Here is a 72,089-nt window from a genome sequence, read left to right on the forward strand (position 1 = left end):
AAGAATCATGAAAGTTGCAAGAATATCAAGAGTACAATAAAATTACTGATTTATTCACAATTCACTGATGAACATTAGAGACCGGAAAACATATTCTTATTTTATTTCCAAGTTTACACGTGTGTATATAATATCTACAACGTATACCTAAATCACGACAGAGTGCTCACACACTGTACCGAAAGCATTAAGACCAATGCCGACTCCACCGAGTACATAATCCAGATAAATAAAACACATTTTCATACAACGAATTACGACATTAGCTCTATGATTATTGGCCGTTTTGGTACACTCAATATCCAAAAACACAATCATTTTTACATGATACAATCAGGAAAAAAAAAATACTATATTACAAGGTAATAAAGTGCTCAAATATAATTTTTATATGGAATATTTTTAATGCTTTAATAATAACCGTCTCAAACAAAAGGACTTGACAGGGTGGGGGTGGGGGGTCAATTAGTGGGAAAAAAAGCCAGATTAAATTAAAGTTGTTAGAGATGCAATAAATAGCGACATTAAGATATTGAAATATCAGAAGTTTCCAACACACGACATATTGACTGATCCCCATGGAAATGCTCAATTGGAGTCACTGAAGGGCCGAAATGCTAATTGTTATTGTTGGATTGTGTATGTCGTTCTATATTTTTGTCATCGCCAATAAATGCCATGAAAAGACCCCAAAACCATCGATGTGTTCGTCAATCTTTCAATGTCTCTTTACATTACATATGTTCTGTGCCAGTGAGTGTTTACTATATCAGACACCACTTTCTGGCAGTTTATTGTTATTTGTTGGGGGTATTTTCCATTAGATTTGTGAATTAGATTAATGTAGAATATTACAAGATTTGTCTCGTACACATATCTGCTGCTTTAGGATACACTGAGCACCTCTCTCCTCTCCTCTCTCTCCTTATGGATGAATTTACATCTCTCCATTGGACCTTATTAACTCTGCTTCCTCCTCCTCTTTGTGACCTGGTCTGATGACTCATGCCTGGTGTAAAATAAACTGAATTGAATTGAAAATTGAATAAAGTTGTCTTGATTTGTTTTTGCAAAAATAGGAATTGCTTTTAGATTGCTTATTTAAATGCTGTATACATTTACTGACTTTGACTTTAACCTTTTCAAAACTTAGGAAAAACAAACTCCTTAATAGAGAGGTGGAGAAAAACTGTGTGTGAGGGATGAAGAGAGCTGAGCACCAGGTGGTGGAACGTATTGAGCATATATTGGCTATATATTGTAATAACGTGAGGTAAAAAAATTAAATTTAGTTGAATTGGATCGATCACACAGCTCCAGACACATTTAGTCCTTGAGACCAAGTCAACAAATCCAAGTAGAACAGCAAAATGTCTTTTAATATTAAAAAGGTCTCGCTCCATTGTTACCAAGCTGCTGAGTGTTGTGCCCCACTATTGTTTACATGAAACGGAGTATTTATTTAAATACATATATAAAAATATAAATACATATTTATATATATATATATATATATATATATATATATATATACATACATACATACATATATATATATACATATTTATATATATATATACATTATATGTGTGTGTGTGTATATATATATATATATAAATATATATATACATATATATATATACATATATATATATACATATATATAAATATATATATATATACACACATACATATATATATATATATGTATATATATATACATATATATATATGTATATACACATATATATATATATATTTATATATATAAATAGATATATAAATATATACACACACATACATATATATGTATATATATATATATATATATATATAATTATTTGGGAGAAAGAGGGTGGTTTTACGGTGTTCAAGACTTTTTAGTCACCGTAAACAAGTTTGTGGCTAGAAATCCAAAAGGAATGCTGCAACATATCCTCTTCTCTGGCAGTTTATGCCTTTTCTCTTTGGTATCAGATCAAAGATAACGTCACCGAACTCGCACTCTACGCAGGTAAAATCACAAGTTACAGGATTTAAAATATACTGTGGAATAATTCATTAAATGCTAGTTCAAACGCCCTCCGTCAAATATACATGTACCTGTTTTTTTTTGTTTTGGACTATATACACATGACCAAATATTGCAAACATTCCGTAAACATACACATTTAAAAACAAAAAAAACAAAACATTGAAACATAGCTTTTTAAGATATTCATACACATGAACACTATTAGCTCACAATTAAGAATGTATTTCTGATCTTTGTAAACATTGTGACTTGTATATACACATTAAAAAGCAGCATAACACTGAACCATCTGTAAAAAAAAAAAAAAAGGACGATCTCTATTCATTTCTGGTAATATATGACGGTTTCTTCCCCCCCCCCCCCCCCGCGTGTTTTTAAATGGGGTCTCATCCTTTTGAAAACTGCGTGGGGAACCACATGATACCATTTCTTTGTCCTATTTCCATTCATTTCTTCTTTACCTCAACTAACGCCTGAACCCAAAGAGAGACACGCAGTCTTCAAAAGAAATATTCCAGCTTTGGCATCTCGCTCTACAAGAAAAAATTTGAACATGAAACATTCGTTTGAACTCTTGTAAATCCGTTGTAATGAAGAGGGATGAATGCTAGGTTGGTTTTTGTTGTTGTTTTTTTGGCCTTATTACGTAGCAAACACCCTCAGAAAAATGTCAAACCACGCTAGAAAGTATAACAATAGGTGTACGACAACAGAGGACTTACCTGAGTACCTTCCCTTTACACTGAAGTGGATTTAAGTCCATGAAAGCTCGAACAGATGCCTCATATAGTAGCATTGGTTATTTCGTAAGCTACACTTAGTCTACCCACGCTGACATAACCCCCCCGCACACACACACACACACACACACACACACACACACACACACACACATACACACAAACATATACACACGCACACACACACAGACACCCCATGCGTCACTAAGGGCACTCAAAATCCACCTGGCGTTACATCGGTGTTTAAGGCTGTTCCTGGCAACGACTGTAACCCCCCCCCCCCCCCCCCCCCCAACGGTTTGATTTAAGCACAAAAGCTGAGCGCTCAGACATTTTCTCCCCCAAAAAAATATATCAACAGAAACCAAGATAACAACAGTCGTGGCAGTGGAAAAGAAATAAGAAACGTCAGTCTGTTTCCTCATTCCTTTTTTTTTTACACATTCAGGAGGTTGGGCGAGCGGGTCGAGAGGCTCCATCATCCGTCAGGTGGAGATGGAAGTGAAGCACCCCTCTTTGCCTTCGAGTCTCCATCTGTACCCCATCAGGTTCTGGCTCGGCAGTGTCGAAGCACGCCGGGCTACCCCCCCACCCCCCCTTCAGAACCATCCCGTTCACGCGGCAGACCCCGGAGGGTCACATGACCGTCTCCCTCTCCTCCTCCTCCACCACGGGCGAGGGTTTCTCGTTCTCGCAGCAGGGCCTCGCCGGGTGCTCCTCGTCGGGCACGTGGAGCTCCTGTCCCGACGAGGGCCCCGAGTTCTCGGAGACGGAGCCGTTCTTCACGTAGCCGGGGAGGTTCCTGTGCCCGTTGGCGGGCGCCGGGCCCAGCCTGGTGGTGAGGTGGAGGGCCAGCGGCCCCCTGGCGGTGACGTTGGTGACGCTGGTGTGCGACACCATCGGTCCGTAGCTGTAGGTGTTGCTGCCGCTCCGAGCTTTTCTTTTGAAATCCAGGGCCAGGGTCCTCCTGCTCCAGGACTTTTTGATCTCCGCTTGCACCTGGGAAGAAGAGTAACGTATTTAGCCACGCGGGAGCATAAATATCACGCCGAATATCATTTTTGGTGTGAAATGCAAAAAAATGAGTTTCTTACCTCGCCGTTGCAAAAGCAGTATATAATTGCGACTAAGAATCCCTGGAACGAGGAGTAGAGAAAGATGCGTCTTTAATGTGCACGTTGCATGACCTTTTAGCTGTATCACTTGATATTTAATATGGTAAAATAAATCATCAGCTATGCCTTCATTCCTCTTTATCTTCATTAGGATCTGGCAGTTAAATATTTCTATCCTGATCAAATCATCAGATTTTGAAAATAACATTCATATTTATTGGGACACCTGCAGCTAAATGTGCATTTCTGGTTATTTGCAACCACTTTTTCTATTTTTCTTTTACCTGGAAGGAGTTGAACAGCATCTCGTAGTGCATCTGTATCAGCCAGGGGACTCCGGACACCTCTGTGTACGGCATGGCGTGGAATATGATGTAGTGGACCCCGAAGAGCGGCATCAGCACCAACGTGGATTTTAACAGTTTCCTGTGACAGAAACATGATGCATATGCAAAATCAGGGATAAATACATGCATTGTTTTTTTTATCGTGCTGCACAACGCGTGGGACTCGGTACCTGTACTGCTGTCTCGTGTCACACCTTCCGGCATTTGTTTCTCGCAGTTTAGTTGCCAAGACTCTGATGATGTTCAGAAATAACATAAAATTAACCTGAAGACACAAATAGAAGCATAACGATATCAGCGAGTGCATGTGCAAACATAATAAGGTGTCATCCGACTCGTCTAGTGCCGCAGGTGTCGCGAGAGGTGGGGGGGGGGGGACGACACACACTTACCACGATCGCTGCTAGAATGGGCACTTGATATATCCATTTCAAACTGCCTGCACTTAAGTCCCAACACCTGCCGGGTAGATAAACAACAACACAGCGGATAAGCACGAGTTCAGTGAGGATGGAGATGCTCCTGGAGGCCGCGGTTCAACGCCGGTGTCTCCAATGATCGCTGCCGTCGACGCACAAATGTATATTTATATATTTCCTGTTTCCCTTTTTCTTTAAGATGGTATCAAAACACACTCGGCCTCATACGCAATCCTCTCTGAAAAGCATATATAGCACATACAATACTACTCAGGAGTGGACAATTATTATTTAAATTCTTTATTTTATTCGCATTATTATCCTCATTTCCCCCTCTTCTGTTGTACACTGCACCTGAATATCATGTGTACCAAGACTGAAACATTTACAAAGAAAGTGACTGTATGAAAATACATACGCTGTTGAAAACTAAATAAAAAATGAGTTTTAAAAGGGTTTTTATACCCTTGTATATGCTTCTTACTGCTGAGTGTACATGCGATGCAGGACCAATGTGGGGGCTGCAGATAGAGCCGGTGGGGGTGGGGGGGGGTGGGGGGGTGGGGGGGGGGGGGGGGGGGGGTGGGGGTGGGGAGGAGCAAGTTTTGGTTGGAGGCAGTTTTTTTCTTTGAAGGTGAATCCACTTTAATTCTTCTTTTCCTTCCTTCTTTGAACCAAAAGTTCCCCCCCAACGCCGACATGTGAAATGTGGATTTGTGGAAGGAGACTTGCAACAGAACACGACTGGGGGCGACTGTGGGTCAGTGGTTAGCAGGTCCGTCTTTCAATTAGGGGGTTGGTGGTTCAATCCCCGCCCTAGTCGATGTGTCCTTGAGCAAGACACTTAACCCTGAATTGTTCCCTGTAGCTGCTCTACAGTGTATGAATGTAACATGTAAGTCGCTTTGGATAAAAAGCGTCAGCTAAATGACATGTAATGTAATGTAACACACATCTGTGATCTACTTCAAAAATGTATTAAAAAAAATATATAAAATCCGACAGTTGTTAATACTATTGGTGCAGACTTACTCGGTGTCTGCGAACGTGGCTCTCATAGTCGCCCAAACTGTCACAACCATCGCCGGCACTCCTGAAAAAAAAAAAAAAGAACAAAAACATATATTCAAGTTACGGCCGTCTCCGTTCATATTGGAAATGAATTCCAGGATTAGCTGGTAGGAGGAGAGCCCGGGTAGCACAGCATCCACATTGTATGCGCTGTGCTGACGTAACTTCTACGCACAGTGTGTACAATGCAGGAGCTGTGAGGCCCACGTTCACGCAGTGCGTTTGTCCTCACCTACTTATTAATACAATATCAGGAAAATTTGACGGCGGCTGGCGTGTTTTTTGTTTTTTTTTGTTGTATCTGCACGCCGATTACTCCGATCCAAATGTAATCACGTTGAAGTAGAATGTCAACTGAACTCACCCCATCCAATCAGAGTGAATCCCCACAGATACTTTCTGTCGGAGAAGAAGGTCATGAAGATGAGGCTGTGGAGGTACAGGCCCTCCACCAGGATCCAGTAGTAGTTGGTGGCCAGAAAGTACAAGAACAGGGTCACGACCACCTTGCAGCCGATCTGCACGCGGAGATTGGAAATAATAATAATAATACATTATTGAATAGAATATAGAGTCGGCTGCAGCTTTAAAAAAAAAAAAAATACAATTGAGGAGAAGAGGAATACTTTCAGATTGAGAGTGATGATTGAAGAGCATCTACAGAACGCCCCCCCTCCCCTTCTAGTTCTGCTCCACCATCCAATAATAAGAGAAACACCACTTAGCATCGCTAATATTAAGGGACAGATATATAGTGTTAGATGTGTCAAAGGAGCCTGTACACACACACACACACACACACACACACACACACACACACACACACACACACACACACACACACACACACACACACACACACACACACACACACACACACACACACACACACACACACACACACACACACACACACACACACACACACACACACACACACACAGAATATATTGTGTAGATTTTGGATTTGACATTTAAAAAAATAAAAATATTTTTCAATAAAAAAGTGCCTGCTCTCTTTAATTAATCCAAACTGTTGTAACAAAACCATAAACAGTAATTGTTTATTTTTTATAATTTCTTGAAGTAATCAAGAGCTAGTTTAAGGATGTGTTTTAGGGGATCATTAATATTAGCATAACAAAGGGAGGGGGAGGGGGGGGGGGGGCTTTGTGCCTTCCTAGCAGTGTGTCAATGAAGGGCCGACCAATCGGGACGCATTTAAATAGTAACGTCAGGTCGTATATAATTATAATGGCATATTGGTGTCACATGAGTGGATATTGCTAATGAGCTAAAAAATAAAAAAAGAAAAATAGGGGAAAGAAAAATATAGTTAATTTATTTTGATAATTTCAAATGACATTAATGTGTCTTGATTCATTATATACACATTTGTAAGTCCCAAGTTTTATTCTGAGATGCTTTGTTTGAAAGTAGCATTGCTTTAATTGTTACACATGTGAAATTAAACACTTTCTTTTTTAATGTACATCGTGCAGATTTGTCTTCAGTTTGTGCGTTTGAAAAGAAAACAATACTACAACATTTGATGTTTTGTAGCAGCTGGCCGGCTCGTCTCAAAAAAGTGAAATGACATAAATACGTCAACCATTTACATGATAAATGTGCAATAATTGTCAAGAAAATAAATATAACCGTCGCAATACATAGCAAATGCAGAAATGCAAAAGCAGTCTTTTCATCCATACTGGTTACCAGTCCACTACTGGTCCCCTCTGTCTTTTCATCCATACTGGTTACCAGTCCACTACTGGTCCCCTCTGTCTTTTCATCCATACTGGTTACCAGTATGGATGAAAAGAGGCTGGTCCACTCCTATTCAGCATTGCTGAGCAACAGCAGGGTGTTTTTTTGTCATGAGGGACATTGGCAAATACATTATATATATATATATATATAAAAATATATATATATATATTTAAAAGCCTCTTTGAGTGTTTTTCTCTCTCTTTTTTATTTTTTCGTGTCGCTGTACTTACGAACTGTGTTTTGTTGGATGGCGGCGCCTCCGTGATGGACTTGAGGTCTTCCACCGTGACTCTCTCCATGTTCTCCAGGGCGGATCCGGAATAGAGCACGACATCCTTCACAAAAATACTGATGGCTCTCAGCATGTACGACACAAATAGGTGCATGTGGATGTAGTTCCTGGTGCAGTGCAACCGTCTGGGGAGGAAAGAGGAAACCAAGAGCAGGGAAGGTCAAAGAAATTGAAACACACACACACATCTCATCTTAATTAGAGCCAGCTGACTGTAACACATTCTTGAGATTACGAGGCTTGAAAAAGCACAAATATTGAATTGCTCGACTCAAAAGTGAGCTGTAAAAAAAAAAAACTAAATTGCAAGCATGTGTTTTTCAGAAAAAGCGTGCACATTTCCTTCCAGACGGAGCATTGAGTGTATCTGTCAAAAAGCTCTTCCAAGTGGGCCCTTTGGAGGTAACGCTCCAGTATTGGAATTAGGTTGCCGGATCAATGGCCGAAATAATAACATAAAGTCAAAAATATAAAGTCAAATTGAAGTTTGGAGTAAAAAAGTCGGTTGCTATTCAGTATTAACATTTTTCTCCTAAAGCTTCATTTGACAAGCTATCGCTCAGAGAACTATTGATTTAAAAAAGGGAAAACTAATCCAGCGTACATTTTCCTGGTAAAAAATAAATTCTTGACACAACTGCTAATGTGAAATATCTCTTTTCTGTCCCTGGAAAAACATTTTTACGAAGCTCTCGCGTCTAAAAAGCTGACATGTTTGGAAGGAGGATGACATGTCTGGAGTGCTCTGGAGCCCAGAGCCAGCATGTCAAGACGGGCCCCTGGGACAACTTATTAAAACTCATTTCTCTGGTGTGTTTTTTCTAAAAGCCAAGTCTTGACTGCCTTGCCTGTTTTTTGGCAAATCAATTTTTTTTGGGAACATTTTGGTAAACGGCACCGACACATCGAGACCCCCAAATAAAATAAGCCAATGATGGGACGAATGTGCCGAGCGTTAAGAAGCCGTGAAAAAAAAAGATTCATATTAATTTAAAGGTGTTACCACTCGGGTAAGATACGGGCTGATGGGGCATCTGTGGTAAATCCTCAGTAACAGTACACGACTGTATCTGGTGTTAAGAACGTCTTTTATCTTGTGTTAAGAACGTCTTTTCAGAGCGTCTTTTATATCGTTTTAGGAACGTCTTTTATCTTGTGTTAAGAACGTCTTTTATCTTGTGTTAAGAACGTCTTTTCAGAGCGTCTTTAATATCGTTTTAAGAACATTTTTTAAGAGCGTCTTTTATCTCGTTTTAAGAACATCTTTTAAGAACGTCTTTTATCTTGTGTTAAGAACGTCTTTTAAGAGCGTCTTTTATCTTGTGTTAAGAAAATTTTTTAAGAGCGTCTTTTATCTCGTTTTAAGAAAAAATTTTAAGAGCGGCTTTTATCTTGTGTTAAGAACATCTTTTAAGAACGTCTTTTATCTTGTGTTAAGAAAAAATTTTCAGAGCATCTTTTATCTTGTGTTAAGAACGTCTTTTCAGAGCGTCTTTTATATCGTTTTAAGAAAAATTTTTAAGAGCGTCTTTCATCTCGTTTTAAAAACATCTTTTAAGAGCGTCTTTTATCTTGTGTTAAGAACGTCTTTTGAGAACGTCTTTCATCTCATTTTAAGAACATCTTTTAAGAGCGTCTTTTATCTCGTTTTAAGAACATCTTTTAAGAACGTCTTTTATCTTGTGTTAAGAACGTCTTTTCAGAGCGTCTTTTATCTCGTTTTAGGAACGTCTTTTAAGAGTGTCTTTTATCTCGTTTTAAGAACATCTTTTAAGAACATCTTTTGAGAACGTCTTTCATCTTGTGTTAAGAACGTCTTTTAAGAACGTCTTTTCTTTTATCTCGTTTAAAGAACATTTTTTAAGAGCGTCTTTAATATCGTTTTAAGAAAAAATTTTAAGAGCGTCTTTTATCTTGTGTTAAGAAAAAATTTTCAGAGCGTCTTTTATCTTGTGTTAAGAACGTCTTTTCAGAGCGTCTTTTATATCGTTTTAAGAAAAAATTTTAAGAGCGTCTTTCATCTCGTTTTAAGAACATCTTTTAAGAGCGTCTTTTATCTCGTTTTAAGAACATCTTTTGAGAACGTCTTTCATCTCATTTTAAGAACATCTTTTAAGAGCGTCTTTTATCTCGTTTTAAGAACATCTTTTAAGAACGTCTTTTATCTTGTGTTAAGAACGTCTTTTATCTCGTTTTAGGAACGTCTTTTAAGAGTGTCTTTTATCTCGTTTTAAGAACATCTTTTAAGAACATCTTTTGAGAACGTCTTTCATCTTGTGTTAAGAACGTCTTTTAAGAACGTCTTTTCTTTTATCTCGTTTAAAGAACATCTTTTAAGAACGTCTTTTGAGAACGTCTTTCATCTCATTTTAGGAACGTCTTTTGAGAACGTCTTTTATCTCGTTTTAAGAACGTCTTTTTTAAAATCTCGTTTTAAGAACATCTTTTAAGAACGTCTTTTATCTCGTTTTAAGAACGTCTTTTCTTTTATCTCGTTTTAAGAACATCTTTTAAGAGCGTCTTTTCTTTTATCTCGTTTTAAGAACATCTTTTAAGAGCGTCTTTTGAGAACGTCTTTCATCTTGTGTTAAGAACGTCTTTTGAGAACGTCTTTCATCTTGTGTTAAGAACGTCTTTTAAGAGCGTCTTTTATCTCGTTTTAAGAACGTCTTTTCTTTTATCTCGTTTTAAGAACATCTTTTAAGAACGTCTTTCATCTTGTGTTAAGAACGTCTTTTGAGAACGTCTTTCATGTGTTAAGAACGTCTTTTGAGAACGTCTTTCATCTTGTATTAAGAACGTCTTTTGAGAACGTCTTTTATGTGTTAAGAACGTCTTTTGAGAACGTCTTTCATCTTGTGTTAAGAACGTCTTTTGAGAACGTCCTTCATCTTGTGTTAAGAACGTCTTTTGAGAATGTCTTTTATCTTGTGTTAAGAACATCTTTTGAGAGCGTCTTTTATATCGTTTTAAGAGCGTCTTTTATCTCATTTTGAGAACGTCTTTTATCTCATTTTAAGGACACCTTTTATCTCGTTTTAAGAAAGTCTTTTCAGAACGTCTTTTCAGAACGTCTTTTCAGAACGTCTTTTCAGAACGTCTTTTGAGAACGTCTTTCATCTTGTGTTAAGAACGTCTTTTAAGAGCGTCTTTTATCTCGTTTTAAGAACGGCTTTTCTTTTATCCCGTTTTAAGAACATCTTTTAAGAACGTCTTTTGAGAACGTTTATCTTGTGTTAAGAACGTCTTTTGAGAACGTCTTTCATCTTGTGTTAAGAACGTCTTTTGAGAACGTCCTTCATCTTGTGTTAAGAACGTCTTTTGAGAACGTCTTTTATCTTGTGTTAAGAACATCTTTTGAGAGCGTCTTTTATATCGTTTTAAGAGCGTCTTTTATCTCATTTTGAGAACGTCTTTTATCTCGTTTTAAGGACGTCTTTTATCTCAGTTTGAGAATGTCTTTTATCTCATTTTAAGGACACCTTTTATCTCGTTTTAAGAAAGTCTTTTCAGAACGTCTTTTCAGAACGTCTTTTAAGAACGTCTTTTAAGAGCGTCTTTTATCTCGTTTTGAGAATGTCTTTTGAGAGCGTCTTTTATCTCGTTTTGAGAATGTTTTTTGAGAACGTCTTTTGAGAACGTCTTTTAAGAACGTCTTTTATCTTGTTTCACCAGGGAACGCTAATCTTTTGCGAGCTCGGTAGAATAACAAATATCTGTATCCAAGCTTCGGTTTGATTTTCATGGGAAACTGAAATCAGCAAAGCATCTAAATGTCAGACAGTGGAGCGTTGCTGCAGGCCTGGAGGCAACTCCTCCTGGAAAAGCTACTCATATCGCAGTCTGTTAAAAGTCAAAGTAAAAGCCAACATTGACAACATGACATTAAATTGCGTGACACGGTATGTCGACCACGTGGTAAGAAATCGGTCTCATGGCAGTAAACCTTTACACTCCGTGGGGATCCCTGCTGCAAGTGCTCTAATCTATATTCCAGACTTCCAGACTCAAAGAATCGATTGGAAAATAATTCAGAAGACTGCACGGACTCACCGGAAATATCCCAAGATGACGACAGCTACCATGAGGGATCCAAGAGAGATGGAGTAACCGACCGTGTAGATGAGATACAGGCGGTGAAAGACGTCCTGTCGGTAGATGGCGAGGTGTTAGGATAGCAACACGGATAAAAGGTTCTCCATATTTATGTGAGGTAATGGATCAAACAATGGGGAGAGAAAATAAAAACACACTATATTTGTATGGTCATGAACAATAAAAAAAAAGAAGCCTCAGTCGCACCAATGAAATGTCAACATTCAGTATACATTGTCATCTTTTCTTTAAAAAATAAAAATAAAGGTCTGGTCAGGAGAGCCACTAACCAGACCTTCTGTGCATCAACATACTGAAGAGGCCAAGAGCCCCTTGTGACGTAACCAGATACCCCACCGCATCGGGGACCCCCCTTGTGCCAACATACGGCCGTCTTAAGTCGTGGCGGTGGTCTTGCGGTACGGTAGTTGTGCCGCATGGGGGCTTTTCATTCGCGCGCGCACATGCATTTGTCATCAACTGCTGCGACCGTTCCCTCGGGAGCCCATCAACATAAACATCTGCAGCCAGAAAAGAAACTGCAGGGCGCCGCGAGGAGGTTGTGCCCACATCCTCTGCAACACATTCGAGCGGAGGGGGAGGAAAAAAAAAACGTATGTGGGCCAACTAATGTTTGTATAGTTTCACGGGGAAAATAAATTAAAACGAGTACAAAAAATCTAATGTTTTTTTATCAATGAGTGACTGATTACTCTATTTCTCTATGTCCCCCTACATATGTCGTCGCCACTAGCAACGCTACAAACTGAAGAAGCCGCTTAACATCAATCTCTAATTTAATAACAATACGCCTCGTCCGTTTAAAAGGTTATAGACCGTTTTATACGCGAGATTAAAAAATGCTTCCAGACCATAAATTAAAAGAAATATATACCGTAAAAATTCCTTTAAAAAGCCACGTCAGCATCATAACTGCAATTTTACAAGAAAAGCTCACACACGCATCTACACGATAATGGCTAAAGTGCTATTTTTTCCCCTTTCTAGCCACATTAAAGCCCCAATTTCACTCTTCTTAAAAATACCCACTGCAAGTTTTATATTCTGACATTCCACCCTCGTGCAGGAGTAAAGAAACAGGAGCAACAAGGACACACAGCTTGAGTTCACATCAGGCGGATGGTTGTAAAAGATTGCCGCGCTCGGTGTACAAACAATCTTCTCGACGTGCGCTGCGGTGCCATGGTGATGTCAGTGTTTATGGGATTTTAGGATTGTAGGTTTGATTCCCACACGCTGATTCGGTTTAGATTTTAATGGTATATAGATGGTTAAAGGATCTTCTACACACACGACCGTCAGAGCATTATTATAGCAGAATAATGCGCTATATGTAGAAAGTGATGTCAACCTGAGCAGAGCATGACGCTGCTCTCTGTGGTTGTGTGTGTGTGTGTGTGTGTGTTGTAATCCCAGATTATCTGTGCTGTGTTTTAACCGAACCTCGAAACAGTAGAAAGATGAACTAAAAACATGTTTGTGAGTTGTATTTAGATTGTTTTTGTCCAGTTGTAAATTAAGCGTGTTTAACGAAGAGTTGAGATAATTACGCCCGTCTAAGAGACTGTAATTTGTTGGATTAGCTTTTAGTATATTTCCATTTTGTTTATTCATCTGATGCATCTAAAATCAACGCAAGGGATCCATGCATCCAGATACATGCAGACCCAGCCAGCACGGCTCCACAGCAGATCAGCTATCTCGGTCAACATGCACGCTGGGGGATGCATTTCTTAAGTGGACTACATTTACCATCGGTACTAAACGTACAGCCACACAAACATTTTCCACTTTAATAAAAGGCTGTTGCAAAAGTGGCTAAATGAGTGCCTTTATTGCCTCATTGCGTGTACTCACGCTCACGCTACCGTGGTGTGGATCGTTTATGGCCCAACGTTACATTTTTCTTCATCTGCCAATTGCATTAAAAAAATAATAAAAGGTGGTGTTAAAAAACAAACCAAATGGTGTAAATATCATAAACTTGTTTGCCCCTGAGCGCACTTTCTGCAATAATAATAAAATAAAAATGTCCACGGTTCCTGCAGCACTATATGCTGCTGCTCTATTTAAATTGGGATGTTAAACATATTTCTGCTTGTTTTATGTACAAACATTATAATCATCAGTATACTGATAATAATGAACTGATGGGACAGGTATAAAAACAAAAGTAATCCCCATATTAGCTCTGCCACTGAAATTATGCAACAACTGTTTCCTTTATTCATAACAGTAAATGATGAACAAAAGTACTACAATTAAATTACATTTTTTACATGGCTAGCCTTAGACTATTCAAGAATGTAGCCGCAAACCAAACGCACAAAAAAGTATATGCTGTTTTCCCATCGTTTGGCTCTAGTGAAGGGAAATCATGCTGCAGCATATAATTGCGGCGGTACCGATTCCCCAGAGTTCAGCTGATGGGGAAGAAGAAGTCCAACAACCACTTTGCAATACAGAAATATTTACTTACAAAATGTCTTCACAACGAAAAAAAAATCTCAATTATAAGGAAATGTGCAAGGGCTTCAATGAAAATACTTGCAGGCTTATCAGGTTATCTTAAGCACAAACTCTTGCCCAGATATCACTAAGATCTGCCCTGATCTTATCTTCACTTCAGCCAGGTTTCAAAATGCTCACAATCACCTTCAATTGCAAAAGTGAAGAGGGCCAGGAAGTCTCAAAAGGCTTTCTAACAGCCAGCGTTTTAGTCCGGTAATCCATGCCGATTATGTGGTTTGCGGCACATAGAGGGATGAACCACGTGTCTTAAGCCCTGAAAGAAATGCCGTTGTCACACCCTGATTGGCCGAGAGGGGGAAATGCACCACGCCACTTAACGAGGAGGGGACCTGCGCAACAGGTGATCTGAATAACCCTCCAATCAACCTTGGGAAATGGTGACAGCAAGTACCAAAAGAATGTCAGGTTTCCTCCAAAAGTGCACTTTCATTTTTAGTCGCCTTTTTTTGTAGGCTTTTTAATCTTTCAATGTGAGAATGCAAAGGTCCATGAAGAAAAGGCTGCCGCAGTTTGCTGTCAATGAACTAGATTGGCCCGTGCAGAAGGCTGACCTCTCACAATCAAACACCTTGAGGACATTTGGGATGAGTTGGACCGCCAGCTGTGAGCCGGCTCTTATCACCAATCATCTGTGTTTGATACTTGGCTAGAAGGGATTTGCTGCTCTACAGCCAGTTTCGCAAAAATCATACCGCATGGCTGCAATGTTCAGCTGTCAGTATCCTTGTGGCGATATAGTGCATCCAAATCCAACACATTTACAACACACAGAAGTGTGTTACATAGCTTAGCATACCGTTAGCCTCAAATGGCAATGAGGAACTACTTCCTGCTTTTGATTTCATCATCACCCGGAAGGAAAACATGACATAAGTACGTGTAGTCCACAGGTCTAAATATATTTTTGGTGATTGGTGAATGTTTTTACAATTTGCAAATTCCGGCTAACGGGGAGAGTGCTTTCAGTGTATATTTGAACACACATTTAGCGAATTGCACCCTCATATCATCACAGAGCAATCAATGTCATTGCGTCGCTGTCCGGATCTCGACATTCCATTTACATTTTATTCACGGCGTACATTACAGAGAAGGCATGCCGACAATGTGTGGCACGTTTTAAAAAAGTGGATTGTAATGAAGAGTTGCCTAAAAGGCTGCAATATCTATAACGTGACAATCTACTGATGTGTTCACAAAGGCATTTTTATGGAGGAAGGCCCTGTGACTGACAATGACGCATGGAGAAGAGACAGATCTCACCTTTTCATGGCTGTGGTTGTAATGGTAGAGGAATTTTGCGCATTCGTTATAATTGGCCCATGTCTTGTTGGCTGTAACCAGCTCCCATGTCCCATTATTGTCACACCGACGGTATGCCAGTCCTAGACATCAAACACAAAAAGGCTAGTTTTAATTACAGGATTGTACCCCAATACCGTCAATGACTCATCCTCAGCTTGCTCCTTATAAAGGACTAGCATCATTGTAGAAATTGCAAAAGAGGCCACGTTATGATCGTACAACGTACAGGAGCTCCCCCCCAAGGTTTTCTTTCACCGGCTGAAAATGAGCTTCAGGGCCGGTCTCACCTTTATGGTTGAAGTCGTGGATATACTCCGGACAGGCTGTGGACACGAGCTTTCCCGGAGGCCCTTCAGGCCAACAAACAATGCCATCCCATTCCGGGGAGCAGAAGCCATCTGCGGACACAAAAAAGCAATAGTGACTTTTAAAAATAGAGCCACAGGAGTGCGTTGCGTGGCTGTGAGGCATTTGACAAAAGCGGTACTGTTGCATATGTTCAAGGCTTCGGTTGTCCTTTAAAAAGTAGGCCATGAGGTACATGAACTTTACCCAGTGTGTATATTGGCACCGTATAACAAGCCTTGTAATTTATGGTGAGCCTTTTTTTTTTGTGTTTGAGGAAAACATGGTTTCACCCAGAGAATGAACCCCACCCATCTATTGTCATATAATTAAGACGTGCAGTCATGACATTCCCCGCTTGCAGATAACAAGTTGTACATCTAGCGTGCTCATTATACCTTGTTTGTTAGCTGCAGCAGATTGACATAATTGCTACATTGTTGATCATATTGTTTTTTTTATTTTGTACATAGCCTTTCAGTTTCAGTTTTGATCTCATAAAAAAATTATTCCCTGCAACACTGGTGTTGTATTGTAGAATCCGTAGTAAAATACAAGCTCTGCATTAAAAAGTGTATTTTCCTTTCTGTTTTTTTTTTTTTTACCTGCATTAGTTGGGGATACATGCATAAAAATATTGATATTATTATAGTTTTTCCATAATCAATTGGTTAATAATTGTAGTGCATGCAATGTCAAAAACTAATATTACATTACGTTTCATTTAGCTGATGCTTTTTTTCCAAAATGCCTAACAATAAGTGCACTCAACATTACTTGACATGTCATTTAGCTGATGCTTTTTTTCCAAAGTGCCTAACAATAAGTGCACTCAACATTACATGTCATTTAGCTGACGCTTTTATCAAAAGCGACTTACAATAATGTTACATTCATATACCATAGACACAGCTACGGGGAACAATGCAGGGTTAAGTGTCTTGCTCAAGGACACATCGACTAGGGCGGGGATTGAACCGCCAACTCCCTGATTGAAAGACGGACCTGCTAACCACTGACCCAACTATGAGAGGACAAACTCGAGTACAAACATAATTTCTTCAAGAAAGCCAAACTACAAAGTGCTATAAGTAAGTGCCATTTAAGTGCTACTACAGTGCTACCATGAACATATATTTTTGTATTCAAGGTTTAGTCGGAAAAGATGTGCTTTTTAGTTTCATAAAAATGTCACACAATTCTCAAAATGTTTTGTCTGACCTAGAGCCCAAAACTTAACAATATCCCATTATAAATAATATAAAACACATAAAAACAGCAAATCTTCACATTTGAGCTGGAAACAAAACTCCCCCCCAAAAAAGCTTTAAAAAGGAAAGAAAAAGTCCAGAAGTGCAATAAAAGTCATGTGATCGAGCTAATTGTCTGTCATCTCTCTACTGTCACTATCTAAGAAAGACATAACACACATGACTGTAAACCATAATTATTATAAGTCGTCTCTTGTCATCTTTGCTTTTCATAATGCATTTGCGGGGCAAAACACATTAAAATTAACCATCATTACAACCTACAATTATACTTGATTGCAGATTATGAGATTCACACTTTTTTGAGAACTGGTAAAGAAACATTTATACATGTTGGCATTCAAAAAAAAAGTTGTCCAGGAATCTTCTGAATATTTTTTATAGAGAACGCACAACATGAGACTTGCAGTAACACAAACCATTTCAGAAAAAGAGCCATTTCCCAGCGTAGAGACCCCTAATCATCAGTTAAATCGTGAACCCTCCGATAGTGGGAGCAAAGTCCCCTACCCCACAAATTCCTGGCAAAAAGCCTCCCTTACGGCTTGGCATTTATGTTATATTATTGAAAACATCTGCCCCACTCCGACCACTAATAAGCATCTATGGATAAAAACTAAAACTCTCCTCTTTGCAGCAGAGGCATTATTTTCTCATTCCTGTAATCACACTTACAGAGAAACATCTGAAGCGATGACGACATGCTCTTTTTTTTATTTGCCCGTCACTTGGAGCGCAAAAATTAAAAAGAGCAGACTGAGCGGAGCTGACTGAATCCTACAGATCTTCGGGTTGGAGAAAAACAGCGTTTAGTTTTTTTGAATTAAAAAAAAAAAAAAAATCACACTGACCACACATCCCAGGGAGGAAAAGTAGAATTGCTGTTCGCTTTTTGCCATAGGTTTTATTACCATAGGACCACCTACTAACAGGCTTAAATTAACCAAGGCACACACACACATATATATATCGTTTCCCGTAAATTTCGTGACCACGATTTAAATATAAATGTGACTATGGGAGGATTTTGGTATTATTGATGTCATTGGGGTTTTTCTTACGGTTTTCTCCCCCCACCACCCAACTCATGTCGAGACACATGCTGCACTTTCTCCTGATACATGCAACCTTTTATGATGATCGCCGATGTTATTCTTTTAACCGGACGCTTAAAGGGCCGAGCTATTTTCACACTGCAAGGTCTTTGGGCATCGAACCCACATCCCTCCTCCACTGTCCTCTCCAGGCAAAACCTCAAGTGTTTCCACCTCAATGAAAACCTTGTTTCTGGCATGAAATGGAGACTTTTATGTATTTAAAGCACAAAAGAGAGTGAAAAACAAATAGATACAATATTAAAAAATACAACCAATACAGAGGTTGTAAGACTCGAATTGCAGGATCAATTCATTCCTCAGCGCTAATCCTACTTTTCACAATAGCGTTTTAAAATAGTCATCACTCCACATCTCCTATAATAGTTCAGAAAACCACAACGTATTTATCATTTTTTTTACTCTGGGGGTGGTCAGGCAGGAAAGACAAATACAGATGCAAAGCCAAAAAGTCCTAAAAATGCATACAAGCTGCTATTCTCTTGAGTTTCCCCTCAACCCACAGATTCAAGGTCACACCACAATACAAGAAGAAGAAAGAAAAAGAAAATCACAGGAAGGAATTCTGTCCAAGTTCTAACGACCAGGAAACAGGAAAACGCTAGCGAGAGCACACGTAATGCTTTCCTTGAACTTTATCTCCAATCTCAGAGAGGCTCTTACATTGTAATCAGCGTGGAGGACAAACCGCGACACGATTTCCACTTTACAAACGAACAACCAGCTGATACGCTTGAGGTCAAATCAAGGTCAAGTGAACTGAAGTCAAAGTAATTCACGTGCAATTAAGTACGAAAAAAAAGACTCAAATCAAGCATGTTTAATGAGCACATATGTGCTTATCCAGGCATACAACAACCACATAGGGGACTCTTTTTCTTTATTAAGGTATAATGTTTATCTCAATTCCTTCAACTGTTATGTGATTGAACACACGTGTGCAACCTTCCAAAAGAGGTCAGAAAACTCCCCCCCCCCCCCCCCCCCGCCCCCCCACACACACATACAGGATGAGTCACGTCCGATGTGTGCCAGCAGCATCCGGTATGCAGGTCAGCTCCGATGTGAGAATGTATCCTGGATACGGCCCCTCGAGGCCAGAGGTCCCTGATTGACTTATTGGAGTCCAGGTTCAGTGTAAACAATCTACCGTTGCTGGCTGAGAAACACGCTCATGAAATGGTATAAAAGGCACGACACTGACAATGTGTGAACGGGTTGTAAAGTAACGACACTGAGAACTTCCCCGGCGTTCTCACTCGGCATCAATTCATTTCTAAAGGCTCAGGATGTCACATGCATGTGCTTACGAGAGCCTTTCCTTTCTTTAGCTCTCCTACAGCATCAACAGTGTTTAGCTAACGTAGCAAACTACTGTCACGAGTTGATACCGCCAGCAGCTTATTTCACGGCCCTCTGTGACATTTAAAAAACCCAAAATGTCTGAAAGTTACAAAAAGTTTAAAAAAAATGTTTTTAAGAGATCACCTTGAATTTGACATGGGCAATTTTCACAACAAATAATTTTTTTTAATTAAATGAAATTTTATATATATATATATATATATATATATATATATATATATATATATTTTTTTTTTTTTATTATTTATTATTTATTTTTATTTATATTTATTTATTATATATATATTTATTTTTTAAATCACCTTGAATTTGACATGGGCAATTTTCACAACAAATAATTTTTTTTAATTAAATGAAATTTTATATATAAATATATATATATATATTTATTTTTTTACATTTTTTAAATCACCTTGAATTTGACATGGGCAATTTTCACAACAAATCTTTTAATTCTTTATTAAATAACATTTAAAAGAATTATTGAAAAACAAATTTGCTTGAATTGTCCAATGAACATTTTTTTTATAGAGATATCAAATAATAACAATCCATATAAAAATACAATTAGTCAATCACTAAAATTGTTCTTGACTAATAAATTGATTATTTGCATATAGTCTATCAACTGATAATGAAAAAATAGCAGCAATTACAGGGACTCCCATTTACAAATCAAAGAAATATTATTCACTTTCTTGCCAACAGTTGGATACGTCTTATTAAAGTGTTGGCAATATTATCCAATAAGAAGATCCATACCACTCCAGTAAATATCACACTACAGCTAGCCAAAAAGTTCCAGCCTATAAATATTAGCACATAGCACTCTTAAGTCCACAATATGTTGTTTTCACACTTTATCTTTTATAAAGATTAAACAAACAACATAACGTGTTCATATGTGAGCTTTAGATTTATTGGTAGATTTCCAGTCTCTATGTAAAGCTCCACTAATCTGCTGCTCGCTGTATCTCCATATTTAGATTAATTCATGCGTCTTCATTCATCTTCACATCCGTTCTCTCAACAAGAAAGCAACAGAGCACACTAACCATAAAATGCCAAAATAGCATAAAGTAATTAAGCCATTTGACACATGTGCCCTTCCCATCTTAGCCTCGTAAAGATTGCGTGACATCTCTATATCATTTCTATGAATTTCAATCTAGAAACATTATGTAAATGAACAGCTGCACACCTGCCTAGAAGGCTGTTTGTGAAGTGTGCCACCAGGCTCTCCACGTGTCACTTTGACGTGTCAGGGTGGATTACGCGTGATGGTGGTCAGACGGTTCAGCAGACTCTCCCAGAGAGGCCTGATTGATGTTTGACTGACTGCTCCGCATTAGCATCCATTGTCATCTCATTACATACGCTTTGAGGAAAAGCACAGCGTTGTCGTAGAAGCCGATGAGATCTGCTCTTCGGCGCCTGCGGATCTCAACAGCCTTGTTATATTTTTCAAAAATCCAATTGGGGATTTTGTGGACGTGTATCAAAAGCACGAAACGTTTGAAATAACCACGCGGGGCATCGCACTGCAACCGGTGGGATACCGTCATCAAAAAGCCTTTTGTGTTCTCAGGCTGGAGGAAAAACCTTTTTTAATGATGTGTTTCATTTGTGAGGGTATGGTTTGAAGGGTCGAAAGAATTAAATGCGACCGCAATACACTGGGGATAAAAAAAAAAGACTGGTTTGGCTGTGGAATCCTTCCTCTGGACAATCAAACTGGGGAAATTGACAGTCACCACAACGAGATACAGTAGATGCTGCGGGTCTGCTGGAAAATAGTGCTCTCGAAACACAAATACACCCTCGGGGGGGGAAGATCAGATACGACTTCAATCCCAGCCTCCGGCAAAAGCCGCGAGGAGGGCAAAGGAAACATAAAAAGTATTTTATAATGTAACCATCAATTTTACAGACTGCATTCAACTGAAAGGCCACCCCCCAAGAAATATGCATTGGATTTGAGGGTACTGTATCACCAATACGTAGACAAGAACAATAACATCCATCAAGGTGGTGCACATCGTCTGCTGATTAGTATGAGCTCTTATCGTCCACAAATACATCCAAACAGAACAAAAATCACATTCAATCAAGACCACGAGGCCGTCTTTGTGGTCTCTCTCACTCCGACTCTTCACCATCATGGTTGTGCCGTTTAGTTCCGCCGCAGACCTTTTTTTTACCTTTTGTGCTGATTGATTTCTTCCTCCTTTCACTCCATCTTTTTTCCTGTTACTTCCCTGCCATGCGCATTATGTGTATTTCATATCTGTGGCCATGGGGTTCTGCTCCGTTTAGCACCCCCCCCGGGGGGATTCATTGAAGCTGCAATTCATTGTGAAGCTTCGTCAACAGCTGAGCCTTTTTTTTTTCTTTACTAAGAAAGCAATTTTTCTGAGATAAATGGTCCATGTCTTCCGTGGCATTCTTGGACTCTGATAAAGTAAGTGTAGCTATTGGAAAATCAAACTATTGGAGACTTAATCGGGATAATGAAGTAGGACCCTGCCTCCACATGAGCCCCTCAAAGTCTCCTTCACTTCCTACACAATTAGCTTCTTTAAGTGCAGCTAAGAAAGGCCTTTTGGTCGATGTACGCAAACAATGAACAGGCTGAAGGATTCTTATCCATTTATCTTTCCAAGAATCAAACAACAACACCGTAACCTCTTTGTCGTTGGCATGAAATGAGTCACCGTTAGGTTAAAAGGAGCAAATGATGGACCAGAAGAGGGTACAAATTTGATCAGGAAAAAAAGGATCTAGGATCTGCGATAATATCTCACTTCTCACTGGCTACAGTTGGTCTAGACTGAAAATATCTTAGTTATGACTTTTCCTCCAACGCCATTATGAAGTTGATGTTTGTGATTTATTGACTGAATTGGTGTAAAATTGGGTACCAAGTCCCCCTAAAGATGAATTGTTCCCTAATCGACATCACCAGGTTCTCTTCTTACGTCGTCCGGTGTTTTGGTTCGTGACCAAATACCTGCACAACTAATGAAATCAACGTGAACTTTGTGTAGTAATGAGCATATCTAAGTATGCTCACATCTAAGATGGTGAACAAGGTAAACATTACACCTGCTAATTCAGCACGTTAGCATCGTGTAAAGAGTTTCTTTACTCACCGGGAACCTTGTGCTTTGACTTGATGTTGCCCTCACACTTCTGTTTGGCTCTGAACAGCAGGCCGATCTGTTCATCTTTCGTCAGCACATCGTCGGCGTACGCCTGAAAATTAGAAAAATGGGAGTTAATGAAGGGACATATTTAAGGGTTGACAGTTGTAAATGCCAAAGCTGCATCCATAAACAACTTCTTTAAAACAGTAAGTCAATATATGATCCACCCAGGTGTTTTTTTTTTTTTGTAACCTATCTCTTGGATGACACTGAATTTACAAGGATTCATCCATTATCTAAAAAGGTAACCTTGGGTTTGAATTTGAGTTGATTTTGATAACTAAAAACAATGTTACTGGACTGTAATTAACTACAATAAATCAAGACGTTTTCTTCATTTCTACAACATGGTTTTCTATACGTAACGCCAAAGCTGTTGTAGGTATATATACTGATTATGTATACACCTAGCAGCATCAACATACAGAAACCTAAGGAAACAGAAACATAAGGAACACCATGTGGAAATGTGTTGTGAAGAAAAGTTAAATAAATAATGGTCCCGCCCTTTTCTCCCCAAAAAGGAGCCGTTTTTTTGCTTGTTTTTAAAAAAAATGTTAACCTTTCTGACCATAACTCAATGTTGTATTAAAAACCGTTGCTATATCCAGACACGGTTTCCTCTTCACAGCTGCTTCATACCCTCTGACCAGTGCTTTCTGCATCCCCGGTCGTTACGACTGCAGACACCATGTTCTATATCCAGTTTCCGTCTGTAAAATCGTCCTTAAAATGCACAATGCTGACATTTTTCTTGAAACGGAATAGGACGGCCTGGAAGACAGGCGATGGTCCGTATCTCAAAGGTCAGATCAGATTGTACTTTGACAGAGTGTTCACGAACAAAAGTGGTATTTATTTATAGCTCGACAAAAGCATGTATAAGATATATATTTTTCCTTGAATAAACCGTTTCTGTATTAGACCCAGGTTGTATTTCTGTTATTATATCCACTTAGAGGTCACTGATTGGACATGACAAATAACAAGGACGAAAACATTTCATTGTCAACGTGTTCCTACACCTTATATGTCCTCAGCTTTCGAACACTGTGTTGTGGAGTGGTACTTAAACCCGTGTTGTGGAGTGGCACCTCAGCTGTGGTTTTTCCCAGCTATTTTCAACATTTTCCATTCTCATAAGCCACGACTGGCTGTTTGCCCTCGCGGATCACTTTTTTTGGGTAATGACATATGTGACTCTATTGAAAATGACCACATTCATTTCTTAACAGAGCGTGACAAGAAAAAAGTGGAAATGAAAACAGGAGAAATTCAAATGCAGTGCTGAAAAAGAAAAAGAAAAAGTGAATCGTAGATCAGGGCGAGCAAATCCTCGAGGATTTTCTACGCTGTCACATGGGCTTTCTGTTCATGTCGCGTTGAGTCGAAATGCAATAAGCATCCGCACAATGGAACACAAACAAACGTGTATGCTGCAGTGAGCCTGGAGGTATGAGCTAAAAAAAAAAAAAAACTCTTATTTATTTGGTTCAATGATGCAGAGCAAACAGTACAAATTAAAGACAGACGTTTGCTCAGAGCAGCTGACTCCATGGCTGCAGATATAAATTAGAGGTCTGGATGTAAAGAAATCACACTCTGCTGTCAGTATTGATGGGAAGTTAATGTGTCTAAAAGGAGACTAAAGGAACAAAGGGAGGGAGCGAAGAGGTTTTAATGAATATGTATGCTACTAAAAATGTCTTTTTAAAGTGGAGGATTGAATAATAATCTGTGTGATTAGGCATCCAACAAGCTACGATACATTTGATCCTGCATAATTGTTAATAAAGACGTTAACTGTATGTTGCAGAGGTGCTTGAAGTATTCTGATATTTCACTGACAAACTGTAAGGATGCTTTTTACAAAAGAGTACAAATATTCAGTTAAGTATTACCAACACAATGTACCTAAAGTATCCAAAGTAAAAGTGGGTTTTTGTATTGTATGTTACAGTATTGGATTATTATTACTGGGCAAGCAGCTTTTTAAGGTGGAATTTAGTGAAGTAAAAACTACAATATGTCCGACTAAAGTGCTGTGTAGTATAAAGCGGTAGAATAAATACAATTACCTTTAATTTACCCTTGCAGTGAACATAGAACTTGAGTACATGTACTCACTGTGGAATGGCTCATTACTGTAGTATAAGTACAACAAGCCGTATTCTGCAGTTGGCAAAACTACCATTTTCATCCCTTTCTGGTGCATCTTTATCATCTAAAATAAGCAGCTGAAGTTCCTTCTAAATCTGCCGAGACGAAGAGCCATTTGGGCACAAAGATGTGTACACATTGTCTCCGGTGCAAGTGCGTCATTTGCCCGATCTTAAAATTAAACCGTGAATACGGAGCCGCCTTGGATTTAACCCACAATACCTCAATCCATCAATATTTTCACTACTTGCAGTCCTGAAATAAAAGATGTCCAGTCCGAGAGCTGAATGAGGTTTCCAGAGTGAAAGACGTTTTATGGCTTTGCACGGTAAACAACCACAGATGGAACAACATTTCGACCACAGGCGAACAAGGATAGATACTACCTGTTTACCGTGCTAACTATGCCAAGAGAGAATATTCCACGGAGACATTCATACTATTTTCATCTGAATAACCGGCCGGTGTTACTTCAGGTGAAAGCTGAACAAACAGGAAACAAGAAACAGTGAATCTGGGACGGTAGCCGCTACCGAAAGGGACCAACAATCAACGCCAATGGATGAAGTGAAGGAGTACCGGTGGTTCGGCAGTTCTGTGATTTTCTATCCCAATTTTGATGGAAATTAAAAAGCATCTACATTATATACTACACGTTGAGTTTTTGTTTGTCATGATGGTCATTCTCACTTCAAAGTGGAGTGAAACGTTGGTTATATTTCAGTTACAATTGGCTTTTCTTTAGCTCACTTTTTACTACAAACCTGGTAATCGAAGCTGCCTTTTCCAACACATTAAGAACACAAATCAAAGGATAAGATATGTTGGAGTGAAACATTAACCTAAAATGCAGTATGGAGTTTCAGGGGGGTATATTTTCTTTCTCAGAAACGGAGGGGGGTAAACGTCTTCATCTGCAGACGCTAGCAGCGACATAGGAGAGTATCGGGTACCGTTTTTAAAGAAGAGAATCCTGGGTAATAAGTGTGTGCCCCCGTGATTATTTTCCCTTCCTCCACTGGCCGGAGTCCAAAACCTCCAAAGTAAACACGACTCTTACAGGGAAAGAAACATGGGACATTCTTATTTACGGCGTCTCATTCAAAAAACACAGTCATCTTTTTGTTTAAAACTGCTTTTTCGGGCGCGTGTGCCAACAAAATGAAAATGTTGAAAAGCACACACCGTGTGTTTTCATCACTGGGTCGCTATAGAATACAAACTCTACTTTGAATAAAACCACAAGTTTCTATTTGTCTTCGCAAACCTGCGGCTTGATGACTTAAAACTGCAGCTCTCTCTCTTGCGAGGATATAAGACCAATATTGAGAGAACTGTTTTTAGGCCGGTGTGTCAAGACAAGTGTTGAACCACTACGACTAAACACTGACACATGTGAATGAAGGTACATTTACAGTTTTAGTTCTAATTCCAGCATCTGGTTTCCATGTTATTTTAGTGACTTAAATCTCAGCTATATTTAGTTACGAAGGTTTAGCTTGGCCGGTACCACAAGATGTCTTAAGTCTGCATTTGTTGATTTTTGAATATTTTGTGATGGATTTCTTTTTTAAACGTAGCGTGGATACATGCCATGCACACACAAGAGTGGAGACACTTGGTTTCCGGTACATTACCGACAGTCTTGATTGTGGACAGTCTTGCTTTTCTTTTTTTTTTTTGGGGTTGACCAAAGTCATTTCCTGAAGTGCCCTACAGTGAAAAGCTGGAGCTTGTGAGGTAGACTTTCATTAGAGAGCACAAAGCAACAAAAAAAAATGGGAGTATCCCAAAAAGTCTAAATGATCCGCAAAGGCGTGTAATTGTCATTTATACGTCAACAATGGATTGTGAGTTTAAAGTGCAGCCCGATGACCTCATCAGCAGTATCCCAGACCATGAAAAAGTTATCTAAATACAGTACAACTACACAACTAAAACTCCCAAAATGCCCAAAACGCTGCTTCAGATGGTTGTGACCTTTCCCCCGATCTCTGTTAGTCAAGTTAAAAAGAAATGTCTCGACCACGATCAAGAAGTTATTGTGGCGTTGCGTCTCTTTAAAACCTCCACACAGAAAATGCACGATGATCAAAAACCAGTAGATTAAAAAATATATTTGCAATAGCTGAAAATTTGAAAAGCTTAAGATGTAATGCAGAACAAAGCAATAAGGGAAATACTTTCATCAGTATTTCCAAATGACTATCAAACTAACTGAAGGCTCCTCAGAATGAATTATCGGAGGAAGTAAGCTATAAAGTATGCACAAGAATACTAATAACTGTGGTAAGATCAGACCGACTGGTTTCTAAGGGTTTTTTTAATAGTGGCACTACTGGAAATAAGGATATAAAAAAAGATTGAAAAGGTTCCTTCTGTTGGGAACATGGGAACAGGAGATGAGTTCATTTAAAAACTGAAAGGCGAGCTTGATGGCGGCGGCACTAGAGGACCACTAAACGTCCCAAAAAACTGGCTCCGCTCAGCCCGTCGCTGGCTCAGAGCCAAAGCAACAGTTTTGGGGATTTCGACAGCCTCTTCATCTTCATCGTCCGACATGAACAAAATACGTTTTTTTGGAATCAACGGCACTTTTTCCAGTTGTGATGCACCAGGAAAAATGTCCTCGGTAATAAAGATAGAATGACATTAGAATGCGTATCCCCATTAACTTCAATTTCACGGTGACAGCAAGTCTCGATGAATTTGGAAGTCAACGGGGACCGAATCAAAAACATCCGTTTTTACAGACTCTCGCACAACTCGTGCGGCATAATGAGCATAAATAAGTCTCATTTATCCAGTCGTATGCAAGCACGTGCGTCTTTGCAAGAACCTTCATGTTTAAAACGTAGTCTCGAACGTGCGATTTTTTTGGGAAAATCTTAAAAGATTTGCAAACAGATGTTTTCGCAGTTGTAAAATGTGGCGCCCAATTACTTAAATCTTGTGTTTATTGTCATTTTGTTTCCTTTAAAAACTGTGTATACATACGAGCTGTAGATACACACACCTCAGTGTTTTGATTGTCAACATGACATCTCTTGATTACAACTGTAATTACTGTTTCATCTGGAAAACACAAGCCTATTAATTTCCTCTCCTCTCTTCAGAGCCAATAAAAGGCCTCTCTCTGTTCGCCCGATGCGTCGGTGAGGATGAGATTTTTTTTTTTTTAGGCAAAACGTTCGTACAAAAAAACGAGACTTTCCTTCACGGATCACACTTCGTCACGTGGATGATAAATAATACGCAGATAATATTTACTCTGGTCAATGTAAAGCGCCTCTATTATGGGAATACAGTCGAATGTTGGTTTTTATGTGCTTGTTTTGGTCATTTGCCATTCTTTGCACCATAGACTAACATTTACTTCCTTGTTGTTGGCAGATACTCAAAATGTGATCCCGAGGGCTTTTTGGACTTTTTCCTGTATGTTTTATTTTTCTCCACAAAATAGAGAGGGGGGGGGGGGGGGGCGAGAAAATTATAACTCTGCTGAATCTTGTTTTTAATGGCCTGTCCACTATCTGGAAAAAAAACATGAATATGTTACTTTTTTGACATATTGCACCGCATGAATGTTTTTAGCAGGATGAGGTTCCTGGATACTATAAACTCTGTGAGTCAGTGCCACTCCTTTTCAACTGTGCAATTTTCTTTTGATGATAAAAACCACAAACCGCAATACTGGTTTGTCCCTTTTGGAAATGCTCGCACACCACATTCTGACTTAAAGCAGCATTTAGTTCCCTAATTATACCCTATTCTGGTCGTGAGCTTGAAGAACAGCACTCTTGTAACCTTGATGGAAACATCGTGTGTTCCCCCGAGAGCCGCGATCCGTGTTGTTCTCCCAAAAATCGGAAAGGACAATTCATGCCTTACATAAGTGGGTTTAATAAGAAGAGTATGAGCCGTTCCTTCCAATAAAGCAATACAAATGAAGCGTTTTAATTTTTCGGCGGAAGCTTAAAAAACTACTTAATGGTTATGCAGCGGTGAAAATGTAGCGGACATATTGTAATATCTTAATGGATGTCATAAAAGTGTCAGCTAATAGGACAATAGGTTACATGCATGTAAATAGTCATTTTTCATGTATAGATTATGAGGATTAGAGGTTACAAATATATTTTTACATATATAAAGTAGATTTTTGAATCCATCAGAGCTTTCCCCCCCCTCCGATGTAACAGATTGCGCAATTTTCACGACACACGCCGCGTAGCATCGATGGCATGCGACACCCTCTCAAGTCACAGCTTGGCATCCCTCCGTCGTAATCCTCTGAATCACAGCGGAGGATGAAACGCGAGACCATGCCCATGTTTATATTAGAATTCAGAGGCATTATTCATTCGTGTTGATTTTTTTTCCATCGTGAGAGGAAATGGAGGCCCAAAACCAATAAAAAATGTTTACATTTTGCAATCTGAGAAACTCAAATTGTGAAGAAACAAGCTGTGACGCTGGTATTGTTTTCATCTTGTGAGTGGAGACACCTGCTGCAGCGGTAATACCACAAAAGGCGGTTTTGAATCCTTTCTTTATATTTCTGCAGACAGATTGCGTCACCGTGATGGAGCCGTGCAAGGCGCCATTAACGAAAAATGAGGCGCCATTAACGAAAACCTTAACTTTTACTGTTTGAGATCGAGAGACGAAAGGGCGACGTTGTCACCGTGACATCACGCATTGGTTCGTCGTTATTTCGTTATTTTTTCAAATAAGAAATAAATTGTGTGAGATATATATCAAATGTTTTTCACCCAATGATCAATTCTCATAAAAAAAAAGAAGAAAAAAAAGGTATCAAATACAACCGGTAAGGGCTTAATTAATATAGACGGCACGCATGGCTCAAAGAGGGCGTTTTACAAATGAGCAGCGATCTGATTGGACTAAACAGAGCACGCTTTTATTGTATTTTCAATGTGGCAGGTGGCAGATTCAAAGTGTCAAGTTTGTTGGTTAGGCTAATTACATACCTACAAATCACCTAGAGTACTTGTAAATATGAAATAGGTGAGGTTGCAGAAAGTAGGGCTCTACAATATTCATCATGATTGACAGCAGGTACTTTTACTTAATGGACTCATCTATTTTTAAAAGAGACTTTCACGAAAATACACACCGATGCAAAACCGGATAGGCCTTGAAAAATGTCTGAAAGCTTCCCGAAAGGTCTTTTATTTCATAAATGAATGATGACGGGAACCGGGTGGACTTGGTGGTTCAGGTGGTGTTTCCGGTTTTGTCTTCTGTTTATTCACATCGGCGTCTTCGCAGCTGCCACAGATGTATTTGTATGCCTTTTTAATTAGCAGAAAATACGCTTCGATCGCACGACCTCGTTCCAGAATTGGAACACTCGATCTCACTGTGAATAAGATTAATTGATTTCACTCTACTTGCTCAAGTTTGCTTTTTTTTTTATGCCGGCAGAAACAGTGGAAACAATGATAATATTTTATTCTTATTTCCACATATGGAGGAGCACAATAAGAATATAATTCTGATCGAGTTATGATCCAGTTATGCAAATGGCCAAAACATTCAGTGGTTTCAGCTTCGTACAGTTTTCTTTTGACGGGCACATTTCCCAACTTTTTACATTTTATTAACTAAATGATTAACTGATATTTGAGTAAATCATAAGCAGATTCATCAATAACAAAAGTAATCGTTCGTCGTGGCCCTACAGCTATCACAGCCAGTCGTGGATGATCTTTTAAGAAAGAAATTGAAGTCAATGAACCATAAAACAACGTGGAAATGCCGGTCCAAGGCTCGACTTAGTACCCAGACAATCAGATACGCGGAGAAAATATGATCGAATTATCTGCAGCGAGCATGTTGTGCACAGACAGCAATCAGCGCTGTGGACAACGGTTTAACATTTGAGTGAAGGAGCCGAGGAGAAAGGAAAAAGGTGACACGTTTAGAGGGCAAGGATCCTCACAATCAGCCTCTCAGACCGAGGACAAGGACATTGTTTTTATATAAGACCCCACTTGTGACTGCCTTTCCAATAACGCCTCTAAATCGCAGACCAATTAGGCGCTGGTTAATCACCTCAAGGTGTCTCCTGTTGCCTACTAATATTCCACCCTTTTGATTTGCCTTTTGAAGAGGCTGCAGGTTTGGTCACCTTGATTGAGGTGCTTTTCAGAGTAGCCATTCAAAGACTATTTAAAACCATCAGGCGAGGTCAAAGTCACCTCTCTGAATTTATAGAACAGCAAAGAAAATGAATGGCCCTTCCGATTATCATCGTTAATCAAATTAATTAAATGTATTCCAATGTAGTTATTTTTTTTTTAGCACACGGTTAATATTTGTACCGATCAACTTTTTTTTTTTATGCTTGCTAAATTAATAAAACATGATATAGCACCCATGTGACCTTCAATATGATATTTAAAGCTTGCATGTTGCATCTTTCCCCTAAAGCAATGCTGTGAGGGGTTAACATAAATAAAAATGTTAAAAGATTTGTGTGCAGCCTGACGGAAAAAAGCATTCCCGCGACATTCATTAAGTCCATTTGGAAAAACAAGCTATCAAGGAAGATTAATACATTTTAAAAAAGCATTAAGGACATTGTTGTGCATTCTACAACACTTTAAATATATATATATTCCTGTCGTTATACATCATATAACAGATTTAATGCATATCAAGACACAAATGTCAATGCAGACATCGGGGGATGAAGATCCTCAGTATAATGTTAGCACACACGGCCCATACAGTGTTCATGGTGTGCTCATGCTGACAGGCCTGCAACTGGCCTGTCAGCATGAGCTTTCCACTCTCCACTTACTACGAGGCCGCCGGTGCTCGGGGCCCTGAACCGTGTTTTTATTTGACTCGAACCGGGTAAAAGGCAGAGTCTGTAGCGAAAGGCAAACAGTGTGCGCGGCGGACGAGAACATTGCAAGTCCGTATCGCACACTCGGCTCAAACAGTAACGCAGTGTAAGTGAATCCACATTGAACGTCGGGCCACTAAAAAGTCTTTTTGGACTAAATGTTATGACATTTATTTGTTTTATACCATATATGTGGAGTTGGTTGTTTGCACCGTTGCCTAATGACAAGCATTCCCTGGGTTTAAATGTAGATAATATACTCTAAATGGTTTGAAACACCCAAAGATTCGTCATAAAATACCAGGATTCCTGAATGATTGTCTGCAATCCCTTTCAATTTCACACATCATCCGACACGCATTCTTCTTCCTCGCCAAAAACATGGAGACGGCATTACCCACAATGCAACTCAACCGGTGACAGTTTGGTTGTGAGATTCTGGTGTCCAAGCCCGAGGAAGATGAAGAGCCCGGGGGCTGGGGGGGCATTTTTGTGTCAATTATTTGTCATTAACAAGTCGTAGCTGCATGTTTACATCTTAATTATGTATGTAATATAATATTAAAATAACATATTTTAAAGGAGATTTAGACGCTTGCAATGAACAGTAGAAGGAAGTAAAATAATATTGGTAATCAATGATATGTCTGAGTATGTATGAGATATTTGAACAAGTAGAATGTAGACATGAGCTTATTAAAGGAAAACCTTTCAAGCCGCTATACTATCCTTCAATATTTATAACAGCACGTGCTGAATGTAGCTTCTCGGTAGGCTTTTATGGTTCTTTACTGAAGCCCTCTTGATGCCAATTATCCTTGAAAAAAACCCTCATCAATAATAACCACATGAAGTAAAGCTATTCCACACGGAGGTCGAGCTCTTCCAAAAAAACAACCATGCCGCATTACATCAGCAATAAAAATAATTGACGAAGAATAAGCCACAAACTCGTAACGGATGTTCCGAGCTCTGAGGGTGAAATGGTGATTTTTTGGGATAAATTATGAAACTCGATATTAAAATCACTGCCACAAAGTACAAAACAGCTTCTATTTAGCGCACATGTGCAGATATGGTTTGAGTTCATGTATAATAGAGCGATTAATTCACTCACATGCTTTTTGACTTTAAAATGGGATCTTAGCGAATAATAAGTATAAAATGTACCCACAACAAATTTTTAATAATCTATCCAAAAATGTCATGTTGATCATTTGTTCATGAACTTATTCACCAACTTAACTTATTTCTCACCGGGTTGGTGAACGTTGACCGATGAGCAATATCTTCTAATGCGGGAGGAAGAACTCGTGCAAAAACATTTGCAATAATCACCTATGTGACTTTAATACGCAATAAGCATTACACTTGTAAATGTCAGTCCCAAAACATTCATTAAAATCATTTAACTCTAATTGTGTAAACCCCTCCAGAGTCTGCGCTCTCATTGGCTGCCGTCTTAAATACCGTGGAGCTAACGCAGGAAAGTCCAGTCAAACTTCGTACTGGTATCTGAATTTAAACTGGCTGAGACTTTCCTTGTCCTCCAGTGTATGGATTTCTTACTTATTGCTGGAAAAATCTGGAGCTGTGAAGGGCATGCATACAAACCCCATAAGCCCCCAGAGTTTTGCAATGAAACTAATAAAAAGGCCCTTTTTTTTCAGAAAATCTGGCCTCTCAACCGTAAGCCATGTGCCGGGGGGGGGGGGGAGTATTCCTGCCCCCAAGATTAGAGCTGCTTTCCAAATTGCGTAAACAACTGGGTCAGATGTGTGAAATCCTACTCAACTGGGTCAGAAGTGTGAATCGACCTCGGAATTGCATAACGACTCAATTTGTGTCGCGTTTAAGTGAGTTTAGAGAATGAGTCCGGGAGCTTCTGTATGTGTGAAACTCAACCCCTTCACCGGGGGGGGGGGGGGGGGGACAGAACCACGGGTCAACGGCAAAGGCATCGACATCGCCGAGAATCTTCACACGTCGACTCAACTGAGGTATTTCTTGAGATTCCGAGCATATTGCCACAATATTGATGTAACTGATGGGAATATGACCACGTGGGACGCAACCTCATCACAGCACCGGCAATCAAATCGGCTTTTAGAATCGTTGGAGTGACGATATGTTGTTATTGTAAGAGTATCTTGGAATGTTGATATTGGACATGCGCGAAAAAGAAGATGGACGACCTTATCAATGACTGACAGGAGGAGAGGCGGCCTGACCCTCGTGGACCGGGCTTCAACTTCTCAAGAGATAAGCCCCACCATGTATGGCATGTCTCAGGGGGGGTATTCGGCTGAATCTTGGTGACCTGCCCGTCTTCAGAAGAAAAATATATATATTTTCATTTGTGACATGTCCACAAAGTAGAAAAATAAAGTCGGGTTTTTTGCGCCCGAGAAATAAACGTTGGATGTAGTTTAACCAAAGCATTCCACGGCCTCATTAAATAGAGCCTTCTTTTGCCGTCCGCTGATGCGTGTGATCTTTTTGAATAGGCATCGCTCACAGGTTCACTCGGCATTAAGAAGCTTGATTTGAAGGCATCATTAAAGCCCTGTTTGCACGTATTACCGTGCAAAACCATCACATCCAGAATAAAAAGTACAAAAAATTCCACTCGGCATATACACAAAAGGTATTGTGGCAATTCTGCATTTTAAAATTCATCCCGTTACACAGCATGGAGAGGTCATTGTAAGTAGTACATAAACATAAATAGGCCTATATCGTGTAATAATATCTGTAAAATAAATATAAATATCATATGATGTAACGTTTTTCTATCAGCTGATGTTACACAGAGCCTTGACGTCATACCTCGGGGATATTGTCTGTAAATAAGCACCGCACACAAGCATGGGGGGGCAATTCATAAACCCATAAATTCTCCTGGTAAAACTAGCCCCCGTGCAAGTCATCAAGGTAAAGAACACAAAACGCCCGTGATGTTGCCACCAATTCAGACTCGTACACAGCCAACCAGCAGATCTTTATGAAACACTGAGAGGTGCATAGGGCAGAGGCACGTCATTAAAGAATCCGTAAGTGTAACTTTTTCAGTGAGGTGTGAAAGTGGCATTGAGTTACACATACTCTACGGTTTGTGGAAAAGCTAAGAAAAAAAAAAGAAAAGCAGAGGTCACGGTAAGTCAAGAAAACAAGCCCTCTTCCTGAGCCAAACACAGCCATGGTATAACCTTACCATGCTGGTGAAACTGAAGACTCTCCTATTAACACACACGTCGTGAGTCTTGACTCGCGGGGCCCTTCGAAAGACTGAGCAATGTGTCAGTCAATAAAGAAAGAAAAGACACCGTGGAAGAGCTATTAGATTATCTTGCAGCTATCCCAGGAATCCTCTCCGCTACTGTAAAGCCCTGCGGGGAAATACCGTGCATAATGATGTGCGTGTGTGAGAGGGTATTTTTTTTCTTCCCCTCCACACTACAAGTTGCCTCTGTGAGCCGAATCCCAACGCTGATCCCAGGAAAATTTAGGCAAACATGTTAACTGACCCAGTGACGACAGCGAGTGACTCGCAATCTACGGCGACGGGCTGAGCACAGCAGCCGATACAGGGTTTACACCTCCGAGACGCTTAAATCCACACGATACGTGCTGTAGAACCACATTGCAAAACAGGCACATCTCAGATCGGCCAACCACATAATCTCCTTTGGATGGAGAAATTACATTTTAACCAAGGTGGGGTATAAATACCTTATGTGCACCAGAGTACTCCAGCCTAATATACTGCTGTCGATTTCTATTTCTCCACAGTCCATCAAATACACGATACTCCCAAAACTGAGGATGTAAACATGTTATTTTTGCTGCGTTTTGGTGACTCGATGAAGAGACATTTCACTTGAGAAGTAAGTGCAAGTGTTTCCCCAGAGCTGTAAGCTTCCAGTGGTTTAATGCACTATCCATAATTATATACACACACACAACTTTAAAAGCGTTCCTGACCCGCTGTCACCCCTTGTACATACATATAAACTCCCATCCAGCATGTGGACGTGATCAATGTACGGTATATTATTGTTTCTGGGTCATTTTCCACCATGGCGAAATATACAGTAAATGTATATTTATATACAGTAAATGTTTATACCAAGACCACAAACCCCAGAACCTGTAGGATATATATCGTTCCATCACAAGTAGTGTGTTTTCGGAGTTCAAACATGAAGCGGCCGACAGGAAGTAATGTAATTCTGTGTAATTGTAGCTTCACTTGTTATGAAACTGATCGTGAAGTAAGGGCAAGCTCTCGACTCTCCAGTGCGTCCATGTTCCCACCCTCACCTGATTGGTCTTGAGCTTCGGTAGTAACCGAAACAATGTTAAAAGGCCCCCCCCCCCCCCCCACTATGTCTGCTGACCCCATGACCCGGCACCGAACAAGTGTTTTTTTGAGTGCAACTGTCAGGAGTGACAGTGGACAGTGAACCCACTGTCCAAACTGGGATCATAGCAACCGGACACAGTGTCACTGTTTTTACTGGTTCAGTCTCACTGCTCTCACACTTTGAAAACTCTGGGTCAAGACAACAGAAACGTGCAGAATGTTTATCGGCTAGATCGATTGCAAAGCCCGACTAGCTCGTCATATTGCTGTACTAAAGCTAAAGGTAGTAGCTTCATCATTCAACTGGAGAATCATGGCACTTCAGGCTCCGTTTTCTTTCTTTTTTTCTATCAGCGAGGTGTGAGCAGACAGGGTGACTCATGTCGGGTGAGGGCCAGGCAACACACTGGATGCATAGTTGAAAACAGGGTGAGAGATACACGCAAAGAGACCGATATTTTCTGATATAGCGCCAGCACCAAACTTGTATTTTACATTAATTTCGTCATAGTAGAGACATTTTGAAGTGAGCTCCGACACAATGAACTCGACCAGTTCATCAAGCAACATCAGCGTTACAATTATGGCCCTGCACTTTAGAAAATCATTATCTCGACGCCTAATCAAAGCAATCAAAAAAGGCTTCATCCTGTCCTCCAGGAGTTGTATCGGAGACATCGTGCGGCCGGTTTCAAGCTCACGGCTTGTTTTGGTCTGTGATAAGAGCGACGGCTATCAAACCAGAGTAACGTGACGCGAAAGGGAAGAATTACAGTAGAAGCACTGAAGCCGATCACCATATACATCGTCACTGTAGAAATACCCCAAAAGGTATCCAGTTCTTGATGGATTTATTAACTTGATCCCCTCTGGATACAGATACACTGACCTTTTCCAAAATATGACATTGATAGCTTCAACATGCTTGTTTGTTTTTCTGGGGTGGATTTTGATGGATTCACATGACCGGATGGCCTGGACTTGTAGCCTTTCAAATGCCAATTTGCTCGAGGTAGGCAACAATTTAGCTGAGCCGCTCAACTTGAACTAACTGGATAAAGGAAGAACATATACTGTGCTAAGACCAACAGTTGTTTCATTGTTTGTGTGTCTGATTGGAAAGTTACCAGGCAACTCACTTTAAAAAGGGACGACGGTCAATACGGTCAAAGCCTCTCTGATGCTCAATGGACATTGGTTAAGCCAAGCATGGAGGAACAGCACACATTGATTTCTTTAAAAGAAGTCTTATTTGAAGTCTGATCTGTTCGTGGTGTGGAAGAACAGAAAATAACTCAAACACTTCTGCTTCTGAAGGGGGTTTAAAAGTGTCCACTTCCTGGTAATTCTGACACTCTGATACCGAATCGCTGCTTCTCTTCTCCCCTTTAGTAACAGTAAAGCTCATCGTATAAAGCAAACAATACAAGAATAAGAATGAATCATAAGAATCACCTCTTGGAATACAGACAGCACCTCTTTGGAGGTCTATCTGGTGGTGGGGAAGAAATGACACCCATTGGTGACAGCATTGCACCTTGAGGTGAGCCACTTGATCAGAGCTTTGTTAACCCTGTTTGTCTTAATGGAGTCGGTTCAGAGGGGGAATGAATATCAAGGCCACGCCCAAAGTTTCAAATTCCTCAGTTAAATGAATGAAAGCATCAAAGGGGGATGGATGGTCAATAAGATGGGTTTTTTTGCGATCAAAAAAGAAAAATCCATTTCCTTTTGAAACCCAGCACGAGTTCAAAACAGGCGTTGAAAAAAAAAACATATTGATCCAAAGAATAATTCACTTCACTGGGAAGTATTTGAGTCGATGAAATGTATTAAAATTAATATGAGCATTTTGTCTAAATCAATGTGAAAATAAAGAATACATATGAATATAATGAACCATCACTAGGCTCACTGCAGGGGCTGTTTATGGAAGTCTGCATGACATCACAGAGTAAGTCTACACACACACACATATAAACAAATTATTATTAGTCATACCAGAGATCAGTTAACAGGACATGCACAAAAATATATTTAAATATTAAAGCCTGTTTCACAAATGTCCCAGTAGTTCACATGAATTAGAGAAGTGATCTGCTGCCCCTAATTACTAGAGGCAGACTGAGATTAACTCCCACTCTAATCTCTGTTGTGAAATTCCATTGAGGGTAATTGGAGATGGATATCACTATTCTTACACTTTCCAAGGGGGAAGTATGTGTTGTTTTTAAGGCCATCAACTCTTTTATGGAACATTTATCCCCCTAAAATGCATTTATGATGAAACTGTAGACTACAATCCTCGTCCTGTGGGTTTAAGTGCTCAGGTCCAGCACGACAGAGATTGAACTACGTCATCTCTCACCAACAAAAAAAAGAAAGAAAAAGGTTTGGCTGAAGCCGTCAACAACAACAAATATTTTCCACGTCTAGTAAAACTAGAACAAACTGACTTGTGCACCGTAAAAAAAAAAACATGCCAGTGATTATCGGACCGCTCGAGTCCATCCGGTGAGGATCCAGACACATGCGAGTCGTCAGGGAGGAAACAGTCACGAGGGAAATGAAATGAAATGCTCTCGCCAAAGGTTACTCGATAATGGTGATAACTGAGTAATTGAGGCAGCCGGTCGCACTGAGCGAAGGCTCCGCGAGGTCGTGCTTCGTCTGTGAGGTGCACTGCACTATGGAGAGGGTCTATTTGTTCTCGTATTGTTCAGATCAAAAGAAATGTTGGATAACGCGTATGGATCCAATCACCTCAACTCGTTGGTGAATATCTGCAGGGATGCATTGATACAGATATCAGATACTGACAATTAAATGCAATTATATGTTTATTTTCTATCTACTGTCACATTGTATACTGAAGTTTTGACCAAATTGTTGCTGGATTGAAAAAAAAAAGGTCACATTTTTTTAATTGTTTGACTTGCTGGTGCACGATTTATCATTTTATTAATAACTATTCAGTACATTTTGCAATCTATGTATTTATGTGTTACATGTTGTTTTTGCAAAAGGTAAGTGAGCAATGTTTTTCTCAAGCCTTACCCCCAGTCGCGTCCGCAAAGTGATGCGTATACGGCGTATTGATTTAAACACCTCGGAGCCCTTAAACCGATACCCAGAGCGCAGGTATCCGGGCTGGAAGAGTCAGATTGTGCATCTCTCAATATTTGTATCTGCGATCCTTTGATATGGTAATTATGTATGCAGAGTCTCTGGAAAATGGCACAATCCTGTAGTTTGTATGTCTTTAATTAAAAAAAAAAAATGTATTCTTGCTTCAAACAGAGACACACACACACACACTTTCCACTGTCATCTTTGGCTTTTCAGTGAAATATAAGGTTTGGTCACTCAAGTTTGGAAAAGAAAATGACTTACGGAGAGAGGACGACTAAAGCAAACAGCAAAGTTAAAAAGCGGGTAAACACCACGCACAGACAGAGCCCTTTTTTAACGACTGAATGTTGAATCAGCTATAAATACGCGGCAATGTTATAATTGTTTTCCTCTGCCATCTGAACCAATGAGCCTCGAGGTCCACTGCGGTGCAGTGATGGACCACATCACTGGGAGAAGAGGCACTGTACCTCAGAGCCTGGGCGGACTGCCTGTTGAATGCACAACAAGCCTCAGCCAAAACACACAGGACCAATGTGTGTGTGTGTGTGCGTGTGTGTGTGTGCGTCTGATGGAAGCAGTCCCTCTGAATTCAGCTATGGCAATATTTGAGAGCGCAATTATACATCACAATGTCGGGCAAAAAGTAAATCATTACAGCTGTGGATCAGAGAGGTTGTTCAGGCGCTACCGGGAGTTCTGAATGAAATATTTACTCCCATTCTGACTGCAAGGTTTGGCTCCAAACAGCCGGTAAACAACATGCCTAATAGAGGAACTACAGGTTACAATACGGTGTTGTTGTAACTGCGAGAAGATGCATTTAATGGAACAAGAGTGTAATCACTCATCATCGCAGCAGCAGCTCGGTCCAAATACGTCAATACGAGGGTCGATGGGTCAACGATTGACGCTCGCGCACAATTTGGCCGGCATTCACGTGGCCACCGGTGCACGAGAAGAGGGATGCTCTCGAGCACCGAGACAATTAAAAGGTGTAAAGGCTTTGGATTTCTGTCTCGTCTCTTATTCTGGAGGGCAACTCCTTCCCCTTAGTTAATTAAGGGCAAGGTGACTAACACTCTGATTAACACACAGCTTAATCTTTTCCATGGAGATGCACAGATTGTTATAGAGATGTCAAAGATGAGAGTGAATTCAGTATAGATGTGACCACCATGCACGTTTTGCCAGTTGGCTTTACATTATTATGACATTATTAACATCTCCTCGTGTGAAACATTTGCAATAATAACAGCGCTCTGACATTCTGCCATTCACAAATGGAACATTAATATGACATTTCGGTTATTACGTGAATGAAGAAGACAGAAAAAAATACGTACCAGAAATAGACCACTGAGCAGTGAGATGAGAAGAAAGTCCAGATTGTGGAGGAGCAGAGCGGATCCCATAATTGACCCGAGGCAAAACGCAACCTGCAAGGGTTCCTTTCGCAGGGGGGGCTCGAACAGACGCTGATGATGCTCAGATGATGAAATTATTATTACTTAAACTCTCTTCAAAGTGGAGCGAGTCGTCTCGTTGTCACTCCATCCGGCTGCTCTGTGCGTATGGCGGCTTGTGAAATCATAACTCTGTAATCTGCCCTCGATTTAACGTCCTATAATCTGCTATATGCTCAGGCTCAGCCCCTCTCTCTTTATTTCTCTGCATCTGTCTTCTTTTTTTTTTTTTCCTCTTCTGAAATTACATCCACATGTCAGAAACTATTTATGTCGCTCTGGCTCTGCGGTGGGAAGTTCAAATGAGTCTTTGTAGGGAAGAAACCAACGCTGTATTTTTAGGTCTTTTTTTTTTAAAATTTCCCCCCTCAGACTAACTTAAACACTTCAGTATGGAGCCCCCTCGCGCGCCTTATGGCTTATTCCAGTTCCTCTCTTCCCAAAAAAATGAAATGTTAGATCAGCGTTTGGGCACCAAAAAAAAAAACAAGCCTGAAATGTATCACTCCATCACCAGGAAGCTGTTGAATCTCACACTTTGATTCCTGCCTGACTCATGTCAGCATCCACGTGCACGCGCTCGTGTACTGTCGCGCGGCTGCGGGGGTTTAATTCTAGCGTTTAATAATAATAATAATAATAATAATAACACAACATGATCTCGTGACGGAGCAGAGAGCGAAATAGCAAACTTGTCATAGATTTGCTGGATTTGATTTTTGCGTTAAATTAACTATAATTTAACGTTTTTGTTTTTTTTGTTTTATCCTTTTTTTTTTTTTTTTACTCATGAAAACACAACATGGAAATGTGTCATGTTGTTTACAGAAAAACAACGGCGTTCAACACAGCCGGGGCAACTCCAAAACGGGCTCTTGTTTACCAATGTCAACAAAAAAAAAAAGAATCTATAGAAGAAAATAAATAAATAATAACGCTCATAGAAAGAGAGAAACGCCAACTTGGCTACTTACTATCACGTGAAAAAGCAAAACGCACCCGGACGGATTGACAAGTTCGCAAAATTATTGGTTTTTTTGCGCATGAAATAAACGCAAAAAAGTTGGAAGTTCCTCGTGCGCCGTGGGGGGAAAAGCGTCTCCAGATGTGGCAAGCGGCAGGTCGCGTTCACGAGTGAGTATATGTGGATGGAAAAGGAGGGAGGGAGGAGAGGGGGGGGGGGGCAGGTAGGGTGGAGCGTAACAGCCTTCTCATTGGTGCGCGCTCTCTTACGTTGGAATAAACCACGACTCCCAAAATGACATATTTTTCTCACCCCTCTCAAACAAACTCTACATTCAACAGATCGGAGGGGCATTTGCCAAAAAAAACACTTTTTTCCCCCTGCAGTCTCTCTCTCAAAAAAAAAAAAAAAAGTTGCATCTAGTTGGGTTGGATTACAGAGACATAATGCAGAGAGATGTCCCTTTTTAAAAAAAATGTTATTATTACAACTGCTTGCTTTACTGAAATCTACATTAAAGCTCCAAGAGTTACTTTACACGCACGTTTTAAACTGAACCAGTGGATTGTTTGGCACACGGTGTTGAGTGTGTGGACAGCTTCATGGCAGTAACACGTCTGCATTTCTTATATATATATATATATCTTTACACTTATGATAGTGACCTTATGTAACTAGTTGACATTGGCTTTACTTCCTTACCCTTACTTAGGTCCCAACATACCTCACTTAAGTAATTATATTTTGTTTGTATTCATTCATGAATAAATGTATACTCACTTTGTTTGCCAAAGTCCATCACAGAGAATGGAGTGATGTCTGGGGTCAATTAATACAATTCAGTTTATTTTGTATAGCCCAATAGAGCAACAGAGGAGGATCCCTCTCCCCCGGATGGACAGAAGCAATAAATGTCAATCATAAGCAATAGATGTCAATCATACCCCAGAGAGGTCTAACTTCCTGTTCCCGTGCACCTGTGGAGACATATTGTATACCTTCAAAGTGTGACATTTTGGCCAGTCCTCACTTTGGGACAGACCTTCAAGGGACTGTTTTTAGGGTTCAGATCTGGTGAAGCCAATAAAAGAAGTCTTTCTATTAGCCAGAAAGGTTGCAAAAAGAAGAGAAGTCTGAGAAAAAGGTCTGATCGCTAATTTCAAGTCTTCATCAAAACATGTTCATTTCTTAAATTATGGCCCCCTTTTAAAGCGAAATAAGAGAATAAAGCAGGGTATGCATTAGGGCGTGGCTATCTTGTGATTGACAGGTCACTACCACGACACGTCCATGTTTTGGCTTAAAACGTTAACTCTTTTTTCCAGTGAGTTTTCCATATGCGAAAGTTCATTGTGACATTTTAGTTGCCTTAAAATGTCTTATTCACTGTTTGCTTGTCCTGAGCTCTACTGTCCCACATCATATAAAAAAAACCAAGATGATGATAAGTAAAAAACCAAGATGGCAATAAGTAAAGAACCAAGATGGCAATAAGTAAAGAACCAAGATGGCGAAAAGTAAAAAACCAAGATGATGATAAGTAAAAAACCAAGATGGCAATAAGTAAAGAACCAAGATGGCAATAAGTAAAGAACCAAGATGGCGAAAAGTAAAAAACCAAGATGGCAATAAGTAAAGAACCAAGATGGCCATAAGTAAAAAACCAAGATGGCAATAAGTAAAAAACCAAGATGGCGATAAGTGAAAAACCAAGATGGCGATAAGTAAAGAACCAAGATGGCGATAAGTAAAAAACCAAGATGATGATAAGTAAAAAACCAAGATGGCAATAAGTAAAGAACCAAGATGGCGAAAAGTAAAAAACCAAGATGATGATAAGTAAAAAACCAAGATGGCAATAAGTAAAGAACCAAGATGGCAATAAGTAAAGAACCAAGATGGCGAAAAGTAAAAAACCAAGATGATGATAAGTAAAAAACCAAGATGGCAATAAGTAAAGAACCAAGATGGCAATAAGTAAAGAACCAAGATGGCGAAAAGTAAAAAACCAAGATGGCAATAAGTAAAGAACCAAGATGGCCATAAGTAAAAAACCAAGATGGCAATAAGTAAAAAACCAAGATGGCGATAAGTGAAAAACCAAGATGGCGATAAGTAAAGAACCAAGATGGCGATAAGTAAAAAACCAAGATGATGATAAGTAAAAAACCAAGATGGCAATAAGTAAAGAACCAAGATGGCAATAAGTAAAGAACCAAGATGGCGAAAAGTAAAAAACCAAGATGGCAATAAGTAAAGAACCAAGATGGCGATAAGTAAAAAACCAAGATGGCAATAAGTAAAAAACCAAGATGGCGATAAGTGAAAAACCAAGATGGCAATAAGTAAAGAACCAAGATGGCGAAAAGTAAAAAACCAAGATGGCAATAAGTAAAGAACCAAGATGGCGATAAGTAAAAAACCAAGATGGCGATAAGTAAAAAACCAAGATGGCAATAAGTAAAAAACCAAGATGGCGATAAGTAAAGAACCAAGATGGCAATAAGTAAAAAACCAAGATGGCCATAAGTAAAAAACCAAGATGGCAATAAGTAAAAAACCAAGATGGCGATAAGTGAAAAACCAAGATGGCGATAAGTAAAGAACCAAGATGGCGATAAGTAAAAAACCAAGATGGCAATAAGTAAAAAACCAAGATGGCGATAAGTGAAAAACCAAGATGGCAATAAGTAAAAAACCAAGATGGCGATAAGTAAAAAACCAAGATGGCGATAAGTAAAAAACCAAGATGGCAATAAGTAAAAAACCAAGATGGCAATAAGTAAAAAACCAAGATGGCAATAAGTAAAGAACCAAGATGGCGATAAGTAAAAAACCAAGATGGCGATAAGTAAAAAACCAAGATGGCAATAAGTAAAAAACCAAGATGGCGATAAGTGAAAAACCAAGATGGCGATAAGTAAAGAACCAAGATGGCGATAAGTAAAAAACCAAGATGGCAATAAGTAAAAAACCAAGATGGCGATAAGTGAAAAACCAAGATGGCGATAAGTAAAGAACCAAGATGGCAATAAGTAAAAAACCAAGATGGCAATAAGTAAAAAACCAAGATGGCGATAAGTAAAGAACCAAGATGGCGGTAAGTAAAAAAACAAAATGTTGATAAGTAAAAAACCAAGATGGCAATAAGTAAAGAACCAAGATGGCGATAAGTAAAAAACCAAGATGGCGATAAGTAAAAAAACCAAGATGGCGACAAACCACCGTATTCTTCTACTCAACCACAGTTTGGAGGGAAATATTGTACTTTTTTATCTCCATCATTTATTTCACGGCTACCGTAACAAAGTACATTTGCGCATCAATCAGCCCTAGATCCATCTGATGTCATTTAAATGAATTGAGGTGAAACTAAAATAAAACAATCAGCCAAGATTAGACAAAAATCCACAAAATACTAATTTGTCTACATCATTACTCATCATAACTTAAATCCACGTGGATATGTCGTACCGTTGTGGTGTTTTACTTGGAAATTCGAAATTCTCTTTTGAATGAAAAGATATTCATGATGATTTGAAAGATTATTTAGTCCTTTCACACATCCTGAATTTGCCATGTTTTTCAGTACCCAATTCTTCATTTTAAGCCTTCAAGTGTCCAGATTCATTGTCTGAAAAACAAAACAGGTTTTTCGTTAGTCCCCCTGCATTTTAAATACTGAACAGGCATTTATTTAGCTCTGCTGTTATGATCCCACCGTGTATTTTACAGCATTTATTAAAAAATGTGTATGCTATATTTCATCAACAGAAAATGCCTTGGTTTCTTTTGTCTGCACTGGTCCCATGAGGTGTGTACTTAGGGCACAGAGCTCTACATCTGTGACATTTAATCAAATACGAATTTAATTAAGAAAACAATATGTTTGTAATGAAATGTGTTATCAGTAAAAAAAAAAATGTAAAAAGGCGTGCAAAAATAATGCCTGGTATTGATACAAGACATGTAAGTTATTGATCCCCAATGAAAATGTATTTCTGCCTGTAACGTTATCTTTTAAAATAATCTCTATAATATCAGAAAGGTATTACTTTCGTGCTGGCTTTTCCGTACACCGTAACTAGCCAATAGTAAAATTCTGCATGTTAACTCAGTCACAAGTTCAATTTAATGCAGAACCAGCACTTTGGCTTTAGTAGTAATTTTTAATTCAGGACTTTTACTTGTATTGCTGTATTAAAACATTGTTGTATTGATACAAATAGAGTAAAGGCTCTGAATATTTCTTCCACTACCAAGTACAGCATACAAAAGTATTTTGGATTATATATATATATATATATATTTCGACTATACCTTGAATAGGGAGGGTAGAGCCGTAGTAGCACTTAAATGTCCCTTACCGATAGCACTTTGTTGCTTAGCACTTTAGTAGCACTTAAATGGCAATTACGGATAGTACTCTGTAGTTTAACGTTATTGAAGAAATTGTACTTGCTTGATTCTTGTTGTTCTGAGTTTGGACTCATGGTTTAATGCACTTATTGTAAGTCGCTTTGGATAAAAGCGTCAGCTAAATGACATGTAATGTAATATATATATTGTAAACATGTTTGCTGCTGCTTCGATTTATTTATTAACACATACAGTACAGTATCAATTAAATTAAACAATACTGAATGTTTTTCTAAGTTGTTAAAGATCCGACTGTTTGAATATAAAACGCCCACGTCTCAAACACAACCCTGAAACAAGCGCTTCATAAATTCTACATACAGTGCATCCAGAAAGTATTCACAGCGCTTCACTTTTTTTCCACATTTTGTTATGTTACAGCCTTATTCCAAAATGGATTAAATTCATTGTTTTCCTCAACATTCTACACACAACAACCCATAATGACAAAGTGAAAACAGTTTTTTGCAAATTTATTAAAAATAAAGAACGAAAACACAACATGGACATAAGTATTCGCAGCCTTTGCTCAATACTTTGTTGAAGCACCTTTGGCAGCAATTACAGCCTCAAGTCTTCTTGGGTATGATTCCACAAGCTCGGCACACCTATTTCTGGGCAGTTTCTCCCATTCTTCTTTGCAGAACCTCTCAAGTTCCATCAGATTGGATGGGCAGCGTCGGTGCACAGCCATTTTCAGATCTCTCCAGAGATGTTCAATCGGGTTCACGTCAGGGCTCTGGCTGGGCCACACAAGGCCATTCACAGAGTTGTCCCGAAGCCAGTCCTTTGTTATCTTGTCTGCTTCAGGTCGTTGTCCTGTTGGAAGATGAACCGTCGGCCCAGTCTGAGGTCCAGAGCGCTCTGGAGCATGTTTTCATCCAGGATGTCTCTGTACATTGCTGCATTCATCTTTCCCTCAATCCTGACTAATCTCCCAGTTCCTCCTGCTGAAGAACACCATGCTTCACTGTAGGGATGGTATTGGCATTGAGCGGTGCCTGGTTTCCTCCAGACATGACGCTTGGCATTCAGGCCAAAGAGTTCAATCTTTGTTTCATCAGACCAGAGAATTTTGTTTCTCATGGTCTGAGAGTCCTTTTTGCAAACTCCAGACGCGCTGTCATGTGCTGTGAATACTTATGTTAAGTTTTCGTTCTTTATTTTTAATAGATTTGCAAAAATGTGCAAAAAACAGTTTTCATTTTGTCATTATGGGTTGTTGTGTGTAGAATGTTGAGGAAAATAATGAATGTAATCATTTTTGGAATAAGGCTGTAACATAACAAAATGTGGAAAAAGTGAAGCGCTGTGAATACTTTCCGGATGCACTGACAATATAATGTTAAAATAACATTGTGCAAAACCAGTGCTTAATAATCTAGCTATATTGTACTACAATACAGTGTTAAGCATGTGTGGTCTCACTCGTGAAGGAGCAATTAACTGTGGAAAACGGGTGAAACATTCCATCTATTAAACCACGCAGGGATGATAGCAGTATAATTGCGTAATTCAGTAGTGCTGCTGTTTGCAGCACGGCACACACACACGCACACACACACACACACACACACACACACACACCGAGGGGCAAACAAAGACACTCTGAGAAGAGCTGTGGCGCGAAAGCTTTCACCGTTGACTCGCAGTGACGGAGGGCTTGTCGTGGACATTATGCGCCATCAAACGGAGAGAAGCATGTTTCAGCGGTGGAGTCATTCAATGCCAATGGATTTGGCACCAAGCAACTGTAGAAGTGTCATTTAGGCCACATTTACACATAGCCGGGTATTTACAGAAACAAATATTTCTGCCCCTCCGTTTTCAAAAATAACGTCGTACACACAAGGTCCTTTTCAAAAAAGTTTCTGTTTATATGAATGCGCATAAATATGCCCCCGGGGCGCCATCATAACTATGCCAAACCTGTAGTCGGCAGTGTAACGAGAAGGATAAAGACATGCAAACCAATCAGAATTCTCAAAACCAACAACAACTACGAAAAACACGATCAACTTCCTTTTCGTTGGCAGTACCTACGTCTTGGGAGTATAGAAAGCTGAAGAAGGACTGCTGACCTCCGTGCAGTTCTTCGCCTCTGCTCCTCGATGTAAAAAATCAGTTGTGTGTTTGTAAATACAAACAGGCCAAAAGGGTTTGCATTAACGCACAAATGAGCACTACCTTGACACCATCCATGATCAGTAGCCTAAGTAAACTAACTGTAAACATAGGACGCTCACATGACGTGAAGCATTTTTAGTCGCATACTGTGACGTTTGACAACCTAAAGCTCCGTTTGACCGAGTTCACACGCAAACACAAAAACAGAGTTTTCAGAAATCTCCACTTTGGCCGGAGTTTTTAGAAATGATCGTTTTCCGTGATAAAACCTCAGTTTTTGTGTAAATGAAAGGCCAACGCATGAAAATATATGCGTTTTCCCATCGTGTAAACGGGGTCTTATCCTCACGTGGAGTCTTGATATGATATAATATGACACCGAATACATTCTCTATTCGCCTGCGCTCATTACATGTGCAGCTGTACGGCCTTATGTCCACAGAAATGATTAGCCAAGTATTTCTATTTAGCATTCATAAGCAGTATGTGATCGTAGGATAAATGGTTTATAGCACTACGATGGAGGTATAAGTGTCTGTCAATGTTGATTTCAACAACTATAACTCCTCCTGTGGATGCCCACTCAAGAACCACTTTCCACCTTTTTTTTCCTCATTGCCTTCCTTAGTGGATGGAGGTTGTTGAGCAAACTCCATGAACATTGGGAAGAACACGAGATGCAGTTAAAAGCTATATGGACATTTTTTTGTAATAAATTGATCTTTTGACATACGACTCAATGAATGATTGGTTCTGGATTATAAAAGAGAAACGGAGGCAACGGGGGCCTGAAGACTCCCACGTTCACCACGTGCCACTCAAACTAATTGATATTGTATGAACCGTCAAGGATTATTACAAATTAACTTAATCAAGGTCCTTGGCCTTGGATCTATAATAAAGTTTAAGCTTTAAATTACTAAATACATTTGTGCTTGAAAAGAGATGTATAGAGTGGGATTCATCGGGGGGTCCGCAGCTCCTTAATGTGTGCTTGATGTCAATTTAATGCTTTGCAAAGTAAATCAAATAAATATTCAATGCCTGTCTCATAAACTTGTGCATGAACATTTATTTTTACAGTACTCAGAATATTAATAGATTTTCCATTTTTCCACTTCCCTTTCTTCTTTCCTTTTTTTTTAAAAACTCTGTGCATGCATCTTTTTCCGAGGCGATGTTATTAATGTAATAGCATCATCATCGACGTTAACTAGCACAGGCCTCTTTCCCATCAGGGATAGGTTATTCCTGGGGTGAGAGGCAATTTGCAATATGAAAGCTGTCATAAACCTGCAACCACATATTTCCACATCAACCATGCAGAAAGATTGCACCCTACTGCTTCTCCATGGGACACTCACAATACTGAAAGCTGCAGAAGATTAACAGAAAACATGAGATATGCATAATCAACGCTGCATTTCCAATCTGTCAGAGTCTATCCCAACTTTCTTTAAAAAAGTACAAGCTTTTTTTTTTTTAAATGTTCTCGGAAAGGGTAAATGTGCCTTTAAGCCAGTAACTGTATCACCATGACGCCATCTATGGTTATAGTACTTTTCTCAGGTTATGGAAATGTTCATTTTTCACCTTGTGACTCCTGCAGCAACCTCCATCATATTCATTATCATTATCTTGCCATCCATCTGGCATTAATAATATCAAAACTGCTTGGCAAATACCATATATTGAGGGCAGCAACACAGATGACACTCTAATAACATTCATCCATTTCTAAACATCTCCAGGGGTGTAATAGGTGTTCATTCAATGAGCCATTTGTGGCTAATTACATAATGGTGTAATTTCCCTAGAAATAGCTGGAAAGCTGCCACTGTAGCCTGTCTCCCACTCAATAGTAAATCGATATGTAAATGCTTCTTTTCACGCGTTAATATTTGTTGAATGATGGGACTCCGATGTCAAATGTGTTCTCAGTGAAGTGACACGTTGGCAGTCATTCAGGAAGTTGGAAGTCAACACTCACACAATACAAGTATGTTTACTTATTCACTTTCAAAGAATGAAGCAGTACAATGTCCCCAAAAATATCTACAATAATGTAGGAATGGGATACACTGAAACCCAATATCTGCGTGACACATCTTCCAAATGGCATGTGAAAAAAACCACAATTCAAAGAACATGTATGTTTTGGACTCATGATGGATTTCACGTGTGAATCTTTTATGTACTGTGCTTATGGTTTAGTACGCATGAAGATTTCTATTCTTTCTATAAGAGCTTTACATGCCATCTTACTGTAGTCGCGGTTCGAACACAATAAACGTGACATTCAATGCAAGCTATTCTCTTCCTTTTGTCTGGAAAACAATTGTCAAACTCCTCCAGTGGAAGCTATTTCCAGCTCATCTTCTCTGAAGCAACTCTTGTTTTTGACAGCTCATCCACTCAGGTCTCCCCAAGGTTTACCACAGAAATAGAGTAAAGGAACAATTAAGGTCAAAGAAACTCCGTCCTTGACACCAAACACGAGTTACACGTACACGTCACAAAGGTCGCCGTCTTTATCGTCGATAGCTTCATGTCTGTAGCTATTCAGGCCACTTTGATCGAACATATGGCTCAGAAAGATAAGGGAGCAGGTGGTAACTAATGGCCATAACTGACCTTTAAACACACAACTAAGTAATCGCTATATATAAAGTGTCTTGACACATTTTACTGTGACAAGAATTGAGTAGCATTGCGAACAACCAGTCGTGGTTGTTTTTACACGAGGGATTTTACAGCCAGACATTTTTTTTTTCAGTTTACAGTCCCTAAATGTCACATTCTGTTTGCATCGACCGGATAAAACCCAAACCACAGCGCTTGCAAGGCAAAAACTTTTAGATTTACTGCGTACCTTGAACAAATTGTTCTGAAATTCACAATTACAGTTGAACACAAATACAGTAAATGCAAACACATGTCGCAGTACAACATGATGTTAGACTGTCAACAGATTCCAAAGTAACCAAAGTGTTTTGTGATAAAATAACAGTGGTAGTAAAAAAATGTACTCAACCAAACACAAGAAAACAGAACTGTGGGAGTGTAACTAATGTCAAAGTCCAGCATGTGGAAAACAGTTCTTACAGGATTGTATAGTCGACAAAACAATCTCACCACAAGGTCCACAAGCTTTTCATGAACTTCACATATATATCAGACATCTGCAGATGGAATTTCTATTGTTGGCGCTTTGTAAATTTCTCATTTATGTTGCCTTAAAAGTTGAGATTGAAAAACCATCTTTGAAACCGCAGTTGACAAAACATACTGACATCGAAGTCCAAGGTTTTTTTCGAGCTTTAGAAATCCTTCAATTACCAAGAAAATCTTGTCAGATTTGTAGCAGCCTAGCTTCCATATAAACCGCCGTATCGTGTCTTGCATATTACAAAGCGTATGCTAATTTCTAGTTAATAATAGTAATCCAAAATTAAATGCCGGCACTCTATTCATTATGGAGCTGTGTCCACAACACTATCCTGTAAGTTTTTCCGTTTAAAAGCCATGCGTTAACGAATGAAGTAAGAGGGCTTTCATTTTTAAATGGACACAGGAAGTGTTAAGCTAAAAAAAGAAGAAAGAGAAATTAGCTTTTCTTCATGTCATTGATCAACAGATATGAAATTGAAAACTCTAGTGATGTTGCTGGTATAATGATATGACTCGATATGTGAGGCGTCGTAGAAAACCTTTAATACAATCGTGCCAAAACCAAAATTAAACTCACCAAGGCCACATGCCCACGTTGCAGCGCGGGGAAACAGCAGCTAACGGAACAACCCGTCGTTCCGTTAGCTGTTAAGTAGATCAGCCAAACACACTGTACAAAAACACTCATGCGCTTATGCGGGGCTCGGCATCCAACTGTCCAAAAAGCCCAGATTGTTTGTGTATGTACTTATTATAACTGAGGTAACACGTCCAGAAAGAAAAGATGAGGTGAGGAAAACCAAAACATATGAAATTGAGGATTTAAAAAAGTTTACTTTTGACAGTGATAGCTAGCTTTACCTTTTTTAGAGTTTTATCTTTCATGCATGAACCTTACACTCGGGAACTCCTGAGGATACACGCTGATGTTCGACATGTTTATTCGATCGTGAAAGAATGGAGCGAGAATAGATTAAAAAAACGTCTTTAAATTGTTTGCTTTCTCTTTGCAACACACACACACACGCAGGAACAGCATGACTGTTGTATATTAAGACTAAAATGTTCGATGCGAAACACGGAAATCCATCCGCGAGTCCCAAAAAAAATAGTGTTTATCTTTACTAAATATGAAATTCTGCCAAAACGACATGGCAACAGAGTCCACGTTGGAGAGAAGCCCGCTCGGGGCTGGCGCCGCACACTTAACCGGATACCTCATCGGGTCCCTCGCTGAACACGGCACAGTTTAATTAAACGCTCGCTCACTTCACTGACTGCCTTGTGGAGTTGATAATGAACACGTCACATCTACCAGGAACACAGCTGGTGTATTAAACCACCTTATTAGTTTTAGCGTTGGCTTGGACACACACGATATCCTGAGTGCTGGTAAATGATGATGTGGAACAGCGTCCTCGGAGAAGTAATACAGAAGCCATAGGGGAGTTTCTGTCTGTCGCCGGGCAACTTAATGCAGCCGTTTAAAGCAAACTAAGCGTAAATAGACGGGTTCCAAACTTTTAATAACAGAAAACAAACCTATATTTTGATAATAACTGAGAAATCCACACAATTCAGAATTTAGATCTGTAAACCCTAAACGCAACTCGACATACACAGAAAGGATAGCAAGATATCATATTATTAAAATATAAAAATAGCATTTAACAGATGAATGCTAATTCTAACTATGTTTACATCTATGGTACATTCTAATGAACAAAACCAGAGAGCAGTGTTGTAGTAAAGTATTTTACCACTACTATAAATAAATGCATACAATTTCCTCTCTCCGGGGATAAATGTGGGGTAGGAAATGTATGAAAATATTTCCCATTTCGCCCTAAAATCACTCTTTTTTAAAAAGTCTCTTTTCCGGGGCTCATTATAAACCTGCTTTCATCCAGGCCGTTAATTCATTGTACCACAAAGGCTACAGCTGCACCGAAGGTCATCCGAACTATTGGCCTCGTCCACAGAATGGAACCTTTCCAGGGGTACATATCGGCCCGATTAACAAACCGACACCAAAATAGCAAACTGCACGTCTCGGATGTTTGGAGAGCTCGACTGGAATGCGGTCGGTCGTGTCGTGAATTGTTGCCGTGGCCCGTCGATGACAATCACCTGGTGGGATTGGGGGGGGGGGGGGGGGGGTTGAGCTATGTAGGGCCGGATCCGTTTATAAATCGGCCTGACAAACACAGTTTCGTCTGTGCCTCTCTGTAGGTTAGCTCCAGCCAGACACTGACTACTGCAGTCATGTGCTATTTGAAAATAAATGGGGAACAAAATGCAGCCATGACTTATTATTTCTCCAGATCTGGGGATTGTTTTACGCTCCGAAGGACCGAACTCTTCCACGGCGGACCACGCCACAGTGAGCGAGACCGAGAGAGGCATCCCGATTGATTAGAGTGTGATCCTCTAAGTTATATTTAATGAAAAGGACTTAACATTATGGCTTAGTGTCTTATCATACATCAGTGAAACATATCAACCCCGCAATACATCAAAAAGTGTCTCTATCAGCAATGATCCGAATGCACAATATAAGCCGACAGGTCTTTATTTATGTTAACTTAATCTCCTCCAGTTAGTTCATAGATATTTGTGTTTGATTGAAGTTGGTAGATTGTGTTTAAAATCATGCACAACAACTAGAATATTGTCACCACAGGGAAATTATTCTGTTCAGGTTCCCACAATATATATATATTTTTATATATTCTCGCTTTTTGTTATGACAGGAGATATAAAAACTCATTAAAAAAATTTGTAAAAAAGCATTTGAAGTTGCAGGAGAAATAGTTTTTTTTTCTTTTCCTGGTTTACTTATGGATGGGTCATATTTAATTCTCTATATGTCACTATACACAATAAAAAATAGATCTTAGCACCGGCTCACAGTTCAAAACAAGTAGAAAAACAGCTGAATACTGAATAACTGTGAGACCTTTAACGAGAGCAAACAACATAACTCACTAAATGAATCAGCCCTCATAATTATGGTAATTATGGTTATTTAAGGGAACTTATGACTTCACTGCTTCTGCGATGAAATGTAAATGAGTTGACCGAAGCTATTCTCACATGCTCAGACCTTCTGGAAATTTAAATTGCAAAACATTGAGTTCACGGTCGTTCGTGAAAGTCCGGTCTCACGCGTAAGCAGCTAACGATGCAGACAACACACATAGACGCACTCCGATGAAACAAAAAATGATGAAAGCATGTAGATGCAAACCCAGAATCTGCAGGACAGCTGTACCATATTTCTTCGAAGCATAAACACCAAATGCCTCTATTGTCATGTATTGCCTCGGTTGTCATGTGAGATGCACTCAGTGCTTTTACGTTAGCTCCACAGGTGGAGGTCACAGTGTGGACGCAGTGGAATAAATGTCTTTCAAAAGAGATGTTTTTTAAGGATGGCGTTTCGAAAGAACGTCTTTAAGTATTTGTTTCTTATAACGACACAAACATCGAACACTCCTGGCTGACATTTCGTGTACGGATAACGTCTTCATCGGAGTGTGAATGGCAGCTTCTCAAAGTGGCACTTAGTGTCACCCTAGATTACTTTCACGACTTCTATGTTTCCACTCTGCTTTAAGAGAGGCTCGTTCACACGCCACTCAAAAAGTCCCAAGATCAGACGGTGGCAACGTTTCCGTGAATCCTCTTTTGAGGCCAGCAGACTTTTGAGTTTTAAAGCTCCGCAAATCCCTCCCGATCAGACCGGACAAATGCTCATCATAAACGCCGGTCCTGGCACAGCATTAAATACTACCGTGTCATTGGCTGCAGGTTTTGAATAACAATCAAGGGGAAATTTGCAGCTCCCGCTTGCCATCAGGCAGCATTGTGGCTTTTTGTAATTTAAACAACTTCAACCTCATCTTGTCCAGTAAATGATCGTCTCCGCCCCCTTCTCGCTAATAACCATCGCACTTCACTTAAATAGCCTGATTACAACACAAGATCTCAGGCATGGGATATCAGCCAATATGGTTTTCCATCACCTGTATGCTGATGATGGACACCCACAAGAACAACAACAACCTTTGTCTTAAATAGAAGCACAAAGGCATATCCTTGTATAGTCGTCCCCCTATGGTTGGCCGTGTGGTTGGGTATTGTGCTGAAGGGAGTGGGGGCTGGTGGAGGACGTGCCACCTGTGGACAGCAGATAAAAGGGACCGACCGCACTGTGCCGGACCCCCTTCTGCTGTGCCGGTGCTCCACGCTGTGTTCCGAGAGCTTGTTGGCGATGGCCCCAAAGAAGAAGGAAGAGCCGAAACCCGCAGCAGCAGCAGCAGCTCCCAAACCCCCAGAGCCCGAGCGCCCTAAGACCCCGAAGTTTGACCCGGCAACAGTAACGGTAAAAAAAAAGAAGAAAAAACAGCAATATTAAGCAATGCAGGAAGAAAAAACTGTCGACTATTTTAAGATTTTAAATGGCCAATGATTTACTCACACTGGAAAAGAAACTGAAAATGTAATTTTTTTTATTGTTATATCAATTTATCTTAAGATTATTACTAATAAAGAGACACGCAAAGAAGATATTTTTTTTATTTCATTGGAGTTGAAAGAGTACCAGAGACCCCATGTGACCCAATCATGGCAGTGCAAGCAAACCAGGACCTTACAGCCATTTGAATGGGCTTCGGTTATGCCGAGCACTTTAATATTTCTAAATAATTTCCTGTTTTATTTAGAAACGTGCGTAATAAATTGTGTCCTAAAGTTTAAAAGAAGCTGCGACTTCTTGTTAGAGGATCTAGAGGCAAAACTCTCAAAACTCAAAACCAGACATCATGGAAAGATCTTTTTTAGCTTACTCGGCCCTTTCTCAACGGATAAATGTTTTTCTCTGGTTGGAGGGAGCCGCCATGTTACAATGATGAGGCGCGGTTCAAAGCCACAAAATATGATTTTCATTATGTCTGTGAATAGCGGACCACCCCGCGGGGCCATTCCTCTGAGGCCAAAAAAGGGGGTGGTTAGAAAAATATAGTTAATTACACCCGTCAACATCTGTCTTTAAATTTGCTTTGATAAGTGGCTCGGAGAACATTTTTACAAAGCTTCATGGATATTTTTAGATATCCATACATCAGACAAGAAACTACCTCGGTGGGAGGCCAGAATATACAGTTTGAATAGTCTTCATTTGTCACGGCTGTGCAGAAAAGGGATTTATTTTTAAGCCTCACAGCTGAATTGTCATTCAGATAATTTGTTCTGCTATAAAATACTTTATTACAAAACACAGTGTACAATAGAGCCCACATTATCTCTTTGATATTCACTTTTTTTCCAGTTTCAGTTAAAGTTTTGAACCACCTTCTTGTTGATATATTGATTTCTTGACCCCTGTTTTTTTGTAGTTCATAGGCCGTTTGTGTTTACAGTATCAAACAATCCGTGCCACATATCGAGACTAAAAATAAACTAAAATGAGGCCGACGGGCTGAGGGGAGTGTCTTGTCCGACACAAGGTCACCGATGAACAATGATCATAACTGTAACTCGATCTGTTGGATCGGCAGAATGAAAGGTCAACTTATAAGTCATAAGGTGCACTCATTTCCCCCCGAACGAGCAGCAGGATTCTGACCTGCTTTTTTATTATTTGCTTCGTCTCTTTTCAGCTGGAATTCACTCCGGAGCAAATTGAGGGTAAGGTTGTCCCGTCCGCTATTTGTAAAAAAGGGGATTGTGGTTTGTTGGAATCAAGCGATCTATTACAGAACAATGTCTATGAATTCTGGAGAGAAGTTAAGGTTGCCAATAACATTAAGATGCCACTGCCATCCAATATTGATGGGGCTATTGGTTCAGACAGTATTGCAGATCTGTGGAGTAAACATTATAGGGATATTTTCAAGTGTTAAGAGTGACACATTTAATATTGGTGATGTTCCCAATGATGCTGGTGTGTGTATTAGACCTGATGAAGTGTTGTATGCCATTGAAAAATTGGCATTGAACAAAGCATGTGGCCTTGACCAAATAAGAGCAGAACATCTGAGGCATGCTAGCAACAGAATGTCAGTGTTACTCGCTCTGTGTTTCTCTGGATTGTTAATGCACGGCGTACTTCTTCCTGACTCCATGCTCGCTGTTCTGTTAGTGCCAGTAATCAAAAATAAAACCGGCAAAATATCCAGCATTGAAAATTACCGACCAATTGCTCTGGCCAGTATAATTTCTAAAGTATTAGAACGAATCCTCTTAGATAGGCTTCGAGATTACATCACTACCACTGATAATCAATGTGGTTTTAAAAGTAAACATAGCACAGACTTATGTATATATGCACTGAAAGAAATTGTTAGTAAGTACAGGAGACATAACACCACAATATGTATGTGTTTCCTAGATGCATCTAAAGCTTTTGATCGAATTAATCATTCCAAATTGTTTATCAAATTGCAAGAGCGAGGGGTCCCTCCGTATTTGATTAGAATTTTGCAATTTTGGTATTCACGTCAAACCATGCGAGCTAGATGGGGTAAGAGTGTATCTGCACCCTTCCTAGTGACCAATGGGGTCCGACAAGGTGGAATACTGTCACCTGCTCTTTTTAATCTATACATGGATGACCTTTCTAAAGAGTTAAAAGAGTGTAAGACAGGATGTATGGTGGGGGAACGTCTTATTAACCATCTGACCTACGCTGACGACTTAGTGGTCCTGTCCTCTTACAGCGCTGGTTTACAACAATTGCTCAGAGTCTGCTGAAGATATGGGGTGCACTATGATATCAAGTTCAACTCTAAAAAGAGTGTTATCATGATAGCTAAAACCAAGGAGGATCAGAAGCTACATTTTCCTTCCTTTTTCTTGGGAGACCAGGAGCTAAATGTGGTGCAGAAAGTCAGATATTTGGGTCACATCATCAGGAACGACCTCAGTGACGATGACGATGTGCAGCGGCAGTGTTGCAAACACAAGCCAACATGCTGGCACGTAAATGTCATATGTGTACAGAAGATGTTCAAACTGCTCTCTTCAGAGCCTACTGTACTCCTCTCTATACAGCCCACCTGTGGTGCAGTTATAGCAAAGCGAAAATGAAAAAGATTCAGGTGGCATTTAATGATGCTTTCAGAATCTTGCTCAAGTGCAAGTCAGATGTTTGTGACTCGTAATGTTCCCACTTTCCGTGCTGTGTTGAGGAATTTTATATACAAATTTAAATGTCGATTAAATGACTCAGAAAATATAATTATAAAAGTCTTAACTGAGCCAACACAGAGTGATACGAGGTATTTTTCCCGTTTCTGGAAACATTGGAACAAGTGTTTGTATGTTTTTAAACCACAAGTGACTTTTTAACTGCAGTAATTGTACCTATGTCCCTGTATTGTATTGTATTGTATTTTATATATTGTCGTTATATTTGTGTTTATTGCTTTATGGACTCATGAGTCTGGAATAAAAGAAAAAAAATATATATATAGTATTAGAGTGTGTGAGAAATGTTCGGCAGCAGCTGACGAGGGGGGATTATTTTTAAAGTAAACACGTCCGAGGTGACGATACCTTTTGAAAGGAGATGAAGGCTCATCAATCAATGTAGTGAGAGACACCTGAGGAGTCTTTTATCCATCCTTACCTTTGAAGCATCCTCAAGGCCTCTCCTCAAAGACTCATGCGCTCTCGGTCCACAGAGGAACTGAATAGAATAACAAGTTGTTGTTTTTCTCTCCGCAGACTTCAAAGATTCTTTTCTGCTGTTCGACAGGACGCCGGCTAGTGAAATGAAAATCACTTACGCCCAGTGCGGGGATCTGATCCGGGCTCTGGGACAGAATCCTACCAACACAGAAATCATGTACGTTCTTGGAAAGCCCAAGCCTGAAGGTGGGTCCAATGCACCATCAGTGATCTCCATGTTGTCTACAGTCAGATAGAGTGGTGGTAAACACAGGGGAATACAGAGAAGGGTTCAAATACAGTTCAACAAATAGTCATGACTGAAGCCTGTACAGTTTCTTTTAATTGGTAAAACCACTTTGTGCCCCCCCCCCCCTCCCCCCCTACAGACATGCAGACCAAGATGCTCGACTTTGACCAGTTTCTGCCTTTGCTCCAGCACATTTGCAAGGCCAAGGACTGCGGGACATATGAGGACTTTGTGGAGGGTCTGAGGGTATTCGACAAGGAGGGGAACGGCACAGTCATGGGTGCCGAGCTCCGGCACGTTCTGGCAACACTGGGTGAGTTAATAAAACATTTTGGTTTTTTTTTTTTTACAGCAAAAACTGATTTCATAAAGCCGTCGTAAGCTTGACAGTCCTCTTGTTTTCCTCCCCGTGGACGACAGGTGAGAAGCTGCGGGAGGACGAGGTGGAGCAGCTGATGCAAAGCCAGGAGGATGCGAATGGATGCATCAATTATGAAGCTTTTGTGAAACACATTATGTCGTCTTGAAAAGGATTTCAAGCGTATTTCTTCACTCTGCATGAAATCAATTTGACTAATGAGTGTGTCTCTCCACCACAGAAGAGCTTGTATATTTCCACGCGTCGCAGATGGATCTATAACCCATCAATATTTCACCTTGTTTTTACCACCTGTGTTGATGCCGTGCACATATTGCACCTTAAATAAATAAATAAATGATGCTGGTGTTCTCCTTTTCAAAGCTATGATTCAAAACTGCACCACAAAGAGAGAGTTACATAGAAGTTATTTCACCGGGGACTCCGGCACGTCGTCAGTACGGAGTTTCATTAGAAAAACATCCATCATCAGAATCGGAACCATTTATTGCCAAGTGTGTTGGACATGCAATGAATTCATCTAGGCCGGGGTGGTGCATAGCATTGAGACTATTAAGACAAATAAAAAGTGCAAGAAATATGTGTAAATATGTGTAACCCTAACCACTGTCAGTATATGTGGAAGTGTCAAGTGTATACTATTTAAGTATGAAGGGATGTGCAGGGGAGTGTCCTGGGTCAGTCAGCGGGGGTCCGGGCTCTGTTAGCCATGGACCTTTGGCATGTTGACGAGTTTATGAGGGGAAAGCACAGGTGTTACTTATGACACTAAAGATGGCTCTACTCCATGTAGGCGTATCAGTGAGCCAGGATGCACAAAATACCTTTTTTTTTCACGGCATGTCAGAGTTGGAAAAGTGTATTTAATAGCATCAATGATCGCTGCACTCCGGCTCGCTTACAGGGCACTGAATGGGAAAGGTTGCGTTATCAATTTCACCTCCGGTGTGGCAGGTCGAATTGTCTGCTGTGGAAAATGCGTACTGGTGCTGAACAACTCTGACAGCCAACATTGTACTTAAACAGCACTCAGAAATGAGCATTAAAAGGTTAAATTATAGTGGGAAACCAGCACAAAAAAATACACACACACACACACACACATATATAGACAGAGAGAGAGACACAATGTTAGAATTGAATTAGGGTCTCTAACTCTCTGTATTCAATGTATAAACTCAACATGGATGTCACATATTTTTTTTAAATGGAGACAGATTCCAGGTTCGAGAACCGGGGTAAAATATGGCAAAACATGAAAATATTGGGGAATTAAAAAACACCCAGAGTAAAAAGATAATAATATGTGTATGCAAGCAGAGAGATTTAATTAATTGAACCATCTCAAGGAAAGATGTTGTGGTAATTCATTTATTTAGCCAGCAGGGGGAACTATTGTTAAAAGGATGTCTTCCTTATTCTAATTCTAGGGATTCAGGACACATTGTGGGGTAAAAAAAAAAGAAAACTTTTGCTAAATGAACCACGAAAGCTTGATTGTTAATGTTTTCCACTTTGTCTATCGACTTAATGCTCCAGATGAGAGCATTATAAACCTCTTGAAGTTCACCCATCACAACCCGACCATCCCACTGTGCCCCAAAATGGAACGTCATTTAAATTAAAATGTCCATTTAATCCAATCAATGCCACAGTTACATTCACACCGCTGATGAGCACACATCAAAGGAACTCTTAATTAACTAAACTGACGGATGCTCTTCCTCTCTAAAAAATGAAAAAGACACATTCACTGACTGGTTGAATAACACCTCTTTATATCCGTCCTTCTTTCAAACGCACATGTTTAATTAGAGTGAAAGAACACAACCTTCTCACAGAATGAAGTGTGATTGATTGTGGGCCGTTACACTGCTGCTTGAACCTTTTGTCCACAGTAGTTTTGCATCATGAAACAAGTTTATCTGCAATCGGCTGGTTTGGAAAGTGTACTAGGATATCATACTCAAGTAAAAGTAAAACTTCAATTATTTTTTATAGGGTGGAGGGAGGAGAAAGAAAAGTTGCAGTCGGTCTCACACACATAACTTGAAGGTAAAAGTTCCTCAGTGGATTCACCATGCGCATGTTAGCATTTAGCATGTTAGCTACATCAAGCATGCACATGTCGGTGATGCAAAATTATGGCTATGTTTGGATTCGGATTGCTTGACAGGCTCAGCGAATGGAGCGTAAAATCACTGTTTAATAAAGTATGCAACCTTTTTTTTAACTAAGCTGAGGTACAATGGATATTGTGTGTGCGTTTCATACAAATGTCAGCGAATAAATACAATTGGTCACAGCTTCAACAATAAAATAAAATACAACGATAACTGGACTCCACCACCACTAATGTTAACGTAGCTCCTTTACAGATTCAAGATATTATTTTTCTCATTCAGACTAGCTAACCAGTAATGGTTGTAAAAGACTACGGCTGTTGGTACACATCCTGCTATGGCAAAAGCAGGACCCGCCCTACTCTGCCTCTAGTAATCGTTACCGTCATTGGTTGGATTGGTGACCTTTAGCCCTGAGGAGTAAGATTGGATATGGTAAGCCAATCAGAGACAGAATGGCGGCGCATGCCTTTGCTATAGTAGGATTTGTAATATCGCCTCCTTTTGTTGCGAAGCACTTGGGATTGGTTCCAAACTACTAACGTTAAACAACTAAGACTCTCAATCGATGACGATCACAGAGATACCAAATGGCACCATCATCGTGGCTCACAAGCTTCGTTAGGAGCGACAACTAAACGTCAAAATATCTTCCTCGGGAGATAAACAAAAACACCTTTAAATGAAAACCCGAAATGTCCTTAAAAAAGGTGGCACGCCATTTAAACGCCTTCCTCTGAACGTGTCGCCTCTCTGGAGCGTTGCCCTCCTGCGGCTGTAAAGACACACCTGATGTTCTCTGCTGGAGCTCCTGACGTGGTCCATCTCATAAGGTCAAAGGTTGGACTGACGAGCCCACCAGCTCGTTCAGAGATTAAACACGTTTGAAAACAAATCCACCCAAACTATTGTAATTATTAACAAAAATGTGACCTTCACATTCACCACAAATAGCTGTTTTCAAGCACTTCTCCTTCTCCGGTCTACTGACCAGAATCCCACCACGTAATCCTTGGGCCTGAGCGTCAGGCTACACATTCACACATTATTTCTGCATAGCGAATTTCCCCTATGGACCTTCCGGGGACAGCACCGGTTTTAGATTTTCTGGGGTATTTTGTCTCAACTGCACAGCCCGAGTAATTCAGGAAACCATTTGGTATCATAAGGGAAACTTTTCTCTGGCGTGAGCAATGCTGTTTTTGTTAAAGTGCACTTCAGCTGTGCTCAACTTCAGCTCCCCAAGGCTGAAGTAAAACGCTCTCATTTGACGTCCTTGATTAATGTGTCGAACGAGACATATGCAGCATTCACTGTGAATGTATCCGGCAAAATTTGAACTGTAGTTTATAATTCTACTGGCAGCCCTCTGACATTCAGCTTCAGTGTCACAGACATAAAATACGCCTTATTATTTAGTCAATTGAATTATGTTTTCCATTAGGGAATGATTGGTTGGCATCAGGTTATTGTTGCTTCCATGTAGCAAATGGGGAAAAGAACATTGTATTGTTATCTTCGTCTTTTGTTGCAATATTGTTATAGTTAGAAGAAGGTTCTATATTTAATATATATATATTTAATATAATGTTTTGTTCTATTATTCATATTTAATTAATTGTTTAATATTTAATTAATTGTTTAATATTATTTATATTTAAGCGTCTTTGAGTGTCTAGAAATGCGCTATATAAATTCAAAGTATTATTATTATTAATATTATTATTGTATATTATTGTAACTGAAAGGAATCAGGATATGATCATCACTCAACCTTCAAATTGAATCTCTTAACTTCAATGTTGTCGTGCTGCAATTGAACTGCACAACAGAAGCTGAAACTTACTTAATTTAGTCAAAAGGAAATAATTCACAATTAAAGGGGAACTCCACCTGTCACATTGCCTTTAAGTCAACTTTCAGTCTTTGGGTCAAGCTCTAAAAATGGTTTTACATCTCAATACATTTTGGGTGTTTTGGAACAGTTGAACAAATACATTATTTAATAAATCCAGTATTTCAAAGATTCTGCTTATGGCGCTGCATGCTGGCTGCTCTACAAGATATTACTGCATTCAAATATTATTTTAGAAGTTTGAACATGTTGTTATGTTGCAGCATGAGCTCAAATAGTTGGAATTCATGCTATCATCAATCTATATTTAAAAGGGCACACACACAACTTTCTTTATCAGGTCTCACAGCTGACAAAGCTTATCAGACCACAGACCGAGCCCCGAAATCAAAGCACCTCGAGATCATGTTGAGACACACATCTGTGGAAGGCTGCAACACATTCTGCTGCATTGAGAGTTCCAAGGAGCCCGGCGACCTCCATAATGCTTCAAATAACCAGGACTCCCCTGAGAGCTGGTCACATGGCCCTTACTGGGCTGTGGAACTGGTCCGTGTTAATGGGAAGCTAAGAGATGCTCTCTTTGACATTACTTACATGAATGCTCGGATTAAACTGGATGAGCAATTCAGTGGGAGGAGGAATGCGGCCCAATCGGTTGGGAGTAAATAGTCTTACATTTGTGGGTTAAAGTCCTACATTGTTACGGTTAATGATGCCAATTCTGACACACACCAATAGTACCGAATGCAATTTAATGAGACATTTTGTTGATTGCACATCACTGAAGAGCAGCTAAACACATTTTCATTGTTCTAAAGCACAAGGACGATGAACCTTCAGCTTTAATTACAGACGGGTGGAGGAGGAGGAAATCTGGCTGGAGGGGGCACGTGACAGGGACGTGACGGGCCACGTGACGGGGGCACGTGACGGGGCACGTGACGGGCCACGTGACGGGCCACGTGACGGGGCACGTGACGGGGCACGTGACGGGCCACGTGACGGGCAACGTAAAGGGGCACGTGAAGGGGCACGTGACGGGCAACGTAAAGGGGCACGTGACGGGGCACGTGAAGGGGCACACGTGACGGGCAACGTAAAGGGGCACGTGAAGGGGCACGTGACGGGCAACGTAAAGGGGCACGTGACGGGGCACGTGAAGGGGCACACGTGACGGGGCACGTGACGGGCCACGTGACGGGCAACGTAAAGGGGCACGTGAAGGGGCACGTGACGGGCAACGTAAAGGGGCACGTGACGGGGCACGTGAAGGGGCACACGTGACGGGGCACGTGACGGGCACGTGACGGGCCACGTGACGGGCAACGTGAAGGGGCACGTGACGGGGCACGTGACGGGGGGCACGTGACGGGACATGTGACGGGCAACGTGACGGGGCACGTGACGGGGGGCACGTGACGGGCCACGTGACGGGGCACGTGACGGGCCACGTGACCGCGACGGGCACACAGGCCTTCAAAAGGTGGGACAATATAAAGAGCAAATGCAAGATAAGGAAAGATGAATGTGTTTGTGGATTTTATTTAAAGGAATTAAAAGCTGGTTTAAATTGGATATCACAGCACAGTATGGAAATGTACCTTTTTTTTAAGTGAATCGAGTGAAAGCAATCATCAGTTAGATTATTATCAGTGACTGTGCATTGTTCCTAAACTGCCTATTCAGTTAACTAATCAATCTTAACTTAGTTGTGTGTATTTATTTATTTTGTATTGATGCATAATGTTATGGGAAACAGCAGTTTGCAGTTTAGTACCCACACAAAAGGAGCTCAGGGCAGACGATCCTAAGCGCCGGTTCACTCCAGAACGTCGTCGTATCCACTGAGCGCCTTTCATGCTTTTTGTCAACCGTCAACAGCAGTAATTGAAACAATAAGCCTTTTTTTTATTAGGCTGCACCAGAGTCGCAGCTAATTGGGGATGTATAACTCATAAAGTCCCAAGGGTTCTGGGCACAGGCTGTAGTTTTTGCTCCACTGCATCTACATTAATATTACATAACCTAGCAGGCATTCTCAGGACATTTCAATCACTAAGAACTATTTACAAGTAAGATAATTACTTGCCGCCAGTTAAGCTGCAACAGTCTACTCTATACTAAGAATACATATATATATAATATAATATAACGTCACGTGCCCCGTCACGTGCCCCGTCACATATATATATGTTATATATTATATATAAATATATATAATATATATATATATAAATATATGTATAAATTAAATATAATATATAAATAAAATATTATATATATTATATAATATATATATATATATAAATAAAATATATATAAATGAATAAAATATTATATATATATATATATATATTATATAATATATAAATAAAATATTATATATATATATATAATATATATATAAATACAATATAATATAAATATATATATATATATATATATATATATATATATCACAAGACGGCTGCATTCTTTCCTCACAGTGCTCGGAGATAATCAGGGATGAAACCAAATGAAAAGCTAAACAGATCCCATTAGTGTGATCTGCAGCCGACACCGGATCGCCCAGCGCAGCTGAACAGATGTAATGAATCTCATCCTCCGTCAACACAGATCATCGTTGTTTACAAGCTCCCTTGAAACATATAAGACCTTTAAACATGAAAAGAGAGCAAAAATGAATTAGTATAGCTTTTAATTCAAATCAATATTTCACGTGTGCATGTGGAGATGTAACAGTAACACGATGATCAGCTTCCTTTTCACACACACATGAAGAAAAAGCATTTTTCATTTGTTTGTGTAAGGCAACATGGGTGGTTCAACACATAGTTTTCCATAAAATCATCATTCATGTACAGTAATAAGTTAACAAATACGACATCACGCTGCATTGCATGCTTTGTCTAATAAATGGTGTACAAAATAAAACTCGACATGATTTGGTCCACAGAGTGCAATGGTAACAAGTAGAATTATGTTTACAATAAAAATAAAATAAAAAATCTGGATGCTGGTAAACATGGTTTGTCTCTTTGGTGAGTTTGAATAAATTAATTTCTTTTCTTACTTTTGTATGAAAATATTAGATAAAGTCCTTTTTATTTTTTTCAAACATGTACACAACATGATGAGTTCAGGGAGAGGTGGTGCAGCGTTAGTTGTGACGCTGCAAATGTAAATGTCATAATAAAATATTTACATCAAAATGGCAGCAAGTCTAGTCGAGCAGCAGACAGCAACAACAACAACAACAAAAGTCTGCTTAATTGTAACAAAAACATATAAAATGCAAAATATGAAAACGTACATTTTACTACATGGAGTGTTGTAAATATTTGATGTTCTCCATAACACCCTCAACACACTTCTATCAAGAGGAATTCAGTATATTTTCCATTTTCTTTTAGAATTAGTGAATATTATCCTGATACAGAAAAATAAATAAACAAACAAATAATTATTAAATAGAAAACCCAAACTACAATAAAAAACAGATTTCTTATTGTGATTTTTTTTAAATAAATTTAAATAAAGTTTTCTCTCTTAAGAGTCACATGAGAACCTGTTTCCCCTGTCTTCAGTCGTATGCTAAGCTAACTAGCAGAAATGAGGCAGACGCGTATTAATGAGCATTACGGACACACAAAAGGAACATCGGCATCCAAAGCTAAGCTCGCAACATAACCCGCATTATTCTTTTTATTGTTTCTAATCCTTTTATCAAAGTTAACGCTGTACCTCTCCCCTCTTTGTTCTTTCTTTTTAGATTCGACATTACAGGCAAACGGTTCTTTCCATCAAGCTTTTCCCTTCTTTAAACCAGCAGCTCAGCTCCGACACTGATTACCGGACACGGATTTCATAAATCCAGACGGATTTAATCTTTGCTTCGCCTACGTGAAAGAAAAATCCACGCACGGCACTTAACACACATAAATGACATCGATGAATCACTTTCCCCCTTCAAACTGTATATATATATATATATATATATATATATATATATATATATATATATATACATATATACATATAATCTTATTCATTTTATGCCGCTCGTTGTGTTCACACCATCCCAGAAAAGCCGATAGCAACAGAAGGGACGACAAACGAGAGTATGTTGACGATGTTTACAACACAACAAAACAAAAGTCAACACGGTACAAACTGAAAGAAGAAGGCTCAGTCCATGACAGTGGCCAGTAACAAGTGTTTAAATAAATGATCTTTATTTTAAAAAGAGCAGTGCCTCTTTTGAATGCTTTTTTATATTTTTTTCCTACAGTAACGTATTTATATTAAATTCAGGTGCCTCTCTCCGATGGCTGTTAATAGCAGCTGTTGATGGCACCAGATTTTTGAGTGCATTTTGATTCATTTAATTCAATTGCAACGGATGCCACGTCGCCCGACCGCGGAGCGACAATGGGAGCAGATGTCTACAGAGTGCGTGAGCTTGTTGAGGTTTCCGGGTTCCAAATCCTGGAGGATTTATCCGTCTCCACTAACATCCAGATGACAGCGATAAGAGACTTCTTAAAATATACATCTGGAACGCAATAAATATAGTTCCCACCGGACGAGAGCAACACGCCCTTTTGCGGTAAACGCTGGCCACATCGGCTCTCTGCGCGCATCACTTCCTGTTGTCAGTCCGATCCCTGCATGCTGCAGTGCAGCTTGTCGGCCGGCCCCACGGCCGCGGTCTGCTTGATGCTGTGGAAGCTGATCCTGGTGGGAGACGTGGGGATGGACATGGCTCGAGCCACCCTCACTCGGAGGGAGTGGTTGTCCTGCCAGCGGTGCCACCGTTTCCTCACCGCAGAGCGCACCTGAGCGGGTTGAGGAGGACGTTGTCGTAATTTACTACGGATGCTTTGTAAATGCAACACGGGCAACTTTTGAAGACTTTAGAATAACTGCTACGAGCTATACGATGCTTCACGGTGTGCAAGTTATTATGACGTGTTCCCGAGCCACTGCATGACCGAATATTACAGAGACTTTACTCATTGAGCTACATTATTATGGTTTGTATTACTTACTTTTAATGTGCTGTACTGTAGCTTTCGCATTGTGTGTATTGTGTTTTTTTAATAATAAATGTAACTCGAGGGTAGCGAGTGAAAATAAACACGACTAAAATCCACGTGTGGCTCTATTAAGATCACTTATCAAGGAACACATTGACAACTTAATTACATTCATAAATAGTCTTTTTGCCAAAACCCTTCCGGTGACTCACCTCTCCATTTAGAAAGCAGTAAAACACGGACACAAAGAAGCCCTGCGGAGGACAAGAGACGCACTACGATTAGAAGAGGCGAGTGCAGCTGTGTTTGCTTATGGGAGCATTAATTAGACATCGAGGGACCTGATGAAATGAGGTGCTCAATTTTTGAAAAGCGAATTGAGTCGTGACAAATATGTTTCTAGACTATGAAGAAGCTCTGGCATGAAAACACTTTTTCTTTTTTCACCCACGGTTAAGCGCAGGAGATAGAAAGGAAGAAGAAGATATGTCGACGTAGCATAAATCGTGTTCACGTTAATCCTGTCGTCTGAGAGCTCTGAGCAGGAGGCAGGAGGGAGGTGGGAGGAGGCAGGAGGGAGGAGGCAGGAGGCAGAAGGGAGGAGGCAGGAGGGAGGAACGAGCAGGCAGGAGGCAGAAGGGAGGAGGCAGGAGGCAGAAGGGAGGAGGCAGGAGGCAGGAGGGAGGAGGCTGGAGGGAGGAGGGAGGAGGCAGAAGGGAGGAGGCAGGAGGCAGAAGGGAGGAGGCAGGAGGGAGGAACGAGCAGGCAGGAGGCAGAAGGGAGGAGGCAGGAGGCAGAAGGGAGGAGGGAGGAGGCAGGAGGCAGGAGGGAGGAGGCAGAAGGGAGGAGGGAGGAGGCAGGAGGGAGAAGGGAGAAGGCAGGAAGCAGGAGGGAGGAGGGGGGAGGCAGGAGGCAGGAGGGAGGAGGGAGGAGGCAGGTGGCAGGAGGGAGAAGGCAGGAGGCAGGAGGGAGGAGGGAATAGGTTGGAGGCAGGAGGCATGTGGTAGGAGGGAGGAGGGAGGAGGTTGGAGGCAGGAGGCATGTGGTAGGAGGGAGGAGGCAGGAGGGAGGAGGTTGGAGGCAGGAGGCATGTGGTAGGAGGGAGGAGGGAGGAGGGAGAAGGGAGGAGGCAGGAGGTAGGAGGGAGGATCATCTTCCCACGAGAAGGCTCATGAACGTGAAACACAACATTCAGAAGTCGTCATGAATCGCACTCTTCACTCTGTGTGTCACACAACATCGGTTTCCTCGTCCCTCACCTGAAAAGACTGTAAAAAGGAGTTGAAGTAGATGAAAACGATTTGCGAGACGTCGTCCTCCCCCGGGTTCACAAAGAAGAGCATGTAGGTGATGCCCAGCAGAGGGAGCAGGACCAGCGTCGCTTTCACCGCTTTCCTGTGAAGAAATAGGGGGGGGGGGATGAAGCCTCCTTAAATACTATATAATAAATAACGACATTGTGCTGACTTTAAAAGCATGAAGCCGTGACAACGATAAGCTCTGTGATGTCACTTTGTTGTCGTAAACATTGGAACCTTTGATCCCCCCCCCCAAAAAAAATATCTTCTCTCTGAGAACGGTGACAGAAATTAAGAAGGTTAATTGATATTAGTCCGCTTTAACTAATTTAACTTGTGCTAAAAACCAAAAGGAGAAAGAGTCATTTCTATATTTCCGTAACTCACCGGTACTGTATTGTTTCAGACGTCGTCGAAGCTCTCAGTTTGGTCATGAGGATTCTTACGATGTTGAAGAGGAAAACAAAGTTTATCTAGAAGAAGAAACACGCACAAAATAATTAGTTTTGAGCCTACGAGGAGGAGGAGGAGGAGGAGGAGGAGGAAGAGGATGAAGAAGAGGAGGAGGAAGAGGATGAAGAAGAGGAGGAGGAGGAGGAAGATGATGAGGAAGAGGAGGATCCAACTCCTCAACAAGAACTACATCCCTAAAACCGCCAAAACCATCAGCGGATGCTTTTCTATGAATGCAATTTCCTATTTGTAGGATTGTTATGAAATGCTTGAACCCATCAAGAAGATATACTCAATTCCCCCCTCCCCCAAAAAAAGCTTTTTAATTGTTAAACCATTTTTCATTTAAGGGCGTATTCTTTTCATTAGTTACAGTAACAGCTCTTAATGTCTCACCAGAAGCACGAGGATAACGGGTCCCTGGTAAATGTAGTCCATGTACTTTCCAGGTTCTTTACCAAACCAACACCTGTTGACGGCAGAGAAGACATAATCAACACTGGCAAAAAAAAACATGTAATTGTCGAAAAACAAAATAATTGTTTGGGGATACTCACTGCTCATTTTCATAATATAACTTTCCAAAAGCCCAAGCTATTATTATAGGGCATGGAATACCTGGAGGGGAGATATTAACAAGGTTAATGTAAGTCATTTAACATTCAAAAAAACATTTGATGTATTAATGTGGTCGATCCACCTTTGATAACCAAACTTCATTCACCAAACTAATGATTTATTTTTAATTTTTTTAACAACAGAACCTCGTGACAAAATGGAGAAGTCCAAAAGAAAAAAGAAACATACTCTCACTTTTTCCTCTTCTGAATATTTTAAGCCTAAAGCGGCTTCACAGTTATTACTCATAGAGGTCCAGCAGAGAAATGATGGATATATGTCTATATATATATAAGTCTTCCCAGAATACTGTCAATGTTAATATTACATTTTGTGAAATGCCTATAATGAGTTAAAATATGTATGATATAACAATAAAAAAGAATAGTGTGTTAAATTCTCAATTTTTCACATTAAGCCCACGAGCACTTTCTATTGAACATGGACCACATTTCAAAGTGGCATTGACATGATTTAAGGAGAAAATTGGCCACACATTTGGGATTTTATTTGATCGAGTGTGCTTGAACTAAAAAAAATGTTTTTTTAAGGACATTAATCATTTGAATTTGTTTATGCAATTCAGATTGATGTTTCAGGGTTTTCACACACTACACTGCAGTCTAATCTGTTCATGGTTAACGTGCACTGCCCCTTTTCAGAGC

The 72,089-nt window shown here is 39.9% G+C and overlaps 3 protein-coding genes across 3 annotated transcripts in view; 1 reads left to right on the forward strand and 2 right to left on the reverse strand.

Annotated features, from left to right (window-relative positions):
- Positions 1-3,411: 3,411 nt before the first annotated feature.
- On the reverse strand, positions 3,412-29,540 carry pth1r (parathyroid hormone 1 receptor). The gene is made up of 14 exons (XM_034555490.1): positions 29,461-29,540; positions 24,549-24,606; positions 22,994-23,090; positions 16,033-16,143; positions 15,704-15,825; positions 11,846-11,940; positions 7,731-7,917; positions 6,092-6,245; positions 5,689-5,749; positions 4,630-4,696; positions 4,408-4,502; positions 4,175-4,316; positions 3,870-3,911; positions 3,412-3,774 (listed from the first exon to the last, which is right to left on the reverse strand). Exons 1-14 carry the CDS (start codon positions 29,538-29,540, stop codon positions 3,412-3,414), a joined length of 1,674 nt encoding a protein of 557 aa, XP_034411381.1.
- Positions 29,541-56,008: 26,468 nt separating this feature from the next.
- myl13 (myosin, light chain 13) lies at positions 56,009-60,279 on the forward strand. Its single transcript, XM_034555479.1, has 5 exons — positions 56,009-56,119; positions 57,396-57,423; positions 59,464-59,613; positions 59,796-59,969; positions 60,077-60,279. Exons 1-5 carry the CDS (start codon positions 56,009-56,011, stop codon positions 60,181-60,183), a joined length of 570 nt encoding a protein of 189 aa, XP_034411370.1. The 3' UTR covers positions 60,184-60,279.
- Positions 60,280-68,671: 8,392 nt separating this feature from the next.
- LOC117746402 (corticotropin-releasing factor receptor 2) overlaps positions 68,672-72,089 on the reverse strand; it is a 23,497-nt gene continuing 20,079 nt past the window's right edge. Inside the window, exons 7-12 of the mRNA XM_034555491.1 lie at positions 71,364-71,424; positions 71,203-71,275; positions 70,741-70,826; positions 70,315-70,450; positions 69,268-69,309; positions 68,672-68,854 (exon numbers count right to left, since the gene is read on the reverse strand). Of these exons, the coding sequence (XP_034411382.1) occupies positions 68,672-68,854; positions 69,268-69,309; positions 70,315-70,450; positions 70,741-70,826; positions 71,203-71,275; positions 71,364-71,424 (581 nt within the window). The remainder of the gene's footprint in view (positions 68,855-69,267; positions 69,310-70,314; positions 70,451-70,740; positions 70,827-71,202; positions 71,276-71,363; positions 71,425-72,089) is intronic.

This window comes from Cyclopterus lumpus, chromosome 17 (assembly GCF_009769545.1).
Source record: "Cyclopterus lumpus isolate fCycLum1 chromosome 17, fCycLum1.pri, whole genome shotgun sequence".
Lineage (NCBI taxonomy): Eukaryota > Metazoa > Chordata > Actinopteri > Perciformes > Cyclopteridae > Cyclopterus > Cyclopterus lumpus.

Excerpts from the sequence above, each read along its gene's own strand:
- pth1r (XM_034555490.1), bottom strand. The coding sequence starts at position 29,540 with ATGGGCATGGTCTCGCGTTTCATCCTCCGCTGTGATTCAGAGGATTAC. Across the intron at positions 5,750-6,091 it reads ATTCACTCTGATTGGATGGG|GAGTGCCGGCGATGGTTGTG; the intron begins GTGAGTTCAGTT and ends TTTTTTTTTCAG. Across the intron at positions 3,775-3,869 it reads ACTGCTTTTGCAACGGCGAG|GTGCAAGCGGAGATCAAAAA; the intron begins GTAAGAAACTCA and ends TCTTCTTCCCAG.
- myl13 (XM_034555479.1), top strand. The coding sequence starts at position 56,009 with ATGGCCCCAAAGAAGAAGGAAGAGCCGAAACCCGCAGCAGCAGCAGCA. Across the intron at positions 56,120-57,395 it reads TTGACCCGGCAACAGTAACG|CTGGAATTCACTCCGGAGCA; the intron begins GTAAAAAAAAAG and ends GTCTCTTTTCAG. Across the intron at positions 59,970-60,076 it reads GCACGTTCTGGCAACACTGG|GTGAGAAGCTGCGGGAGGAC; the intron begins GTGAGTTAATAA and ends CGTGGACGACAG.